The 72,089-nt window shown below is 39.1% G+C and overlaps 1 pseudogene; it reads left to right on the forward strand.

Moving 5' to 3' along the window:
* The first annotated feature begins 18,822 nt into the window (after nt 1-18,822).
* On the forward strand, nt 18,823-43,208 carry LOC146525992 (uncharacterized; annotated as a pseudogene).
* The last annotated feature ends 28,881 nt before the right edge of the window (nt 43,209-72,089 follow it).

A 72,089-nucleotide genomic window follows, 5' to 3' on the forward strand; every position in this document is an offset into this window, starting at 1 on the left:
ATGATTGGCAAAGAAGCAAGAAAATACACGAGGGCCATTACTGCGGAGAGGTTTCTATCAATAAGAGAGAGCTCCAGTGTCTAATAGAGACCAGACGGCAGCAATAGGCAGCATCTTTTTCATGTTCCTACACTCAAGAGGCCCTTTAGGTCTCACTGCAAAGGCTGAATCGCTTTGAATGTCTGTATATGATGAGGCATATTCTTCAACAATATGTGAATGTATGAAGAGAACCCAGAGTGAAGGGTAGACAGCGATGCCATTCTCTGCACAGAGCTCTGTTGAGATGAAAATGCACACACATACAGTAGCAGACGCCTGAGGTCAGTGGTCTGTCTTTCCTTTTGTCAAGGCTCGGTGTCACGTCAAGGTAACAGATGGACATTGACCCTCCCCTTATGGACTCCAGTGGACTTGTGAAATAAAGATGGATCTCAGCATCTTCACATTTGCACTCGGTGAAAATGCCCCGGGCATTAATCAAAATGACACACAAAGAAGTTGTGTATTTCCAGTGTTGTCGAGCCAAATGACTGCAGAGAGCTGACTTCGACTTCAGGCAGTTAAGAATTAGCCGTGCGTACTCGTGCCTTATTATGAGCAGGATTAGGTAACTCATTGATTTGTGTTTCAGTTGAGATAATGCACAAATAATGCACATTAGCAAAAGGAAAATAGTATTTCGATACTCTGACTGAAGACAGGTTCTCCTTCTTTTTACTCACCTTCAGGGTAAATCACTCGGCTTAATCAGATAAGGCCATTCATCACACCAGAGCTTTTGTTAAACCTGCTATGTTATGCTTCATCTTTTTATGATTAAGAGGTTTTTAACAGATTTTTTTCTCTCCTTGGAGCCCCAGGTGGTGAGAGAAGCTGCTACAACCTGCATGTACTGAAGCATGTGTGTGCGTGTGTTAGTGGCTAGCATTGTACAAAACATTGAGTGCATTACAGATGGGGCGAGCAAAAGAGAACAAAACCTGACTGGTTCCGAATGAGTCCTTTCATCAGGCGATCGGTGTCCAGTGGGAAACCTTGAGAGCCCAAACTGTGTTTTAAGTGAGACTGCAACTGCTGGGGCCATTATCCTTTCACTCTTAAACCTTTCTCTCTCTGTCTGTATATGTGTCTGTATATATGTGCGCATACATGTGTGCCCATGCCTATGTGTGTGTGTGTCCTTCTACTGCCTTGAAAGCCCTCGGAGCCTCAGGGAGCTGTGAAAAATCAATACTCTTCGGCAGCTCTGCCTCTTTATTCATTTAATAACTCACTACCATTGCATTACTGTTCCACTGATCTCCCATCACAGAGCCCAGATTGACACCTTTGTGCTCTTTTACCACACTGGAGTTTGATGTAATCAGTTAAACCTCCACCTCACGCCTGACACATGCATCAAATGGACCTTGAGTATGAACATGGGTGCATCAACAACACAGCAATATGAAAAAGAGGAGTCAAAGAGTATAGCCCAAGTGTGAGAGAGGAATCTGCGTGTCTGGGGTTCACTTGATTGGCGAGCTGTGCTGTAATCCTGGACGTGGGCGTCAAATGGGAGCAACGCTCAGCAGTAACAGGAGCCATGTGAGATGCGGATTTTGTCCTACCGAAAGACTCATAGATTTGCCTTGCATATATGGAAGTAAAGAAATCAGGGTTTCATCAGTATGCAAGGTGAAATATGCTGGCAGTTTTTGAAGGGTGGGAGGGGAGGTCACCTGCATGAGATGGCAAAACATTTGGGTGTGGGGCATAAGAAGAGTGTGTTTTTTGCATATGTCTGTGTCTTTGTGTGCGCACAAGTACAGTGATCGCGATAGTGGAGGTGGGGGTTGCCTCCCTGTGTGGGACTCGGAGCAGAGAGCAGGTGGGCTCGGGATGGAGCAGAGAATCTGTATTGATTGTTTTTGTGCCTCAGAGCTGTTTAGCCGTTGTCAAAGCTGCCTCTACCAGCTGAGAGGCAAATTGCAGCATTTACACCAGGAGGCGATTTCATTCTCTTTTTTTAATCTATTTATTTATTTATTGTTACAATGGGAGAGGTATTTGCAATCTCCCGTGTCAGAGCATCTTCTGTAGTCTGCCAAAATTAAAGATAGGTGGCTTGAAAAGGAGACTCACACCAGGATGAAAGTTGTGTTTTTGTTTTATAAAAGGATCACACAGCAAGCAGAGGATTCATAAAAGTTCCAGCTTCACAAAATTGAACTTCATTATTAAAACCACTTAACATATCTAAAAATGTATTTTATTATAGCTTACATCAGTACAGTACCACATATTAATATAAAATCTTGACACTCTATTGCTTTTCTGTATGTTTTCAGCTACATTCCATTTGTGTTAATGTCTAAAAAATAATTCCAGGAAGCAGAAGGTCTATTTCTGATAAATAAATGTTTCATTTGTGGAGACTGTGTGGGCTCAGCAGCTTATAGGGAAAATCCACCTGATGTAAGAAAACGTAAGAATCCAGTAAAGCATGACATTTACTTCATGTGTTATAACGAAAGGTTATTCACATCATGCAAAGTTTTGTCTCACTTCCGTCTACATGCTCAAGAGGGAAATGTAAGGTACTGAAACCTATGGATTATTTAGATTTATTTTTGGTTTATAGTCAGATTACTAATGCATTGTTACTGTACAATATGACAGTGAAAATTTATTAAATTAAAATGATAGAAAAAAACTTTGGATATATTGTGACTTCATTTTTTTTTTAATAATCTGTGATTTTTTATTATAAAATACAACAAAAACTGCTCAGTGCAGATTTTTTAAAATTGTTTTTCAAAGCACATAGCATGGATTCAGTTATTAGTTTCAGTCATAGCAAATAATTGAGTTTTTGAACACGAGATTTACTGATTTTAAAGATGAGTGATACAACAGCTCATGTAACCTATATTACATCTCTACCAAGTGTAAAAACCAAAACATGTTGGTTATCAAAGTTCCCATCTTTGTCATTTTATTTTTCATGGCAGGTTTTGCACAAGATTTTATGCAGTCAATCAAAAAATAAATAAATCAAAAAATAAGGAGAAGAAAAGGATTTATGCTTGTTTTTTTTTCTTTTACAATTACTCCATTGTGCACCACAGGACCCTGTTAGCAGACCAAAGGTAAAGATGCAGAAAAGACAGAAACGCAATACACCCGGCGTTTTACCACCATAAAACACTGATTTAGGACCACAGAACTTTATTGTGCCTTGTTATACCTGAATTGAGTCATCAGTGCAGAGGGCTAACTATATGATTTTATGATGGTTCTCAAGCAGAATATGCACACTATTGTATGTTTGCTGATCCAATAACCAGCAGAGAAAGGTAATGACATGAAAGGAGCTGCTGTTTGCTAAACTGTCTGAGACAGATGATTGAGTGATAATCTAGGGAGCCTCAACGCCAGGTCAGTATATAATATAATATCATATAACTGGAGTATATTAAAGTGATGCATGAATACACCCACTAAAATTCTCTAAAACTGTCACTTTTACCCCTAATTCTGGGTGAGAGAAGTTTGGAGTTCTACAGGGGTGTAAAAACCAGGGCTTACAACCTCAACTATGCAAAATGGCAAGAAAGTTATGTCAAAAATATCCTCCCCCTCTTACATTAAAGTATCCCCGGGATTTTGTAGAGCAAGTACTTAAAATGGAAACTGCTCGGATGGATGTGTTAATTGGCCAACATAAAAGCCCGGCAGCCTCCAACTTCCTACGTACTTGCTGTGATTTACAAGGCAGTAAAGCAGAATATAAAGAAAATATATAAAATGAATTAAACTTCTGACTTTGTTACCCGGTACTACTTGTGGCCAAGTCATATTGATTGTCATAAATAAATCTGCAATTTGGACTTTATTTAAATATATACACATCTCACATTTAATGATATTAAAAGACAGAAGAAGAGGCAGCGAGACAAAGACAAGAGATGCAGAGTTGGTGGGTGGGTTAATGGTTGGCTTGGCTCCATGCAGAGAAGCTGACATTAAATCATGCATTGTACTTGTTTGCGTGTGTGTATATGTATAGGTGTGTGTGTGTGTGTGTGCGCATGTGCGTATTGATTGGCTTACACAGCTTTATAGCACTCAGTTGTAAATGTCATGTTTTTACAGGCTACTGTTTGATATAAACCTGATTAAAGTATTTGCTTTCTAACACAGATTGCAAGCAGCAATCAGACAATTACAAGGCAATTATGAACCAGCTAAATGATTATATGACAGTCTGATCAAGCAAAGTAAATAAAATGTTTCTGCCTTCCCTCCCCATCACCCTCTATCTCAGTCTTTTTTTGTGTGTCTAAATAATTCTGTTCTTACAAAGGCTGCCAATTAAGCAAATACATTGGTCTTAAATGGGCACGTATTGTTTTTCCACAGCACAAATAGCAAAAGCCCCAATTCAGCTTTACCTTTTGCATGTTCTACATTTTTGGCGATGATATTCATTAAAAGCATGGTGGTATGAAACTCTGTCCCCTCGGAAATGTTTGTGCACTCCATCCTAGAAGGCACTTATCCCCGGAGACCCCCAGAGTAAATATGCAGATATCAAGCAAGTGTAGTACTAGGAATTTATTGTGGCAACAGCTTATGATTCTACTGAGTGATATTTCTGAACCACTGTGCAGGCTTTAAGGCCAATATGTCATTTGTCTTGCTCAGGCTTCACTTAACTGTGGACTTACAGCTACACTTAGTGGCTAAACACCATAACAGCAGGAATACAGGCAAGAGAGAGAAAAGGACTGGTCATAATCTTTGTGTGTTGTTGAAAAAGATTTTACTTCCCTTAAATCTTAAAAAAGCATCAGTGATAAAGTGAGAATAGGGTCAAGTAGTCTACAAACCTCATATACATTGGGATGGTTATTTAAATGTATAGTCAGTTAGTTTTTCAGTTTAAATAAAAAAAAGAGTATTGTACTTATACATATAATTAGTGTATAATGACAACAAATTGATGCATTCTCATTACCGAAGAATTAATCCATAAAAAAATAAATAGGAGGAGGCGCCAGTTTATGGTGTCAAACGCCATCTTGAATACAGTGGTCTAGATTCATCAGGTTTCATGGAGATTTCATGGAGGTAAATTTTCATTTGTGTTTGCACTTTCAGACTCAAAAAAAGAAGAATCGTATCTGTGTTTTCTCATTTGAGAAGACACAGATCTGTGTTAACTCAGATTCACATTTACTTCACAAAAGAAGTGAAAACGTGAAGGAAGGAGAAAACACAACTGGCATCTTCATTCCTCCTCAACTTAAGTCTCGTCTCCCGAACTGGAGTCAGGTCTCTGAACACATAACAACATGCATAAACTTGCTTATTTGTTCCAAATATTGTCCCACAATTACTTATTATCAGCAGATTAGTGACACCCACTCTCATCAGACAGCTGAAAATAAGCCAACTAAACCCTACCAACAGCTAAGTTAACATTATGCCAGCTAATGTTAGGTTCCAGTGTCCTAAAAATCACACTTTTGATAAACAGTTTGATTACATTCTAACATCATATGAGAGTTTAATTCCTAAATGTCTGAGTCCAATAATGTTAGATCCACTTTATTAACGCTATCTAAAAACACAAAAACAGCAGGGCTTACTGATAGAAAGGTTCAGGATTTCCTCACCAACTCACTTCCTCTGTCATCAGACAGAACTGAGCTTCAGTGACTCATCGACTCGTATCAGGTTCCTTTCAACAAAATTTACAACTTCCTCTAAAGTAAATAGGCTTGTACACATATCGACAGCTGAAGTATACAACAGACTAACATCCTACACTCACTGCAGCAGCCAGAGTTGTTTGTCCTACAGCAGCCACCATAACCTGGATTATACACTTGAATTGGGAGGGGTAAGAAAAAAGTAATGAGTTTAGTGCAAAACAGAACAAATCTACTGACACCTAGTGGGGAGATTATAAAAACTGTAAGCTTTCATGTATTGTTGCTGCCAGACGAAAGACATTAAAATAAATGAAAATATGCTGGTAAAGTGACCTGACCACATTAACTGTGACTTCAGGTTTTGCTTATGGAGGACATGTAGAAGACAAATATGTCTCCAAATCTCTCCATGAGAAGAAGTATAAAAGATAAAAGACATTTTAGTGCTTCAGTGTTGGCTTTAGCACACAGAAGGTGGTTCTAAATAATGTAGAGTTCTAAAAAATGTAATATATCACAATTTTATATATTTATATATTTCTTTAAAAGCATGGATAAATATTCAAACCCTTGCTTTGACTTTTAGTTTCTTTCAACCAAATCCTCTCTTTCAGAAAACTAAATGCGTCATAAATTGAATTAGTTTATCTTGTGGCTAAATTTGGTTTTGCTCCACATAACATTGCTATGGTTGCTATGGCTGTCTCTGTGAGTTTTGGAAAATGAAAGAGACAGCTATAAAAACACAAATATACTAGAGGAAATTCTATGGAAGAAATTCATGTCTATTAATTTCCAGCACTGCCTCCCACTATAGTGGGTATTAAGAGACTTTTCATAAGGAAATCTTAATGACATTTAGTTACGGTTATGTAAAACATTTTATTTTTGCCTCAGAGGCAGTCACATAAAGTGTGAGTACTCAACTCTGTTTGTGTGTCTGTGTGTGTGTGTTTGTGTGTGCGCTCCAGGTTATGGGGACAGACACATATTATAGGATGCTTCCTTTTTAAGGGACAAAAAGCGAGTCTATTAAATTTAGAGTGAGGATAAGAGCAGCTTTTAGGTAGGTATATTTATGCATATATGTTTTGGAGGGTTGTTACAGAAAATAAATGTAAGTCAAGTTAAAGTCATCACAAGTCACTGACATAATTGTTTGCATAATTGCGTGTAATTGTTGTCCATGTGTGTGCCTGAGACAGCCATTTCTTTGAGTGCACATTTTTCTCTGTATATTAAAGACTCCAAGGCAATGGATTCCTGATGTGTCTGTGAATATGCATGGCTGTCTGTATGCATAATTAATTTGTTGAGCAAATGTCATTGCATATGGGACTAGAATGTAAATCCAAGTTGTTTTTTTTCCTGCAGAGCATATAGCTAGGGTTTAGCTTTTTACTTTGTTCTGCACTTGTGTGGGATGGATTTTTCTACATCTATGCAGCTTGTCAAACAAAGATTAAAAAACAAAGTACTAAAAATAAATTTTATAAACTGTGGTCCCCCTTTCTGGACTTCTTTGAAAGGCCCACAACTACTGTTACTGAGTAGTCCAAGGAACCGCCCACCCGTCTTGGTTTTTTTTTCTTTTATGAGTCTGTTTGTTGTTTTTTGATTTTGTTTGTTTTTTTCTGTTTGTTTTTTGGTTTGTTTTTTGGTTTAGTTGGGCAGCAGGCTGCCAATTATTTGTTGTTTTAAGGGTTAGGGTGGGAACAAGATTGAAATTTTGGAATATTCTGAAGCATTTTGTGTTATTGTATACATTGTATTGGAACCTTTGTCTAATAAAAAGACCTTTGAAAGAAAGAAAGAAAAAACAAAGTAAAAAACAATGTAATGAGTCAGATATTTCTAGATTTTCTTCAAATGACTGTTTAGCACCAAAACTGAAAACAAACAAACTGCTTCAAGTGTGGTCAAGCCAAGTAGCGTGGAACTTCACAACTGGTGAGTGTGAGTCTGAATGCTCAGCAATTCATCCAAAAGCTGTTAAAGGATAAAGAAATCAGAAACAGTGTATTAGTGCCACCTAAGGTGGGCACAGTAAAACACAGACACTAAAACTGAGGCTGAAACTGCATTTGATGTGGAAGTATCGGCTTGTTGTGTTTCAGGTGGATTTAGCGTAAAAAAAATGCTGTTATGATCAGATATTATTATTATTATTGTTGTTGTTATGTTGGATTTGGTCATATCCTCAAGGATTTCCCTTTTTTGTTTTGTCATTTTTCACTTCCTGCCAAGAAGATTGAAGGGCACAGTATGCTCTCTTTCCCTCGCTGGTCTGTATGGTACTAACAAGAAACATAAAAGGGATATATTGTTTTAATATAGCCCATGTTTTACTTTTATGTTGCGATGTTGAGATGTGGTGGTCTTGTTTCAGTAACATTTAATTGCTTGAGGACTACAGAGAAATGCTACATGGGAACAGGGCAGAACTTATTATCCTATAAATCACTTTGTTCAGTGCACTTAATCTGCAGAATAAAATGAAATTCTAATAAGAGAGATATAATATAGGAGTGTTTGTCTTTTACAACATACAGTGCAAGTATTCCACGAGTGCTCACATTCTTTCCTTTTTTAACAGTTTGACATTAAATCTTCAATTTCTCCTGTAAACAATTAAAAGAAAGTATGAGCATTCCCCTAATAGCATGGCACATAGAAAAGATGCATGCTTTATCACAGAAAATATTACCTGCTTAGTACCATAAACAGTGGAATATCTTTTTAAAAATGTGCAGCAAAAAGATTGCAATCAAGCACTGAAAGCTGGGCGGGGGAAAAATTACAAACAAAATAAGAAGGACGAGGAAAATAATTCACACAAATGAGAAGAAGCTGCAATAAACCACATTTTTCAGTGATGGCGCAATTGTGCTGTGAAAGTAATTGTCCCACACTTGTAGACTGAACATTAGCGCCATAAAGCATTTCTTAACATCAGTAGTTCTTTTCTTTTGACTTTGCTTGTTGTGGCATAATACTTTTATCATAATTCAAATGAATATGATGTAATCAATCAGCAAAAATAGAAGAAAAAAAAGGAAAAGAAACAGTATTTTATACTGAAATCTTTTAAAATATCAGAATCAGCATAATCTTTATTTGGCCAAGTTTGTCCACACAAACGATACAATTTGACTGATGTTCACTTTGCACTCTACTTAGAATAAACATTTTAAATGTAATTGTTAAATATAAATAGGCATAGGCATTTGGGCGGACTTTCCAATCAGTCTGCACACCTGTCTGCAATCAAGCTACCAGCATTTAAGACCAGCACTCACAACAGACACCTGCCAGCTAATATCTACAGCTAACCTGCGTTGGTGCTAGGTCACCAAGCTCTTTCTAGACTTAGGGTGTTTTTTGTATTTTTGCTCAGTGTTTTCTCCTCACTCTAGTTACCCACCTGGGGATCACGTTACATTTGCGTACAATACTTACCTTCATGTGGACGCTGGTCTTCTGCAAAAGTGGTGACACTCCCTTCATCAGGGCATACCACCAGCCTGCCTCCCTGCCACCGGTACTGGACTCATTCTACTGTGTGTGTGTCCACACAGCTATAACTGGGCGTTAATGATATGCTGAACATAGTACAACCTAGATGAACCTTAGGTATTCATTATAATAGTGCAAATTGTGCAGTGAAATGTGCATAGATTGTGAGTAAAATAACAGTGGGCTATTTCACAGTGTTCAGAATACACTCCTGCAAATCATAATCTTAATCATAATCATAAGAATCGTTATCAGAGACTACATAGCTGAAACACAATAAGCTTCAATAATACAATCAACTTCCAGTTCAGGCAAAAATGCAGGAGGCATCAAAACAGAAGAACAACAAAGCTTCTAAACAAAAAAAAAAACCCACACCAGCACTTACCAACCACTTTAGCTTTAATACACTAACACTAACTCATTAAGGATTCACAAACAATAAATACATGTTAGACTATATAACATTCATGAACTAAAAAATACATAAGGTAACCAAAGCCCTGGGCTCCATTATAAACAACTACAGAATTTTCTTAGTTTCAATATCAGCTTGACCAGCAGTAGCTTCAAGGTTAAGCATAAAGTAAACCAGAATAAGTGATTTAATGCAACAATACCAACAGCAAGTTAACACTAGCCACTATGCAGCTCCCTGTTACAATAGGGCAGTGGTTCCCAAACTTTTTTCGCTGGGCCCCCCTTTGTTTTACAGAAAAATGTTCGCGCCCGCCCCCCCTCGCGTGTGCGCACACACACGCACGCACTAGCACATCCTCCAACCACACACACCTATATTTTGCTCAATTGACTATGTGCACGTTAGCATATACTACTTCCGGTGCGGAAACTCCTGTGGGGAGCTTTGTTTCCGGTGTCCTATTCACGCCTGGTTTACGGTCCAAAACAAGTTAAGCAAGTGAATGAATCAAGCGGCAATTTACATTTCTATAGATGTCTTGGGCATTTACCCAATATATCTGTAAATGATGTTCATCGACTTGTTGATATTTTTCCCCCACGCCTCAGGGCAAAAGAGAAAATGGATTCAAATGTTATATTTCTCAGCTGTCCCTCGTTTATGGTGGGTGTTATGTTCTAAAAATAACCAGCGATAGGTGAAATCAAGTAGCCAATTTTATTTTTTGACTGTGCAAAACGTGTCGTGGACATCGTGGACATACAGTACTGCACTTCAGTCACACTGCTAGCAATCGATGCAGAGATTCTGTATTGTACAGGGGAGAGGTCACGGAGGAGATCGTCTGCAGCGATCAGGACGCAGGACAATGTGATGTAAAAAAAATAAGCATGCAAACTTGCACGAAAAAATCTGCGAAACAGCGAGGTGAAAGGTGAACCGCGTTATTAGCAAGGGACCACTGTAATTTTTAAGGTAAGTCACAACATACCCTTCGTAAATACTAATATATAGAAACCGTTACCAGCAATCATTCATTTTTTGTGTGGCTTTTTTCACGGTTTGTAAACATGCTGTGTAGGTGTGTACTTGACTAGCTGATATCGACATAACGGGAAACATCTGGTTTGACTATTCTTCACCTGTAGTTTGAATGCTGAACATTTGCCTGTTTAAATCATAAGACCAGTCACTATACAGAGATGTGCTTCTGAATGTGGACGATGTGTCTTCTGCATGCAGTAATGCAGTTCTGCTTGTGTTGAGTGATGTAAACAACTGATCATCTAAACTCTTTAAACGTCAAAACTGATCATTAGATTTTTTATGACACAGCAGTGGTGAGCGTTCCCACCTTCTCCTCTTAACGCGATCTTTCCGTTTTCGAGTTTTGGACATGATTTTGGAGTATATCTTTGCAGTAGCGATTGACCGCAAAGTAAAGCTACCGGAAATGTACAACCCCACATCCAGTCTCAAACCAGGAAGTTAGCATTTTCTCGTGCACAGGATCAATCGTGGTTTATTTCACACCTCAAACATTTAGTAAACAATTAAGCAAATACAAGTAATCTGCAGGTAGTAAGAAAATAAACTACTAACTCTTTTACGCTACGTCCGCACCTACAGGGGTATTTTTGAAAACGCAGCTGTTTCGTCCACAGGTAAACGGCGTTTGGAATCACCGAAAACTGAGATTTTTAAAACTCATTTTTTGCGTTTACCTGTGGACAAGGAATACAGAGTTCATCACGCAACGTCAAAGGTATGTGCCTTTTTTCACGTCATGCTGTGCGCACGTTATTGTTTACATGAGAGGAATTGCAGAATGGCAGATAGCGACAAAATACTTTTAATCTGACTATCTTCAGGTTTTACATGCTTACATATAAACATGCCTATTTAGAAAGGCAGAGGCGTCAAGGTGTAATTATTTTACATGTAGTTGTTTTTTTGCTGTGTAATAATATTCATCATTGCTATCAATACATTAAAAAAAAAAGCCTCTCTGTGCAAAATGGGTTTAAAAACATGAACAGCTGTCGGATACTGTTTGTCCGTGATTTGAACCGGGGGAGCAAATTGTGGCAGGATCAGCCTGAAGTTATTTGTATCCCACTGTAACTTTACTGTATAAAGGACAAACATCTCCAAAATGTCAGGAGTAGTTAGTCATTACAACAAGTGTTTGTGAACTAAAAATCAAGAATGAGATACTGTTTGTCCATGATGTGGAGAGCCCAGCGCTGCTCCCGACGAAGGGAAAACCAATTTTGCAGGGGAGACCTACCTTGGCACTTGTGCAGGTGAAGCCAAAGGGAAGATATGCTTCACCATATTTTCCAGCCTTTGGCTTAGAATAAAGTTGGTTTGGAAACATATTCAGCAATGCTTCATCTCCTGCTTTGCGTTTGTGTAGGCGCCCCATGCTAGCAGTGTCCAAACATTGTTGTTGTTTTTTTTTCTCCCTTTTCATGCTGCGCCTCCCATGCAATGGCTCTGCGCCCCCCCTAGGGGGCGGGCCCCACACTTTGGGAAGGTCTGCAATAGGGTACCATTTAAGATGTCCATCTAGACCTCATGATGCCTAAAAATCCTGCACAAACACTTCCATTAGCCTGTACTAAATATGAGTGCTAGATGCCACTTGATTGCTAGTAGTCAGGTGGTGGCCACACAATGATCTTTCACGGAATTAGCTCTGTTCTTGTGCCTGCAACACTGAACTTGAATAACTTTCTAGTTTAACCAGTAGAGGGCATTGAAGGCTTAGCTACCTGTGCCTAGCTCATGCATACCCTTTGCAAATGATTTTATTCTCATGGTCAAGAACAAAATCATTATAACACAAAATAATTGCTTAGTTGTGTGAGTGTCAAGCCTGTCATTTAAACTGGATTACTATCTATTTAGTAAGATCCACTAGATTTTCGGCCGTTAGAGGCCACAGTCGAATGACTGTTGTTAGCAGTTAGTTTGTGATTAGCATAAAGCTAATGGTTAGAGATTATGGCCATTTACTCCATGGGAATTTTAATTATAACCAAATAAACTTCCAATTGTTGGATTAAAAAATCTGATTTAGTCTGGACTACAGAGTGTGTCATCCTCAGTCTGCAACACTAGCTCTTGCAAATGTCAAGCCTGTGGGAGCTTTGCAGTTGAAGGAGTATCATGAAATGTCATTTTCTGAGGCCATGACAACAGTCCCAAATATCCTTTATGCTGAATGTGACCAGAATCCACAAGTAATCACTTTTAGAGTCCTAAACTAAAAGACCTTCATTTATGTCCACCAGAGGGAACCATCGTCCTGTCTCCTACTTCCTGCACACCGTTGCTCAGGGCGTTTCTCACTTATCATACAGGCCGGTTGCCGGGTGCATGTTACAGCTCAAGGTAATGCCTTTGCAAACATTACTTTCTTCTTGCTGGTGTCTTTCTGCGGGGGGGTGTTGGTGATCAATATGTGCAACATGTGTTTTTGTTGTGATGCTGGGATGATTGGACATGGCTGTCATTATGCAATGTGATTTTAAAATCCTGACCGCATCCTACAAAAAATTTTGCATTATGAAAGCCAGTAGGTGATTTTAATCAATAACTTTAGGAAGAAAAAACTGTTCTTGTCCATGTAAACAAAATATAAACTGAAGCGTTCATAAAATATTTATTTATTTTAAATTTATCCACCCATCCATTTTCTGATTTTTCATCTTAGGGTCATGGCATGGCTGGAGGCTATCCCAGCTGTCAAAACGCAAGGTGCACGCTGGACAGGCTAGCAATCTAACACAGGGCTAAGACACAGAGAAACCGACCGCCACACAATCTTACATAAACACACAATCCAATTTAGAATCACCAGTTAACTTAACAAGGAAGAAACCCACACAGGTCCAGGGAGAAGATGTAAACTCAACACACTAAGGTCACCAGCAACTGTTGCTGTGAGGCAACAGTAATAACCACTGGACTACTGTGCCACCCAATCTCATCATCATGGGAGACTTCACCTAAACCCCAGAGACAGAAAGCCACACACAAATAGCCTTTTTTTTCTTCTTTTTTACCTCTTATGCCCAAACCAGTACACCGTCTCTACAATCTGCAATCTACAATCTTTCCTATGTGACTGCAAGCTTTGACTGCAATCAGAGTATTTCAGAATTGTCATTCCATCGTTTTAATGGGAACTTGTTTCTTATGCTGTACAAGTTTATAATGTGCTCAGAGCTATAAATAATTTTAGTATTCTCCACACTGCAGAGTACATGTCAAGCTAAGACAGAAAGGATGGTATAGGATAAAACAGCTGGGTACTTTCTGCATCAGTTGTCTGGATCCCCACTAGTGGCCAGTGGCTCTGCCTATTTGTAATACTTGTCCTCATTCTCAGGCGTTTTATGCTCTTCTCTTGGGACATCTCAACAAATAAATCTCGTAGAGCACCTGCTGCCCATTCATTCTTTCTTTGCTGGATTTTTCTAATTTTTTCTCCTTAGGATCATGTTTATACATAAATGTTATTTTTACATAGGTTTAAAAAGACTAATCTTCATTATCTACATAAATATGTACAGACATACAGTCCAGGCTTAGTGACAGCATGTAATGTTTGGTATTTTTCCTGCTAAACAAATGATCACATTCATTATTTTACAGAACCCCCCCCATTGCCTTACCCCTCACATGCCGTAAAAAGATACAAGAACATGTAAACCCACAGAGAATTATCCCCCAACTCTCATGCAGAGTCAGCAGAGTTGGGTGAGAATTCTCTGTGGGTTTACATGTCTTGAGCACAGTAATACACAGCCCAGCAATTCAAAGATTGATCAGAAACAACTGAGAACTGTTCTGTTTTAGCCAGCTGGTTTTAAAACATTGCATTTTAGAAGATGAAGATTATGTTGTTTTCACCTATTCCCAGTTGGATTCTTGCATATTTGCTGAAGTATAATACAGCCAATTGTCATGTCTGAGAGCAGAGCATGAGCTTCATGGTCCTTACCAACTTATCACTAATAAGAATTGGTGCAAACGCCCTATTTTACTGACGCATAATCCCACTCCACACCTCGAGCTGTTTACACACAGTGAAAAGATGTCAATGAAATCAGGATATAGGCTGTATAGACAGCTGGGAATGGCAGGGTGGTTAGTGAAATCGAGCTAGATCTGTTAGTGTGAATTGATCCTTTCATATTAGGCATTTAGGCTCAGTTCACTTTCTTACAGATTGTTCCATTAACTTACCATTGTTCTTTTTGTTCTGCTAGGAAGGAAGATTGTATGGTAACTGACTCCGTTTTAAGTCAAATCTTAAAAGTTACAGTGCGGTTAACTTATGCTTAGCTTGCTTGCAAGCTAACTAGATAGGTGCAATAGGTAACTGTGTTCTGGAGGAAGGCAGAGTAAAGGAAGGAAATAGAGGGACAGAATTCTTCGGAGGGAAACACCGACCAAAAGGCCTTAGTGAGAGAGGAGGAGATTGCTAGTAATGTTGTAGAGTTAAGCAGTCAAGTAATTCTGGTCTTTATTCATCTCTGAGGAAATTCTTAAAAGTCCCAGGACTCAAGAGGACATAGACGAAGAAAAAGGTATGGCAGATAAAGAATGGAGACAGAAATGGTTAGGATTCTGTTGTGTTAGTCACTAACTGAACCCTTCCTACTAAATCCCAAATTCACTGTCAAGCAGTTACTGCCAAACGTTACTTTCCAAACATAGTGGTACAACAGACTTCATTGGCTCCATTACAGGTCTGATGTGGAAGGCTATTGTGTTTTTACAGCTGAAAAGCTTTCAAACGCATGACCTTTGGCAACCAATGCTACACCATCATGTATTTCTCCTGTTTTTAAAATCATAGAAAAGCCCTTGAGCAACTCATATCACAAGAGAGGTCATATAGTAACAGGACAGCTATAACAACACATCTGTAGGATGACAGATCAGTTCAGTATCAGCTCTTTAGTGTCAGCGTTAGACAGCAAGAGGGAGCAAGGACATCTTGGTTAAAATAATTTGTACTGTGCAGACATTGGCAAGCCAGGGCTCAGATTTAAGGGGACATCACTCAGAAGGGAATCTTCATCAGTTACTGAAATAGAAATCAGAGGAATACCGTTATCTTCCAGTATTTCACTGGAAGAAAGGATTTTCACACTAAAGCACTGACGACAGGCGGGACATATATCACGATAATGTGTCAGGTAAAACGCAAGAGATATTATGAGATACATCGACAATGGTTTCATTTTGCTCCTAATGAGTTAAGGAGTTAATAAATTAAGCCATTGTAATGCATTATCACCACTCTAGCTTGAGTGGTATTGCATTACAGTGGCTCAGTTTGCCCATCAGTGGGTTATGAGGATGGGCCTTTGATGGTGTGGCAAACAGGCATACCGGAAATGGTGAAAACAACCTCTTCCAGTTTCTGCTGTAGTGCTCAGTGTGTGAACATCATTAAACAGCAAGCTTATACTGTCGGAACATTTATAAACAAGTGTCTTGAGTAGAACAATGAGTTGGGCATTTTCTTTGGACAGTCAGGGAAACTAAACAGGAAGGCCTTTGCTAAAACAAAAATCAACCAGTTGCACTTATGTTGTGCTGAACTTGTCAAATTTGAATTTGTCAAAAAAAAAAAAAAAAAAAAGAAATCTATAAAGTTTGCAAGCTGTGAAAAGTTCTCTTTACTACATAATTGAATTTTACATGGTTGTGATGTTGTGGATATGCAGTTTAGACAATATGCGCAGGAGGGAATACAAATGATGAGACATCTGGAACACATCCTCTTAATTGGCAGTGTTGGGGAGGTGACTTTTAAAATGTATTCCATTACAGAATACAGAATACATGCCCCAAAATGTATTCTGTAACGTATTCCGTTACGTTACTCAATGAGAGTAAAGTATTCTGAATACTTTGGATTACTTAATATATTATCATGCTTTTTACAACTACATGAATGTACTATTGCTGTGATTTATTACTGTTACTGAAGGTCCGCGGCTCTGAACCGTAGTAAAGGGACCTCTGGCTAATACGGTGGGTTCTGTGTCGGGCTCGTAGCCGAAAAATAGCTTTACTTTGTTGTCTGGGTCAACTTTGCTTGCGAGAGACAGAGAGAGGCGTTGAAAGACTACTTATTGTTTCGGAGGAAAACACGAACACAGCGTGCAGTCGAGTCTTAATAGCTTACTTACTGGGCTCGTCAGGCACTCTTCTTGGCTGCAGTGGTTATTATTATATTTACATGCTTCCAGCTCCCGTTTTTGCTCGATGACAACTCGTACTTTTCCTTTTTCTCCCTCCCTCGCTCACAGAAAGATAACTGTTATGGCAGTCCATTCTCCCTGCAGCACGGACTACACTGCCTATGATGCTACATTCTTTAGAGCTATGCCTGTAGCATTCTGACTACTAGCTTAGCACAACAACAACAAAAAGGCGCTCTCTCACCCAGGAAACACGCAGAGAGAGAGTGTAACCCTGTAACCTTGGCAACTGTAACGCTGCCGCTTGGAACAACAGAACATAGCTGTCAAACAAAACCCAAACAGTCCTGACCCGCCACAATATGAAACAGTAACTTTTGTAAACGGTAACTGTAACGGAATACAGTTACTCATATTTTGTATTTTAAATACGTAACGGCGGTACATGTATTCCGTTACTCCCCAACACTGTTAATTGGATATATGTACATAATGCTGTGCTGAGATCTATAATCAGACTAACTGGAGATACAACTAGCAATGCTGAGGATGAAATACAGTTTATAGTCTACACTGAAGTTGCTGGTATTCATAGGGGAGTAAGCCCAGAGGTCTGTAGCCTCTTGGATCAAGTAGAAATGAATACCAGATTGCTTGTTGTCATTCCTGTGTCATCAACTGGAACTGAAAATGGATTTAGCAGTCTCTGGAGGCTCAAAACTTGGCTCTGTAGTGCTGTGTAACGGACACTCCTAAATAGTGTAAAAGTCTGTCAGAGAAGAAAAAAGACTAAAGTTGGCACTAGTATGTTGATTGCACCCACACCAGACTGGATTTGTGCATTTTTCTTATTAATGGCTTAAGTTTGCCTCATGTGGTTAACATCCAAGAGCTAGGTTCAGGCTCTGAAGGAGAGAAGTATTCGAGTACATCAGGGCTGAAGTGTTGGAAATAGTCAGTGTCGATAAAGACTTCAATCGGCCAGTGTATGCGTGACTCACTCACTACTGCCCTGCTAAAAAGCAATATTTTCTATAGTGTATCAGATGCAGCGTTCTTTTTCATGTACAATACAGATCAACAAAAAAACATATATGTTGTTATAATAAGTGCCACTCAGTGTAGATTACACACTATAAAAGTCAGCAGCAGGAACAAGTTTATATCAGTATGGACTGAATGTGAGAGTGACGCTCCTCACGCAACCTGCTGACATCCCTGAGCTTTAATGCCAGTATTTGTCAGAGCTGATGAGCTTCAGAGACTCTTATGCTTAAACTGACCCCAAGGTGGTTTCCTTTCAGTATCAAGAGCTGCAGGGCAAGCAACTGTTCAAAGATAATCATATGCATTTTTAAAAAAGAGAACATTATTATTCTTGTTTTATTTATAGACCAGAAAACCAGATACTTAAGTTTAAATGATGTATGGGCTAGTTCAACAACAGTTTCATTACTAGAACTGGGAATAAATGTGTTTAGCATTTATAGACTTGTTCTCCTTTTCTTGAAATAGTTTATATTTCTTCTTTAACAAAATATGGAATTTTTTTTAAAATATGGAATTGACTTAACTAAGGGTCACTAGATCAAATTAAATCAAAGTTGTGTTTTACTGTGTGTGTGTGTGTGTGTGGGGGGGGGGGGGGGGGGGCGGGGGGTAACTGAAAGGCTCAGTTACCTTTCAATATGGTAACTGAGCCTCTGGGCCCCTCTCAAATGTCTGAACTCCTCACCTATCACCTATATCTCTAAAGTAGAGGCTAGACACATTTTGGAGAAAACTCATTTTTGCCCCTTGTAACCATGATCTTGTTCTTTTGGTCACTACCCAAAGCTTGCGACCATAGGTGAGGGTAGGGATGTAGATCATCCAGTAAATTGACAGCTTCACTTTTACGCTCAGCTCTTTATCAAGATGGAGTGGAAATTATGTCCATAAAGATTATGAACAGAATCAGTGACAAAGGGGGGCCCCCGGCGAAGTCCAAGATCCACCAGGAATGAGTTCAACCTATTGATGGTAGTAAGTTCCTGCAATACTTGTACAGGGACCAAATGGCTCATACTATAGCAACAGACAACACACTTCCATATTCCTGAAGCAATGCTTAGATTCATTCACTGAATTTGTTGAAAAGACTTCTTTTCTATAGTTGTAAACATCTGTTTTCATCTTGTTCAATTCAGTTGTGTAAATCTCCAAAGAGCAGTAAACCTTAGAGCAGCAACACGGGTTAGCTGATCACAGCTTGCACACAAATAAAAGCTACTGGAACTCTCAATAGCAATTATCGTTAGTTGTGATTGTTTTCCTCATGCTGAGCCACTACAACTGATCCTAAGATTCCTCGCTTGCTGAATTCCACTTTAACCACCGAGTGTACTAATTCTTTCTGTTTAGGTGTGGAAGCACAGTAAAGAAAAGATTGTATTTATATGTCCTAATATTATATAGCATGAGGTTAAGTTAGTTTTGCACAAAAATAGCTGGAGCCTGTACTTTTTCACTTTTACTGGAACAAAGAAGTTAAAGCAATACTTTTCCAGTACTGTATATGTTGTTCTACTTAAGTAAAGAATGCCTGTACTTTTGCTACGTCTGCTTCAGACAATGATCACACCATAGAACATAGCAGGTGTACACATAAAGTCTTTATTCTTTCCTTTTTCTACTATAAATACCGTCAGAGCCACATCTTCATTTTTTTCCGCAATGATATGACTTCCCAAGACAGATCATTAAAGGTCATGGAGATAACCAAGATTTCATTTAATCTTATGTGATCTAATCCAACATAATGTAATATAACATAATATAATCACACACATAGGGCAGAGCGGTAGCATAGACCTGGCATTCTAATTTGTCTGCAAATGCAATAAAAATTGCATTTAGATAGGACATTAGTGGATTTCAGTACAGATGTGTAAACACAGAATAATGCGAGGAAACATTTCCCGTATGAAAAAGTCATACTCTACCCTTTTTTAGACACACACATATTCTAATATATATGTATTCCGGTATGACTACTCATATATGAAGTGAATAATTATCTTTTAATAACAGTGTATGTCAAGAACTGGGATAGTTAAAAACAGCTGTTTATCACTGAAAATGTCCATTTGAGAAATGTACCTTTATGAAGTTACATTTGTCTTACTATACAAATAATGGATTGCTATATAAAATGCAATCCATTATTTGTCTCCATGAGATTCATGTTTTTGATCCGTTGTTACTGGTTTTACTGGCCAACTACTTGGTGTTTAATATTATAATGTTTGTTGTGTCCCACAACTCATCTTTTCTCTCTCTACTCTCTTCTTACCCCTGCTGGTTAAGACAGATGTCAGTCATCTCTGTTAATAGAGACCACCACAACTAAGAAAATGTTTTTGTTTCTCTAACATTGTAAGGTCTTGCTTTGTATTACTTAGGTTTTTGGCTGGTGCTGTGATACAATACTACAGTATAATGTCATGAATATAATATTATAGACCAATAATGAAATACCTCAGGATTCTGATGTACAGTGCACTCATATGTAAAAAATAATTAATCTCTAGAGTACCTAGGTAATAGTCAAAGATATTTCCTGCCTTGGACGAGCTCTCCATCCTTCGCTTGCATGCACATTTTGTTCTAAGGATTAATTTCCTTAAAACAGCATAGTTTAACAAAACTCTATTGCCTGTAAATCAGCTTCCCAACTTGCAATTTCCTTTTGAAGTTTTGTTTTATGGCACTGCCTCAATTTGTGGAAGTTGTTGAAAACGAATGATGCAAAAGCCATGATTGTTAGGAGCATCCTGAGCCTCATTAATGTGAACACAAAGACTGAAAACATCCTCTGAACCTATCTGATAGCAGTCCATGTGGACAAGAAGGACACACTTCATTGATGAGCGGCTGATGAAATGGTTGCGGTTTGTAGTGTATTGCTCTGCTGAGGGTCACCTTGACAGTTCCTACTGATGAAATTATGAGGCTTCCATAATAACCCTCAGATTTTATTATATAATAGTAGGCTTTTTCCTGGCTCAAAATGGGCCTTTGGGGGGTGATGACGCGCAACAGTATGCACGATTGGCTCGTTTATAGCAAGAGAAAGTCTATAGTTCCTTATTTGACAATAATCTTTGCATTTTTCTGTTATTTGTGACCAGGGTGAGCTGTTCATTATTGACGAAAATGATGGAAGATAAACAATATAGGACGCTTTTCACCCAATAAAATAAATAAAGATAAATAAATAAATACAACAGACAGTAGAGCACTTACAATCCATCAATATCACAAATTAACAGCTGCATAATTTTATTTTTGTTTAAAAATTATATGAGCTCCTACCTCACGAATATGAAATGAAAATAGATTACATGGATATGGATAATAAATAGTTTTTCACAACATTGTGAGCATCAGTTGAAGATCTTGACTGGCCTACACAGACAAAAGTTCCTATGTTTCTATAACCTAGTTAACCTAGTTTTCCACAACACAAAACCTGGATAAAAGGTCAATTTTCAGTACAAAATACCACATATAGTAGATGATGACCTCAATAATTCAGAAACACAGCGCACAGACTGTATATAAATGATGGATCCAGTTATTTTCCAGTTACTCACTGGATCTGGAAGTAAGCATATTTGGATCAATGTTTTAATTGATGTGCTACCAAGACACTAGCTATCTTGGTTAGCATCAGTAAACTATATTGGTGTATCCCACAAACACATACTTAAATATAAGTGCCAATATAAATAAAAACAATGCTGGAATTTGACACACTGAAATAAAAACCTACCATAAACTTTTTGGATTGAATGTTAAAGTGCAGGTAACAGAAAAAAAAAAACCCACCATGTGATCTGAAAGGCACCAGCATAAACACGATGGCCATTGCTTTCCATTGCTACTGTCATTAACTAACAGTAGTAGTAGTGGAAAGCCTTAAAAAGCCACCTGAAAAATGTACAATGAGTTTTATTTTGGTATTATATATTTCAATACATTTACTGTATATAGCTTTAAAACCCGAAGGTTGTTCTTTGGCTGTGTACAACTGTTTGCCACTCGGTGAAAGTTTAAATTCTTCTTTTGGATTCACCCTTGAGGCAATGCTTTTTCTGAAGGCTGAAATCTCTGCCCTTGACTTTAGAAGCACCTGCTACACACTGCCTTTGTTCATTTTGTAATCATCAGTCAGTGCGTTTCTTTTCCCCTTTGTCATTAAGATACATCAAGGTCTTTTCGTTGAAAAAGGCAAAAACATGGATGTTCTGAGAGATCTTGTAACTCTTCTTAGGCCTCAGAATTTGACTGTCTGACTTGCTTAAGGACTTTTCTGTTTCCGCATGTTAGTGTTTACATTTTTTAGAGGAAGAGAAATAACAAATGTGATACTGGAAGAGGAAGAAGATTAGATAAAGCAAGAAGCAGGTAGTATTACCTGGTACTGTATGTGGTACACCAAACTGATGCTGAATTGTGATGGAAGGTGACACCTTTCTGAAGCAGTAAAAGTCCCCATGAATCACACAGCTTTCTCTCTCCCTGTATATCTTACTTTCTTTTTTAATCTTCCTCTTTTTCTGCACTGTCACATGTACTATACCTGGCTCAAAGCACTATCCCTAGCACATGTGATGTGTTAGGGAAAAATTAAGTGTATTTGTCCCCATTTTCACATCTATACACTCTTCCTGACACATGCTGTTTTTGTCTCACTGCATCTGTACACTTGTCTCAGTTTCTCACTCTTATCCTGCAGTATATATATATATATATATATACATGTGTGTGTGTGTGTGTGTGTGTGTGTGTGTATGTAGACCCTTCACGACTTCAACAACAATAATGAACTTCTTTGAGTCGTTTAGTGTTAAAAGTAATATGATTTGTATAATTGTCCAATGAACTGGAATCATCCATTTAGGCAAAAAGGTTATGTTTTGCGTCACATCTGTGAGAAATAGTGAGTCTTTAAGGTGAATTCACAATACAAATAGCAGAGCACACCCCGTAGACATTTTCAGGCCTCATGTGGGGAACAGCAATGCATTTCAAATGGCATCACATCTTTTATGATCAGATTTCAGCGGAAAATATTGAAAAGACAAGTGTAAGCAAGGCCTGCATTTTTTTGCCCGCTTGCAAAGAGGAAAAACAGATTTAAAATAGAAGCTCCTGCAGCAAGCAATGCACAGTACTGATAATCAGAGCTGACATGCTACTTCGTGTGTGCAGGGGCAATGGGAAAGCCACACTTTAGGGTTCTATTTTGTGAGCTTGTGTACATTTGTATATTTGTTTGTGTGGAGTTGTTTTGTATGACTTCTTGAGGGCAAAGGGAAGCCTATTCCAATAGGGGGAAAGAGGGAGAAAAAAGGCGAGAGGATGAGAGCCAAAGAGGGGAAGAGGGGCGCTGATTGATGCAAGAAGATGTGCCCAGTGAGCAAAAATCGGTTCTGACAATTCCCAATTCAACCCTTCTCTTAGTGTATCTGCAGCAGTAACCATGTGCATCAGTACTCTGGTTGTTGCTAAGGGCCTGTAATACATGTGAAATTTGGGCTGGAGTCACATAATGTAATTGATTACACATGATTTTTAAACAAATTGCATTTGCCTGCTTCAAAGAAGATTGGATTGCCACATCTGTGCTACATTTTCTAAACTAACAACTATGTATGAGGCTACAGTATACAGTGCTGGGGAAGTAACTAGTTACACACAATGAAATCATTTCATCAAATATAAAAGGAAGAGTAATTGTAATCAGTTACTGAAGCAAATAATGTAACTGATTTGATCAAAAATGTGTGATTTGCTAGTTCCAGTGTTGTTCTTGCGGCAACATTGATTATGACGTTATCAAAACAGCACCAGCAAGACAGTTTCAGATTGCTGTGTAACCTATTGCCTTTTAACATCACTACCCATATGGCATACCATTGTTGTGTCAGTTTTCAAGAAGGGTCATAAATAAAAATTTCTGATGGATTTTTAAGCGTTATATCCAACACTGCTAAAGAAGAGAGTTTGTCCTACTTTCTAATAGCAGTTTCATCTACCTTGTTAAGCATAATTTGAGTGGAAGCACTCATAAATTGTTTTAGCAATACTTGCATGGGTTGTTTCGTATGGTAGAAACAAACAACCTCTGTCGTTGTTTAGTTGGAGGTCTGGTTGGAAATGAAATACTACGTTTTATTTTTGGGAACTACCGACTTGAAATTCTAAGTAATTGGAAGCACCCACTGCTTTGTCATTTTTCCAAGAGAGGCCGCAAAACTAGTTTCAGCCAATGACTCTGGAAGCAAAGTATCCAACCATTTGACATCAACCAGCTTTATGGATTTTCAGGCACTGGTCCATGCAGTCTAAGGGCTTTTAAGAGTGGGACAAAGAGGTGGTGGTACAAATGCGTATATAAATATTGTGTGTGAGTGTGATTATACAGCCTCTCCCTTTATTCCTTTGAAGATTGTAGAACCCTGTGTGTATTCTGATTTGATTTAATTACAATGCTTTTAGAGCATGTCTTCAAGCTAATTATGGGTGCTCCTTTGGGGTTTTTGATATGTCAGCACTTCAGATGACTTCTTCATTGTCTCCTCTCCCAACTTTTTTTTGCATCATAACCAGTTTTGAATTCTCCAGAGCATGGCCAAGCAGACTTCATGGCTTATAGTAATGGCTTGATGACTCATTGTGCTATACATAATGGTCAGTCAAATGTGGCATTGAAACAGTGCAATATTAAATGTATCTTAAAAATGTTTTAAATTTGCAGTTTCCCAGCTGTACTGAAATTGAAAACAGAACAGTTGGCATTTCACACAAAGCTTGTCATCCTCCTTAGAAAATTGAAGAACCGGCTGCAGCTTCCTCTGCCTATCCCTTTGCAAAACAGTGGTTGCTTCTGTGTGTGACACACTCTGCCAGCCTGCATATAATCAAGTATTATCAGTACTTGATGCGGAAGGCTTGATGCAACACTGCAAAACCCATATCCAAGATAACACAAACCCAAAGGTTCATTACAATTTTGAAAAGGCCATCCATAATCCAAGTGTTCTCCCTATGTTTTTTAAGGTAACTTATCTGCCTATAGCGGTTTTATTAAAAACATCAAGGACATAAGTGTTTGTTGCTGAAATTTACCAGCATTTGACAGATGGTTGATTTTGTTTTTGACACTCTTCCCACTGAAAGTATCATTGAATCGTTAGCCAAATGTTTTAGTGGATGGAGGTTAGAGTATCTGGTCCAGAAGGAGTCATCACAGGGGTCACAGATTACAGCTCTCTTGAGTTAATGCTTGCTGTCATTTGCTTTGGGTTAAGTTGCTCATCTAGTGATTGATAGGGAGCATGATGATTGATTACCTAAAAGTGTATTGATCAGTCTCTCTTCCCACTGTCACCCACTTTGTCTTTTTCACTCTCTCTTCTCAAGTTATGTGAAATGTGCTTTGCCCATGTGTTAGCAGCCTTTTCTTTCTGCGTGAGTACAGCTGCTTCTCTCTCCCCTGTTAATATTTTGTCATACTTTGAAAGCAATAATATGGTCCTCTGATTGCTAAGGTTCATGACACACAATTATGAGAGCATACAAGGCTCTTAAAAAGCTTTTAAAATATGTTTTGCTTTCCATTAGCTGTTACCTTTGGAACCATTGATCTTAAACTGTACATGTAAATAGTTACCCAGATGCTGTGGTTTCTACATGAACGTTAGCATTACATTAAGATGTCAATAATAGAATTTTTACAGACACGCAAACTGTTATTCTTATTAAAGAATAAAAATGGATAACGCAAGATTGAGTCTAAAATTAAAAAGTCGCATTAAACAGCAAGGATGCACTGGCCCAATGGCTTATTACTAGAGTCAATGGAATTTAGGGAATATTTAGTTTATATTTAATAAGTGATATTTTAAATAAACCTCCAGATAACACCAGATAGCAATGAGCATTGGACACATGACCTATTTTCTAAATAAATATATTTATAAAGGTGCTATTGACATGGAATTCTCACCAGATATTGGTAACAACCCATCACATCCACAATTCCACAAAACACATGTAGACTGGTTGGGCAAACTCCCATGCACCCTCAAGTATTCTTGAGAGGATAACGAGCTCGTCCAGTATTCTAAGACCAGGACGAAAACCGCATTGTTCCTCCTGTATCCGAGGTTCTACTAACGAACAGACCCTCCTTTCCAGCACCCTGACATAGACTTTCACAAAGAAGCTGAGGAGTGTGATCCCCCTATAGTTGGAACACACCCTCTGGTCCCCCTTCTTATAATTCTGCCAGTCCAGAGGTACCGCACCTGATCTCCATGCAACATTGTAAAGGCGTGTCAACCAAGGCAGCCCTACAACATCCAGAGAACTTCAGGAATTCAGGGCGGACCTCATCCAAGGAGATGTTTAATTGCCTTAGTGACCTCACCCCCGGAGATAGGCGAGTGGTCCCCCTTGTCCCCAAAATTCCTTCACAGAAGATGTGCCAGTGGGATTAAGGAGCTCCTTGAAGTATTCCTCCCACCACTTGACAATTTTCCACCCGCACTATACACAGTGCAGGTAGAGCACTGCTTTCCCCTTCTGAGTTGCCTTTTTTTTTTTTTACTTTACCAAATGGACCATCCCAGCCTTGCTGTATTGGTCCATTTGATTGACCTTTGTTTTTATTGTTTATTTTATTTTATTTTCACTTCCCTTCTGTGTTGCCTGACGGTTTGCCAGAATCTCTTCCCACTGGCTAACCAAGTCCAATAGGACTCCTTCTTCAGCACTGGTGGCTTCCTTCACCTCTGGTGTCCACTATTTGGTTTGGAGGTTAACACCATGTCAGGCACCAATCACCTTGCGGTCACAGCTCAGTGCAGCCGTTTCGGGAATGGAGGTGCTGAACATGGTCCATTCAGACTCAATGTCCCCAGTCTCCCTTGGAATGTTGTTGAAGCTCTGCCGGAGGTGTACATTGAAGATCTCGCCAGGTGTTCCTAGCCCACCCTCACTGTATGTTTAGGCGCATCAGGTCTGTCCAGCATCCTCCCCTGCCACCTGATCCAACTCACCACCAGATGGTGATCAGTTGACAGCTCAGCCCCTCTCTTTACCTGAGTGTCCAGAACATATGGCTGCAGGTCTGGTGATACAATTACCAAATCAATCATCGACCTGCAACCTAGAGCGTCCTGTGCCATGTGCACTTATGGACTCTTATGTTCGAACATGGTGTTTGTTATGGACAAACTGTGGTTTGCACAGAAGTCCAACAACAAAATACCGCTTGGGTTTAGATCCGGGAAGCCGTTTCTCCCAATCACACCCATCCAAGTCTCACTGTCGTTGTCCACATGAGCGTCGAAGTCTCCCAGGGTGGGGTGCTTGAGGGTGCTTCGCCTGGGGACTTTGTTGTCCTACTGGGAGACTTCAACAGTCTGAGCCAGAAAAACAAAAAACAAAACAAACACATTATTTTCTGTTAGAAATGAAGTAAGCCAACTAATACTAGGAAAGTTAGCCAGTTTCCATGCAGTCTTCACTACGAATTGAATTTCTACCTGTTCTTTTTTTTTTTTTTAAACCAAAATTTCACTTTTAATGGAGTCATCCTACCATCTTACCATAGTAGCACTCAGCATCAGTTTTGAGCACTTACTCATGGACCAAACCATATCCTGAAATAAGGAGGGGGAGATGCGTCAGAAGCTTACTGGATTTATTCTTTGGTGCCATAAACAAAACTAAAAGAATGCTAGGAAACAAACATGTTAATAAGTACCTTGTGAAGCAAACATTATTTTATGCTGTTACGTTAAAAGTTTTATGTGTTTGATACTTATTTTACCCGCTGTACTGACTGTACTGACAGTCAGTCAGCAGTTAGGGATCTGTTGTACATCACTGTCACTTTAGTTAAAAAGTTACACTTTAGTTACAGCTAGTGTAGTTGAAAAATTCCTGCATGGAAATTCATTTTTGTTTTTTAGAAAATGCATTCAAAATTCAGTGCTGCTTTATGGTTTGCTGGAAGACATGAGTCAGCGAGTCAGATGGTGTAATCAATGAACAGAGAAGTCCATACAATTTTAAAAGTTGTAATAATTCAGAAAAACTCCCATAATAAAGAACACTTTACACATTTATTTAATTGTGCTAGTTTCAGAACACTGTAGAAAACTACAATCAAAGTATTGTCACAGGTTGGGCATTGACTTGCGTTTATTTATGTTTCTTGATATTTTCTAATTTTCTCACCATTTAATTTAGGCGTTGATCCATTTCTGTCAGCTCCTGTTCCCTCTAAATATTTATATGAATGTCTCCAATATTAGCACCTGTGTTGAGTAGGGATGGGTATCGTTTAGGTTTTATCCGATACCAGTACCAAACCGGTACTTTTGAAACGGTGCCGGTGCTTAAATGGTGCCCGAACCGGTGTTTAAAGAATGGAGAACACACCATTTGTCCAAAAACCTCTTATGTTTAGCTGATTTTTTGTAAAATGATAACAATGTTAGCCTTTTCTGCAGCTATAGGGGATATATGGTATCACTCTTGGCTGGAAGCAGTGCTTAAACAATGGAAAAAACACAAACTTTGTCCAAAATCCTCTCATGTTTAGCTGTTTTCCACTTTTTCTTTGGTCATTCTAGCCTTTTTGGCCAGGGTGAAGGGAGTATCTGCCATCAAACAAGAAGACTGCCGCATGTAACTACGACGGTGTTTGCTAGTTCACCTTACATGCATTAATGTAATAACGTGGTTAGCCTACTCAACGTAAATTACACACAAACAACATTAAGCTACTCACGCAGAGAAGAACGGCTGCTGCTGCCATCATCATCATCCGTCGTCATTTCTGCTACACTGGCAGGGCTAGGGACCAGGACTCTAATCTTTGGGTTATTGGGGGATGTTGCTAACTCCGGGTCCGATAACAGGCACCACACCCACAGTAGATGTGCACGGTGTGAGGTCTCGCAGCAAGCTATCAAATACGGTGCATTTCTCGGCTTTTAACAAAATGCTATACGTCGCCAGGTGTTTCATCAGATTTGAGGTGTTACCTTATTTGCACAGTATCACCTTAAAGCACTTGTTGCAGGCTGCTGAGTTTGCATCTTTTGCTGTGAAGTACAGCCAGACTTTTGACCACTTCGCCTTGGGCATTTTTAATCTGTAACTTTGCTCTAAAAGAACGTACATACCTGGGCCCGCCTACTACGCTTGCAAAGGTAAAATGATTGGCTAGAATCCAAAGTGTATGACATCTCAGGAAAAAAGAAGCACCGAAATAAAGCACCGAAATGTGCGCTGCTTTTCGGTCTGGTTACTACCGTTATACCGGTAACCATCCCTAGTGTTGAGTATTCATGAGCAGGAGGAAAACTAATGAAAAACACAGAACCTGTATCTGTTATTTGCATGTGGGCCTCAGAGTGTTTTAAAAGAACAAAAATTAAAATTTAATTAGAAATAGAAATGCTCTCTGCCTATACTACATGATTCAACTTTGATTGTTAGGGAGGGATTTGGTGCCCTTCTGTGTGAGATGAAAATGTTATTTGTATGTGTGAGAGGCAGTAAAAGTTGGAAAAATACACAGTTGAGCATCATTGGCTGTAGAGGATATACAGTTAGGACCTGGGTGATAAATACCTCCTCCATTTTATTACATTGGAGCTGAGCCCTGGAACAAGCATGCGTACAGTGGTGCCTCAGATTGATTCTTCTTTGACGCTCTGCAACTTGGCAAACTTCCTCTGAGTGATGAGAATATTAATTATGTCCTTCCTTTGATTTTGAATGTGAAACTCCTCCAGCCGAAGATCACTTTTAAGGGATATGTGTTGGTGATAGTTGTTTTCATCTGTAGTGTAGTTGTTCCTATACTGTATTAATTGACTTTTACTTTTAGACATCATCTTTAAATCAGAATTCTCATTGTTTCTGTAGTGGTTTACTAATAACCTCTGTTCTAATATGAATATTTAAGCTCACTCTGCGAGTAAGGGTATTAATGAAAATGAGGGGGCGGTGCAGTAACATCTACTTTTAAGCTGTCAGTTTTGCTATTAAAAAGCATAGATCCTAGTGTTTTGTGTGTGTGTGTGTGTGTGTGTGTGTGTGTTTTTAACCTAAGCCTTTGTAGGGGTTTTCCATTCAAAATGCAAACTTTATGGAGCATTTAAATGAATCATGTTAATATGATTTCCCAAGGTTTATGATACACAGTTTACTGTAAATTGTGCTTAATTTAATACTGAAAAAGGCAAAGTGTTGCAATCTGTTAAGTGGGCATTCTGTTTCAGGATCTATGTTCACTCAAAAAGGGTCATTTTAGCAGTCATATGACTTTTTGTCCACACAAAGTGGTCCACAAGACATAATGAGATAATAATGACGTGATGATATTTGATGATGATATTAATAACATATTTTATGCTCTCTAAAGAACATAAAATACAGTAAAATGCAACCCTGTTGCAAGTAAGATGAGATGAATGCTGCAGAAAATCAGTAATTTGGGATTTAGCACACAGAACAGCAAAATAAACATTTTAATTGAAGTGAATTTGTTTATTGTGAGTGCGCTCTTGGTACTGTTCTTTATTAACCTGTTGAACCCCAGTACTCCAGGTATTGGGGGCAGAGGGGCAACATCTGCCAGGTTGTGCTGCCAGGTCTGGTATTTAAATATAGACATGTATAGTATCCACAGAAATGTCAGAATCTCAGCTAAAGGCTCAAAAACCATTTCTGTGATCACCAAACACAGCTAAAACAACAAACAGAAAGCAGGTAAACTGATTTGGTGAAAAGATGTAAATACAAAGATTCCCACGTTCACCTGATGGCATGCCCACGGATAAACAATGTCTCTGCTGAAAGCACAGATCTCACAGATTCTAAAACTGCAAGTTTCAAGATGCTCCAAACAAACTTCACTGAACAAGCAGCAAAAGAAGACCAAAATTAGGCTTCATGTTTGAAAAGTATTATCATGAATTCTGTCTTACCTTTGCTGTCTTGCTTTCAAAAAATCCACCATGATCGAAACACATTTCCTGCACATCTCCGTCTTCCAGTGTGCCTCAAGAGCACATCATAAATTGCTATAAATTGCTGTTTTCTGCCTTATTCCCTATAAACACAGACACATTACTCACTGTCTATTGTTATGTACAGCCTGGCTAAAGAAAGCCAAATTTTTGCCATTTCATATCTAAGATATTTCAACTTTCACAGATTGTACTAAACTGCAAAACATTTAGCTATGTCTCTAATAAAACTTAAACAACTTTGCTCTGTTTCACTGCAACAGCATCGATCTTTAACAGGTAATGCCCATAGGTTGATTAATGATTTTCTTCAGGTTTTGGTCTACTGCAGCATACTTTCAAAGAGGTTATATGCTATAAAAGACCAAAAAACAATTTTGGCCAGGAAAACATCCGTCATATTTTTCTGTTTTCCATCCTCAGTCACTTTGACACAGTGGGATCTGCTGTGATGCTTATAACTACAGTCAAGTTTCACAAGTATTAGTTTTATTTTGATATCAAGATGGTTTACACAGAGTTTTGAATCGTAGAGAAATAATCAATTCATTTGTCGATTGTCTTTTTTAAGCAGGAAGGTTTAAGGTGATGGCTGCACATTTGAGCTCTGAAACTTTAAACTAAAACATTTTAGATTAGAAACAATTATAACATGTATGGATTTGCTGCAACAACAAACTAATACATGTGCATTCCTGTGACAGTGAAAACAGTTTGTGCTTCATTCAGTGGTTTTAGTAAGGTACAGCTTACAAACTTAGGCTTAAGAGTAGTAACTATTGCACCTTAAACATGCTGTAAATAGGAGAATAATTTTAAATCTGGCACTTTCAGACAATTTTAAAACCAAAATCGAAACATGTTCAGCTTAAGTTATCACAGTGGTTTGGACAGGTGAAAAGAGAGCCACTTTCATGACACAGAAAACTCTGACTATAAGCTTAACATCACTCACTAACCTACTAACCTGTCTTGCTTTGTAGTACACCCATCAAGAGTAACACACTGAGAGAGTAAACAGACACTGTACCAAGGACAAAGGGAAACTGTGGCTATTTATACACAGATGCACTGAGGGCTAATTAAAGTATCAGGCACAGCTGGGAGGAAAAGTGACACGGGTCAGATAAAGGGAGGAATAACTGGAATATTAGGAATAATGGAGAACGAAAAAACTTCCAAGATATACTAAAACCAAAAGTATCACAAAAACCCCACAACACATGATGCAAAGTCTTATTTTGTGCCTTATATGCCTGTGATAGTTGCTGCTAGAAGCATTAAATTATTTGGAATGATAGATTTTTATCAGAAAAATGCGTAATTGTTGCAAAAGGATTGCTCAAAGCTGTGTGTGGAGTGGCCAAGCTTTGGCTCTGTTCTGTAGGTCGTCGAGTCCTCATGCTGAAACACCAGTGACACTGGTGTTTTGATGAAACTGAACACAATGTGCTGTAACTGATCTGAACATAACCTTTACCACTGGAGTAAGTAGAAGAGTCCCAATACAAGATGTGGCATGGACCCCGTGTTGGGTATTTTAGGCAGTAAAGATGCTTTTTACAGTGAGTAGAGTAGTTTGCATTTTTTGGCGAATTTAATTACATTGACGTGTCAGATGGTCTGCATGTATTTTATCAGCTGTGCACACATACAGAGCTCTGTAACATCACTAATCCACTTTCATTGCAGTTTGCTTTTTTTTTTTGGTTTCCTTTTTCTACAATGAAATATTTTTCAAAATATAGCAAATAATGCCAGGTTTATGTCCAAATCTTATATCTGCAGTGTTACTTTGTAGAAAGAAATACACGGTGTGTGCATTTATGCATCGAAAATGGTACAGCACCAGTAAATTAATTAAGCGTATGTGCCAGGATCTGATGGTATATAATGCTTAATGTGTTTTTTTTATGGACATCATATGTGATGTAATAGTTTTAATTTATGCAGCCATCCTTTGGATACATTTTTCCAGAAACAGCTGCCACAATCAAGCTGTCTAAGTGAAGAGTTCAGCTCTATCAACGACATATTGAACCTTCACCTGCCAACTGTTGCCATGCTTTTTCTGAGAAGAACGTGTGTACCTTCCCCTTTTACTCATTTGTGATTTGCTGATTTGAGGTTACATTGCAAACTGAATTGACTATACCTATATCTAAAGCTGTGGTAAAAACTTGCCAAATTCAATATGTGGCGCTACCTCCTGTGGTGATGCCTAGTGAATAAGGGAATAGCTGAAATAAACTATTGTTAGTAGATCTGTCCAAAACAGTTTAGTAAATCTGGCCTCTAAGTGCTGCATCTTGGCTAGTGTTGGCCACTGGTCAGTTTCAGTACAGCTGTTCAGCCATCATAACAGACCAAACTTTCCTAACACTGACAAATATAGTGTCAAGAAAAGACAACCACCTTTCTAATTGTGATAAATTACAAGCGAACACAGAAATATCAATTACCAATGAAGAACATCATCGCCTGAGCACACACATAAAAGTATATACTTCATGATTGATTGTTTTAAATTGTTTGTCTTGTTTATTGTGCTTGTGTTTTTTGTCTGCTGATGTGATTAATTAATAATGACAACAAAAATAATAGCAAGTTACAATCCCTATATACCTACCCTATGTTCTCTTTTTTTAGTTGGTTATAGATTTGAAACCATTTCTATTTAACATTCCTTCACTGACTATATCCATGTGATATATGTGTCTTTGATAGTATAAGGCCTGTGTTTTTTATTCTGTGTGAGAGTAAAGTTAAACCAATATTCTAAAAGAAAAGCTAGGAGCAAGACTAAGTACAAAGATCTTGTGACTATAGTGTGTGTGTGTGTGTGTGTGTGTGTGTGTGTGTGTGTGTCAGGCTGTTGAAAAGGCCTCTCAGAGGTGTCCCACAGAGGCCTGACGCTCTGAGGCATGACCAGGTGTCACTGCACCGGGAGTCTGTCTGCACACTGTGCAGAATATTAACAAGCCTGACCACACAAACAGTCAGAGACACATTTCTATGCATAGACATTAAAGACAATGAAACACAAAATGTGCAAACACACATTTATATTTTAGTTATGCATAGGTAACTGACATAGCGTTACATCATGACTTCATCTATGTCCTTAGTACACTAATCATGACACGGATTAGTACACTGAAAGAAACACACAGAAAAGCTCAGGATTAAGGCAGAAATCATCTCACTTACCTGACTATACTCCCACCTCGATCATAATGTGTAAATGTGGTGAGAGAAAAAGATTCTTCTATGCTCTTTTTGTCTGCTTGTGGTGAAAGGCTTAACATTTACTCACACAAGAACAGGTTGCTAGGGCAAATAGGTACTCAGACTTAATTATACAGGAATGTAAAGACATGTGGATGTGACAAGACAAGGCATGTAGAGGATGTGAATATACATCCACATGAAACAAAAGAGACCAGGAAAGGGCTTTGATAAATGAGGCTGTACATGCTGTTTGTGTTAGAGGTACGTTTGTGATGTCTTACTGTGTTGTCATCATGGCAACTTGCCATGACTTCACAAGTGCTAGAGGCAGCTAGCCACAGATTACAGTAAGCCCCTTGTGTGTATATAAGGCTTTAAGCATTCACATGTGCACGTGTACTCTGTGTTTTTTTACATGTGCTTCTAGATTTGAGTGTAAATCCTCAGTTTGTAGGTTGGAATTAGTCAGCATCTCTTATTGATAGTGGGATGGTGAGATTAAAGTCCAAGGATTATTTTCCCTCAAGATCCTTGTGTGACTGTTTGGTATGTGGACAGTGGTGGCATCACATCTTGCATACTATAAGATTTGTGAGAGATAATTGCATTAACAGTCACACTTTGCAATATCTCAACTTTACAGTTAACACTTATTGTATTTGGTCTTTAGCTGGGAAAGTACATCTCTAATGGATGTTTAGTTACTCCTCAGACTTCTTCAGTAGTAATAATGTTACTTGTAATAAATGTAGCCTGTTTACAGCTCTGGAGGCCAGAATCACTGAATTGGAGACTTGGCTCCACACCCTTGAAAAACACATAGCTAGCCACTGTTAGCTCTCTCCTGGCTGACTAGGACAGGATGGGACAGGAAAACAGGATGGCTGGATGATGGTGAGGAGGACGCATAGTTGTCTCTAATCGTTTTTCCCCACTCTGTGACATACCCACTGAGGAACAAATTCTTGTTACTGGTGATTCTATTTTTTGAGACATGGGAAGCTAGAGACACTAGGAGCCATAGTAAATTGTCTTCCAGGACCCAGAGCAGGTGACACTAAGGAAAACCTGAAACTGCTGGCTAAGAATAAACGTAAATTCTGTAAAATTACAATTCACATCGACAGTAATGACACCCAGTTATGTAATTTGGAGGTCACTTTAATTAATATTAAATCGGTGTGTAATTTTGCCAAACCAAAGCTGGACAATGTAGTTTTCTCTGGTCCCCTCCCCAGTCACACCAGGAGTGACATGTTGAACCATCTGTTCTCCTTTGGGAAAACTAGAAAGGAGAGACAGCACTTTGAATGGAACAGTTCTCATTTCTGGAATTCTAGCCAAATTTATTAAATCCCCAAAACATGACCAGGAAGCAGCGTTGCAGTCTTACGTGCCTCTATGCAGCTTCTCTCCTCTTGTTATTCCTCAAAACACTCATCCCCTTAGAGACTTGATCCCCAACCATGAAGAACACCACCGCCCAAAAAAAAAAAGCAAAAAAGCAATTTAAACATAAGAAAACATTAAAAACAACAACAACAAAACAATATAGTAATTGCACCAAAGAGAGATAATTTGTTGGCAATGCCATCTAGCCTGCTGGCCATGGTCGATGGGATTTCAAACACCTTTAATGGCCACATCACGTGCTGAAATAGTTTGAACTGGTAGCACCACAGCTCAGTTTCACTGGGAGACAGGCTGTGTGCCAGTTGCTTCTCCACCAACCTCACCACCTGTTTGTCAGAGAGGTCAGCGGTGCAGTCTCTTCCGAGGGTTCTGATAGGTTGCTCCAATAGGAGTGGGATCATAAACACTATCCTATCTCTCCTCACACCTTTCCTGATTGAAAGACTCCAGGACTTTGCAGGCTTGATCTTCATCCTTACCCACTTGATAAGCTCATCTAGGTGCTTGAGGAGTCTTGCTGTACATAAAGCTGCAGGATGCTTGTCAGATCATCCATCTAAGTTCTAGAGCAGGAAATCAATCCCCAGATTGTAACCACTTGCCTCGTTCCACTGAGGATGATCTCAAATGCAGCCATGAAGAGTATTAGGAAAATCAAACAACCTATTCCATTGGAGACCTCCAGTTCTTGCAGCCCTGTCACGAAGTACATGTGGAAGTTGTTGAGGTGCTTGGCTATGGATGGTAATGACAGATCTTGGGGTGTAGAAGAATTCCAGTGCAAAGTCAATTAGACTGTGTGGGAGTGAGCCATACGCATTAGCCAATTTCAGCCACACCACATGGAGATCGCTCTTCTCCCTTTTGGGTTGTTAGATCCACAGCCAGATCATGGCTCAGTGTTTGATATCCTGGAAGCCTGGCCTTGCAGGGCAAATTGTGTTGCGTTAGCTGTTGTCCTTCAAGAAGTAGGTCAATCTTTTTGTAATGGGTGAGAGGGAAATTTTCCAAACCATGTTCGATAAGGCAATGCTTCTGAACTGGTTCATGGAGGTAGAGTTATACTCTTTAGGAATAAATACACCCACTGCCTGCTGGCATTTGACTGCGATGGACTCCTTCTTCCTGGCTACCTGTATACTACGATCAGCTGTGGCCATCTTTCTTATGTACTTATGGATCTTACTCCTCAGCGCTTGCTATTTGGTGGTTGCAGCTCTCCTAGCAGGCTCTTGTGGTTCCCATTTGCCTTTGGAATTCCAAGGTACTCATAGCAATCCTCACTGTCTGCAAAATTGCCTTCTGGTAGTACAATCCACTCAGTTCTGAGTACCTGTCTTTGTTACCATCTGACTACACTTCTTCAGTCTGGAAGACATTCCAGTGTCATTGTTTTAGATTCTAGTGGTGTGGATCGGTGAATCAATGTCATATTCAGTTCACTTCTGGTACAGTTTAAACAATTATATATTTTTTATAATTCAAAATGGTTTTTTTGCTGGTATTTCCTTTATTTTTAGGGTGTTTGGGAACACACGTAGTCCCTATGGAACTGGGGTGTTGAGAGTTATTATGGTCATTCTGTTGGAATAGATAATTAAGTCTCTATTAAAATGGGGTCTGTGCTATTTTAAGTAGTAATTAAGTTGCAGAAACAAGTCAGAGAATGTCTCAGACCCAGAGGACATCTTACACCGGTCATCAGAGGGAATGGAGCTTGTCCGATGATTGTGGAGGCAGTGTGGTACATGTGACCAGCCAGAAAAAAGGTGTAGCATGTGTGTGATGTAAACAATAAGATATATTGTTTGTTATTGTTATTGTTTATTAGGGTGTAGACCATCCCTCTGGTAAAGCTCTGAATGCTCCCAAAACTACTTAAAGTTTTCTATAAAAGTTACCTCACAGTCACTATAGACTTATGACAGCCAGGTGTGCAAGCTCAGCAGGTGACTAAAATGACCTACCCAGTAGCCAAGAATAGGAATTGGAAGGGAGATGAAAGTGTGGCAGCTCAGACACGCCAGGCACCTCAACAGATGGAGAAAGTCTTGTTTAAGCATTTCAGACTGATATTTTTCGAGAAGGGTTTGCAGTTATGACTTCTCCGTCTCACCTCCATTCTGATAGTCTTGATAATCTCTCTCCAGGAATTTACTGGAAGGTCCTTGTAAGTGCTTATTTGAGATTATTATTATTATTATTCCTTGTATTTTTAATTAATAGCAGGGCCAAATGTCAAAGACTTGTTGGTGACGTATTGTTTTCATCTGTCCATTTCTGATGACAAATTAATACCAGTGATTCCTCCGATTAGTTGACTAGAGCAAATAAACATTTATACCCTCATTTCTTTGTACCAGAAACATTAGTTGCTTAAAATAATTACTTATATTTAATTGATGTACCATTCCTGTTAAATGTAAGCTGTTAAGCAGCGAGCTGCCACAACAGCAACTTCCTTCTGTTCCTGTATGCTGTAAAACTACAGTGGAAAGTGTGCAAAGTGAAACATGGCATCTTTTGAAAGTAACCCTTTGGCCAATATTTTTCAATAAAATACATATCAACATATCATTATATGTTCAGTTGATTATTATAAACTTCTCATCAGTCTGTTGCTTATTTATACCTCTAGCAGTAATGTAGCAGTAACTTTTCAATTTCAGCTGTGGTTTAGTTACTTACAAACTTCGGTCACGTCTTCAGTCACCGATGTATAAAATGTAACACACAAATCTATCATAAGCTTGAGCGGAAGACTGAGTTACTCACTAAACAAAACTTTTCAAAACCATTGCTACTTTAATTAAAAATAGGCAAAAAGTCCACTGGAGATTTAGCTTCAGATTGCAGAAATTGTTTATTGAAGTACAATTTCAATAAACTTTAAAACGTCGATAAAATAGATAAAAGCACCCCCACGTGGGTAAGCTGTAACACATAGACTAAACACAATTGGAGACGGACCAGCAGCAGTCGCATTAGGGCTCCCAGGGCTTCTCAATTTATTGAGAAGGGTCTACCAAGGTTGCCGAATTGGTGAGTTCCTTACCCTGGCAGATATTCAGAAAATCCAGTACTTTCCAGCTGTCTCCCTACTTCCCATCCTTTTGAGGTTCCGAGTCTGATAAGTCTTCTACGAGTCCTTGCAGCCAGATTTATTCCGAGCCAATTAGCCCATTCGTCTGCTTTGAGTAAGGCCTTGACGGTGAAGGTACCTTAGTCTCCCACTATGCTCAAAGCTGTAAGCGGGGAACTCTTGGTACACACACATACTCACTATATTCGTCATGTTTAAAATCACTCACGCTCAAAAGACTGTATTATGAGAAAAATGCAACATTCCTAAAATATATGAAACATCTATGTGGTGGATGAAGGGACGGATGGGCGGATGGATGGATGGATGGCCTTTTTACATACTTAATAATTTCTGAATATAATAACATTTAACATGAAAGCACCAGAGAACTAAAATTTTCAAAATACTGGCTTTAAGTTCCTTTTCCTGTTGTTCTTCATCTTACTGATAACTTTCTCACAGTAAGAGGACAATTTGCTGTAACAACATGTCACATTGCCATTCAGAGCTCACTGATTTCATGATTCAAAGATTTAAGTAGATTTGACAAGAGGGATAGTGCAGTGGGCAAATAAACTGTCTCCTCTCGTTTCTGGTAACATTAAGTCAGTAGAGGACATGCATACTATAATTTCTCTCTAAACAATTTCCATCCAGATTGCCCCCTCACCCACTGAGCTCATCACTTTCGTGGTTCCAAAAAGCTCTAGATTTTAAAAAAGAAATTTACTTTTAAAAGAAACTCTCTATCCATCTATCCATTCGCTTCCGCTTATCCTTTTCAGGGTCGCTGGAGCCTATCCCAGCTGTCTTAGGGTGAGAGGCAGAGTACGCCATGGACAGGTCGCCAGACTGTCGCAGGGCTAACACATAGACATAGACAACCATTCGCGCTCACAGTCTCTCCTGCATTCACACCTATGCTGCCTTATTTTAATTTATAGCTGTAAATCTCTCATGGAGCAGACATCTTCAGAATCTTGTGGTGATTCAGGGCTTGATTATACACACATGTCATTACCACATCACTCCAATTTTGTAAGTCAGATGCTATGTAAATATGTTGCCACAAGTGTTTCTGTTTCTCCAAGCTCTGCAACCTGCAGTATTTACACTACTCTTATGTATTTCTTTCCTGTACTTTCCTGTTTGTGAAGATCAAACATAATGAGAATTCAGACTGAGATTTGAGGCAGTTCGCTGTGCTGTCCTTAGTAACTGGTCCTTTGAGTGCTCACATACAGTTAGATGTAAATACCTCACACTGCCAACATCAGTGAATTACTGCCATGTTTATTGTTTGTGTTGACATTTTGTGGCGTAACAATGACAGATGGAAAATGTCGTTGCCCAGAAAATTTCTTACATATCCCACTTATACCTCTAACAGACTGTCACAAATTCCACTCTGCAGTTCACTGGAATTTAACATCAGAAAAATCTGTTGTGACACATATGCAGCATTAGAGCATTACAGCACTGCTGTAGGCATCCTGGTAGTGAAAATAACAAATTTAGTTCCTCACCGAAACCCTGGAGTCAGAAGTGGAGATATTTGTGATATGTGTAATTTTTAACATTCCTATAGAAGATGAGCAAGTATGTTGGACAGTCTTAATGTTAAATGAAGCTTTATGTCTGAGTGTAAAAATACATTGCCGTGGGATAATGGTAACAATTCATGCGATGGAATTAACAGAATTCCCCCCAAAAGTGGTACTGAAAGTCAGATAATGGATTAACGGTTTAACATAGATTTCCAGGTGGACAAAAAATGTCACTATTATTTGGGGTTTCCAATTAAAATCCCTAAAGAAAAGAAAAATTAAATCTTAACCAAACAGTCAAAGTTCATTTTGAAGACAAATAAAAGAGACAAGGAGAAGAGCATGTGACTTTTTCCCTCTCGCACCATTTGCATGATGTTGCTCATAGCCAGGAGGCTGACCTAGCGGCCACCAGTTGGCCGATTCCGCTCCCTTCCTAGTCAATTAGTACTTCTCTAGAAAATCTTAGTATCTTTAACTGTACCACCTACAGTTTGGCTACCATCTTGCAAACCTTCCTTTTCATTCTTGCTGCCTTTTTTTCTGTCACAAGCCACCCCTAATACTCATCTCTACCCACTCCAGCCTGCATTCTCTTTTTCCACCTCTCATGTGCACTGTTGCTTTGGACTTTTGCATATCTAACTTCACTATCTTTGCTCCTGTTAGAATCACTGTTGTCTGCTTCTTGTTCACACACACGCATTTTGTGATTCTACTGACTTTCATTCTCTTCTCTCCAGAGCATACCTCCACCCATTCCTTCGTCTCGCTACAGATCACAATATTGTCTGCAAAAATAAAGGTCAACAGAAACTCCTGCATGACCTCATCTTTCAACCTTTCTTTTACCACTGCAAACAACATGGGGCTCAGAGCTGATCCCTGATGTAATCTCGCTCCCACATTGAACCCACCTTGAACCTAGACATCTGCATATCTCCACAGGATGTCATCTGGACCAGCTGCCTTTTGATTTTTCATCCTCTTGATAGCTGCTCTCACTTCCTCCTTACTAATCCTCTGCAGTTCCTGATTCACTATCTGTACTCTCTCATTCTTTCTTCATGCTCCCTTTCTTATTTCTTTGTTTATTAGGGGTTAAACATAAAATCTTATGATAAAATAAATGCACAAGCATTTTGAATTTTACAATATAACACGGCATTTCTGATGACTGTGCAATCATAAATTCAATCTTTTAATATTGGCTAAGGCCTTGAGTGATTAAACTGAGCCAGCATCAAGTAAAGGCACTTTAGGCAATGTGCTTTCAAATATGTTCTGTAAAACAATATTAAAAAGCCTGCAACTGTAAGTTTGTTTGACTAAATAAAACATTTGGTAAATTAATAATGTATTTGGAAATATTCGGTATAAATGACACAGTGAGTTAAGGATTGGATATATTTCGTTGATGATTCTTTTTTGTATATACCAAGGAAACAGTATTTCAACACTTGTTATGTACAGTGTAAATGTGTTTTGGGTTTGGTGATGTATATCTGTGCATATTGGCGCTTACTAATTATGCATATTCATATTTGTTCACATGCTGGCTGTCCCTACATTGTAACACTGATTTCCAGACATGCATGTGTGTGTAAGTGTGATTGCAGTGGTGCTCGTGTCTCTGGCCTACACCCTTGGTGATTCTGTCGAGAATGGGATGTCACAAGACATTAGATCAATTCTGATCTCCCTAAATCTTTCTCCATCCAGCTGAGGAAGTGTAGGCGGCAATAATGAAGAAAGCAAATGCAACCTCTAACCAGGAACATGCCTGAGGCACAGTGATATGTCTCACGATGGAGAGTTGACCCCGAAAGAGAAGGCTTCTCACCTCCTACACACTTACAGTTACAGAGTTATTTAGTTTTTAGTGGTGACTTTGGTCAACTTCAGAACTTTCACAGCCAGTAAATGCAATTTTTATAAATGCAGTGTAAATGCATTACCAAACTGGAGGTTGTTGATATCTGTTATCAAACCGACAACATAACAGGCACTGCTCTTTGTTGGTTTAGTGGCAGCAGTGTTCTCTGGTGCATTGTAGCCCGTGGTCTGCTTGCTGCTAGCACTGTTTATAGCCAACACTGATACCAGAAGAAGCCAAACATGTTTTCCCTCATCTAAATCTCCTCCTCTGAGTTAATCTGTTTATCTTCTATAAACAGTATAATGAGCAGATCTAGGATTAGCAGAGCACCTTTCAGTGTGTGGTTTGTTTTTTTTCTTTCTTTTTTTACATTTAAATGACACAAAGACCAAAAAGGGCAGGCCAGCAGTGGGATAGAGAATGGTAATTTTGTGCTACACTGACATTTTAGGTGAGTTTAACAAAGTAGATAAAACTCATTATTGGCAAGCTCTGAATAAAATGTGTTAATAACACCCCAGTCAGGAACTTTGATTTATTTGATGGTATCTGAATGTGTCAGGTTTTCCTAATTAGCACCGTGCTGACTTGCATAAAAGTCACCAAGGCAATCTTGAGAGGTAGGGCACACAAAATTACAACTGCAAATCTATCCTAGTGATTTGTTCAGCTCTTACAGGAAAAACATAATCATAAACATAAGCATCTCACCAACTCTGTAGTTTTCAGTTACATTAAGAGGCTTATCTCTTTTACATTTTGCAAGTAAGGCAGAAATTATGTGAGCACTGTTACCAATCTGGATATATCAGAATGAAGCTGTGAGAGCCAGAAGAAGTCAATATTGCACGTTTCAAATTTAAATAAGTCTTTAGGTACTGTTTTGACAAATATTTGACTGGCAGATTTTTGGACAAAGCCAATAAGAATAAGTAAAAGACCCCATCAGCTGGGGTCCACACATAAAGCAAGATAACTATTAATTCAGATCATTTTTATTTTTGTAGTTTCCAGTCATAACAGTTGCTTCCAGGTGCTTTACGTTGTAAGGTAAAGACCCTACAATAATAGAAACCCCCCCCCCCCCCCCCCCAACAATCAGATGACAAACTGTGAACAAGTGCTTTGACAAAGGTGGGAAGTAAAAACTCCTTTTGAACAGGAAGAAACCTCTGGCAGAACCAGGGAGGGCTGGCATCTGCCGCAACCGGTTGGGTTTAAGGGGAGGATGATAGGACAAAGACATGCTGTGAAAGAAAACAATTTCAGTTGTTTCACTCCTTCCTTTTGGGCTGGTCACTGCAGCTAACAACTTTTCTGTGTTAAACTCTGCCTTTTAAACTTTGTTGTTATAATGAAAGTAAAACTCAAAATTTTAAAAGAAAATTTCAGTTAAAAAATAACCTTTGTTTTTCCTGTGATGCACATACAATCTGATTTAGCATAATAAAAACACCAACAGTTCGTATTTATTACTTGGAGAGTGGGAAGTATCTCAATCTATACACCTGTGACTCTACAAGAGGTTTGCCGATAACGTGCAACATCATTACCTCGTAATGACATTTCACAGTTGATGAGTTGATTTCATTTATATTATGGTATTCCCATACTATATCAGCTAATTTTTACTCATGCTAATTTTACTCATGTCTCTAATTGCTAGTTAGAATATAGAGTATGTGTGGATGCAGTGTTTACTGTCATTCATTATAAAATGCAACAGAAACCAAAATGTGCTTCTGAGCTGAATCAATTAACAAATGAGTGAGGGAGTAAGTTAAGACAGTTAATATTTTTTGTCTCGGTAAGTAAACAATGTCACTCATGAGAGTTTTTACTCACATGAATAAATATGACATGGCAATCAATATTTGTTTTCATTTAGTCGTGTAACATTTACAACACAGTGTGGAAAATCCTCGGGACTATCCATCATCCTGCTTTCACACACCTTTAGACCAGTAATACATCATTCATTGTTTTGTCAGGGTAATAAGTTTTGACACAGTTCCCCAGGTATGTAAATGCCTTTAATGCCTCTTACAATTACTGGGATTTTAAATTATTGTTTTTCCCCATTTAGTTCTAGGGATAATGCACCAAACATATATTGCACCGGATAGAGCTAAAAGGTCATTTTCATCTATAATCCATGACTGGAGGCCCACATCAGAGAAGCTAGTAATCACTTAAAAAAACCCAACCTACATTTAAAACATAATAATAATAGCAATAACAAGAGCACATGGTCACTAGACTTAAAAGCAAAAAAACATTTGTTCAGCTAAAGAAATGTAACCACATTAACCAAAGTGAAGTGAAGAAAGGATGCGCCGGGCTAGTCCGATTTTTAATTGCAGTAACTTAAAATAGTGCTCAGTAATTTGCATGGTACATGTTTGTATCCATGCCTGACAATGTTGGCTTGATGGCCCTGTACAGCTCTCCCAGGGTAACTTCCTGTCTTCTGGAATCTTCTCTATGCTCTTGAGACTGTGCTGGACCCACAGCAAACCTCCTGGTAATGGCATGTGTTGATGTGGCATCCTAGATGAGCTAGACTAACCTCTGTAGGGTCCAGGTGTTGCCTAATGTTACCAATAGTGACACCACCCTACCCAGTTGCAAAAGTAGTGAAAAATTAGTCAGAAAACACGAGGAGGGGAAAATGTCAGTACCCTCCATCAAATAAAACCACCTGTTTTGGGGGTTGTGTCATTGTTGTCCTTCAAGTGCACGTTTTGTGGGGAGCCGGGCTTTCAGCTGCTCTGCTCCACGACTCTGGAATTCCCTACCTCCTGATTTAAGAAACATCTCTTCCTTCTCTCTCTTTAAGTCCAAACTCAAAACCCACTTGTTCAAAATAGCTTATCCCACATAACCTTTCCACTCTCCTATTTTATTTGTTAATGTCTTACGCTTTTATGATTCTGTAAACTTCTTGCTTTTATGTTGCTTTTAAGTGTACAGCGAGCTTGAGTGTTTTGAAAGGCGCTTTTAAATAAAATGTATTATTATTATTATTATTTTGTTAATTTCATTGACACCAAAGCAGCTAAAACTGCTATTTAACTCTTCAATATACCTGATTTAAAAAAAAACCCCAACAACCTCTGATTAAAAAAAAAACAGTGTATGATTTGCTACCAATGCTTTCAGTAGAACTACATTATTAACTTTTGTGTGCAGTAAAAGTTCTCACTTTTAAGTCCCTTAAGTCACATTTTATGCCAAGGTTATAGTATTGTTGTTGTGGGCCACTGTGCTGGACCGTATTCAATGCATCATTACTTTTCTATATTGTCAGTTATTTTTTTCTTTTCTTTTTTGGTGTTGTTTTATTTTTTGTGTTGCTCCTTGGGTTCTCCTTATGCCTCAATTTGACGTTATCTGTTAGACTGTAATTCCAGTCTGGTTTTCTTCTTATAAGTAAAGCTCATGTTTTGCGCCTCCTCCCAGTTTTCCTCTTGGCGCTTCTTTGTATCATGAGTAAATCAGAACAAGGCAGTTGTTTTTTGGCAATGAAATAAAATCCAACTTTGAAAGTCATGTTTTGTTTCAAAGCCCTCAGCTTAATAGCCTCATTTGAATGAATTGAAAATTTGGAAGCTACTGTGTGTCTAGTGGTACAATAAATTATTGATTATGCTTGTGCAGTGCTAAATACAGTTAATATCCATGTATTTATTTTTTAGAAGAGTTAATGTGAATAATAATGAGAATGCTGGAGTAATAAATTTGAGGAACATTAGGATAATTTGAATGGAAATCAAAGGTATTTTATTGAGGAAAAATAATAATTTGAAGTGTGATAATAATTTTCTGTTAACAAATATTTTAAATTGGAGCTAATGAATTGCAGACGTGGCTTGCATGGTGACTTTGTGACGATGATGATAATGGTGTTGGCAGCCATGATGATGACTTGCCTTAAACTATTACGATCCCACTTTTGAGTTGATCCACATTGATTGGATATCTAGCCTGACCTAATCTAACCCCTCAACAGGAAATGGATTTTCCATAATGAAATTACTCTGAGCTAAACCCAGGCAATGACAGTCATTGACAGGCGTGTCTGAGCACACTCTATTTCATGCTTTGCCTCTCTAAAATGTGAAAAAGACACGCATGAAAAGTTGTAGTAAGCTGCAATAACAGTAGATGGAGATTTTTTTATTTCAAGCCAACATGAAAATAATCACGAGAAAGTGTTTAAACAGACATTACTAACACATTTACGTTTATATACATATTACCCGCCTTGCTTCGTTTCTAACGATTAAGGGCATGAAAATGTACGTCATAAGTTTTTTGTTCACTAATCACTTCTTGCCTTATAGTTTATCTCTCCCTGCTGTTAATGCAACTTGTGCATGCAGTAATGGAACTTGTGCATGCATGTCTATTTCACACTTTGGAGAGGCAAAGTCTGAAATAGACACATGGTGGACCGGCATGTCTATTACATGTTTTGGCGTGATATTGGGTTGCATGGGGAGTCCTCCTTCAGCACTCACAGTTTGATTCATCCAGTCAAGCTTTCGATGCCATTCCTATGGAGATGCTTCAAATGCCTTATTGTTTCCTTGGAAACAGGATTGCCTGCCTGCACTTTCAGGACCTGCCATTCCTGTTCAAGGACCGTTTCCAGCCTTAATCAAATGAATAAAAGGAGACAAGTAGAAGCTGAAGGTGTTTTAATTCACTATATCACTGTCACCAGGTGAAAATACATGGTTATTAAACAGTACTAAAGATTACAGACATCATGCACCAGCAGTAACAACTTCATTTATCCGTCTTCCCAATTCAGCGTCATAGGACAACGTTACCATTCTTTATATTTTTGTAGTTAAATGGTAAATGGCCTGTATTTGTATAGCGCTTTACTTAGTCCCTAAGGACCCCAAAGCGCTTTACACTACATTCAGTCATCCACCCATTCACACACACATTCACACACTGGTGATGGCAAGCTATATTGTAGCCACAGCTGCCCTGGGGCGCACTGACAGAGGCGAGGCTGCCGAGCACTGGCGCCACCGGGCCCTCTGACCACCAATTAAAGTATAAACTAGATGTATTTTTATAGCTAATGCAGTGCTGAATCACAGTGCTTTGTTTACATGGAACCTAAAAATGTAATTCTGAAAAGTTGCATTTTTCTGGTTTACAAGATTTTCAGAAACTTTTAAAAAGAAAAAAATGTAACATGTAAACAATTTAGCTGTTTCCTTAACTTGCTCTCTACTATGCAGTTTTCCTCTGCATGTCCTCTGTGTTGGCGAAAATGTGTGCCAGTGAAATCTTTTCCATATCGAAAAACTGAAGATATCCAAGGAGAATTGGTCCCCAGTAGCGAATTTGTTTTTAACCCTGGAGAACCCATGGGGTCAAATTTGACCCCATGGTTTCCCTAGAAAACCAATGGGGTCGGCTCTGACCCCATGGGTTCTCCAGGGTTAATACAAAGCCTGAAGGAATTGAGAGCAACATGATAACAGCAACTCTTTGGCCAAGCTGATAATACATATGTAGCTTTTAGAAGCTAGATAATGAATCTTGAGAAAGACAAATCCATAAAGTAACATGACATTTGCACATTTAAACTGTTCCATCTATATCCTATTCTGCATGAAAATACGAGACCCTGTGATCCTATGAAAATCTCATCTCATTTAGATTTGGCCTGTAAACTTAAATTGTAATGATTTCAATCAGAATGCAAAATGTGTGCCTTTAACTTCAGCTATTGAAATTTGGTCTCACCATAAAAAAGACACAGCGTCTGTTAATACACATAAAAATCACACTTTTTCTCACATTCACTGTTAAGAAATAGAGGAGGGCACAGTAGGAGATAAAGGCAGTTATATTCAAAAGAGCAAGAGATGTTACAATATTTCTTGGTATGATCAGCAGGATCTCCTCTCCTCTTCTTTGATCTGAAGTTGCTCTTCCATATTCTACTTTCTGGAGTGGCTCATTTCCAAGCACTGATCATAATGTGATGGATTTTTCTGATAGATGTATCATGGTTTCCTTAGAGAGAGGAGAACATATTTTTGTGGAAAAACGCGTAATTGTCTATTGCTGCACAGGGTATGAATCCGTGCTTGTTTCACATCCATTGATCAAACAGCGGCCCAACAGCTGCAGAAGTGGTAATATGTGATTATCACAGCATCATGTCTGTCATTCAGAGGCTGTTAGAGAGCTGGAGACCCAGGGCTTATCTAACCTCAGAAAGACATGACAGGCTCGAGCCTGGGCCAAGTTGACTGTCAAGCCAGTAAAAGGTTCTGGACAAAATTAATTTCCACCATCCTACCTCACAGCTGCCGCTCAACTCCTTTTTCTATTTCATTGCTGCAGATCTATCAGTTTAAATGTGATTGAAATCCTGAATATTGTGGAAAGTTGTGGACTTTGTTCCCACTGATAATCTTAATGCCCTTCTGTCTTTCCCATGTGTTTTGTAATGAAACCAGGGATTCAAATGAAGGGTTAACATATATCTTTGCACTCATGGTGTAATGCTTTGTTTAAACTTTAAACTAAACACTGATGCTAAAACGTTACATTTGGGGTTTCATCAATAAGCCTACAAGGACTTCTTAATTAGGCTTGTATTACATTTAGCCAGTAAAAGCTACTGCACTACTTTTACTCCTGCTGCTGTAACCATCATTTTTAATAGTTTTATTTATGTTTACCCTTTCCTTAAAATTGCAGTACCCCTCAGCTCTAAAAAGAACATGTTAATGCAGCTTTTATTTTGTAGACAGCAGTTCTACATGGTGTAGTTTAAGGACTGAAATGATTTGAACAACAAAAAAAAATTTTTTTTCACTCGTTCAAGCAATCTTAATCTTGTGCACTCATCATTCTACTGAACCTACTGTTGAATACTAACAGGTCTTTTTTCCCCTGGTTCAATCAACCACTGCACTTTCGGCCTTGTCACGCGCTCTGATGTCCCCAGCTTCATCCTTCATCCTTCATCCTTTGAAGCTGATAATAGATTATTATATGATATTATATGACAGATTATATGATTAGCATCATTATTTTTGGAGAATGCTTTTTGGAATTTGGTTATTCACTGTTTGTTATGAAGTCTAATTTCTTAGAGGTAAGAGCCAAACAGCAAACTCAAAAAATAGTCTATTTTGTTCATGGTTTTTATTTATCATGTATTTTTTTTGAGAGGCCTTTTTAGACAGCACTTTTAAAGTATATTATGGTTTAAAATTGTGCATAATAACAGTTTTACAGTGGCTGACATAACCATGGCTATCACCATTTTTATTAACAGTCTTTGTGTGTAACAAACACTGCAACCTCTAAGGAGTCTTACAGAGGTTTTCGGACAGTTATTTTTCTCTTCAGTGTAAAATGCATCCCAACCTGACACCATATCCATGCCTTCCTCCTATTTTGAGTACTCTTGGTATAAGGATTAAAGAAAAAAAGAGTGCAACAGGAAAGCAGTGCAGTGATCTTCAGAACATTAATTTATCCTTTCCAATTGCAGTGTCCTCATTGAGACAAAAGCAACATGCTTAATCAAGAGGGATTTAGGAGAAGCTTTTAGGACAGTGATGAAGTCAGAGGTGTGGGGAAAGAAGAGGGGAGAGAATAGCTCATTTTCAAGGTGACTGGGGAAGGGACTGAGGTTCAGAGGAGTGTGCTCAAAGAAACCTTATTACCATCATCTTTTTGTCTTCTCTAAACAGTGTTTCTCTGCACTTACTCTCTTTTAAATCTAGAAAGGAGCCCTTTTTTGCATTTTATGAGCTGCATTGTAAAGTCATGCTGTTTTATCTCAATTTGAGTCACGCTGCTTTCAAAACAACTTTGCAAAACTGCTATTTCTTGTTGTTTGTAAAACTTTCTGTGCTGTGTTTTATTCTCTTTGCATTGAGATTTGTTTTGTTCACTCTATGTTTCCGCTGAACGTGTGTCTTTGCCATGCAGATACATGTGGGCGAGTGTCAGTCCAGATTACGCCCAAATGGTCTCATCAGTCTGGCACCCACACACCAGAAAATTCAGATCTAATCTAAATAGTCATAAGGCCTTAGGATGAATGCTGTAGTTATCCCCATCATTTTCATAATTTTTATGTTAATCTTCGCACTTCAATGCTGTGGGCACATTAAGTCCACTGCAGGAATCTAATATCATGTTTATGTGATATTTACATGTGTTCTGTCCTTGAGAGCATCCTGTGTACAATGCAAGCTAAACTGCAAAGTACCCCAACTGCCACTTTCAATGTATTCCTTATTTTAGGGCTGAAATGAAGATGTCAAGAGAAGTACAATAACTGGAAATCAAAACAAGTCTTTGATTCATTAAGCAATGTTAAAGGTTCAATTCTATCCTGTTTTTAGTTGTGAATTACCTTTGCACTGTAATGGAAGTTAAATTGATGATGCAATGGTGCACAACCTTTCTCTTCCACTTCTTTCTCAAATAGAAGTAAGGAAAAGGTTTAATAATGCTCAAAATTATTAAACCATGTCAAAGCCATTGTCTCTTCTTGTGTCTTACCTGAAATAGTAAATTGTGTCAGGATTGAGCCATAGCTTGTTTCAGAATGTCAGAACACAGCAGGATAAATTATGACATGAAAACCTTTTTCATGTAGCCTTCAGAGTGAACCTTTTGCTCTCTGTTCATCACAATAAAGTGTCTGAATCAACAGAGGGATTTGGAATCAGCATGTCCTGGTTAGAACAAATTTGTTTTCAAGGCCATGAGAGATTCAAGAGGATTACATGCTCTCGTGGTCACTGACTATGGAGAATATACCCATATTGATTGAAAAGCATAATCACCATCTATGTAACTGGAGGAATGGCTGTTGGAAGGCTGTAGAAAGGACGTTTTCACACACCAGCAGAAATTTCTGTTCGAGTGTTATGAGGAATCTACCACAGTGATTTGCATTAAAAATAAGGATGGATGGCACAATAACTCTAACCTACAGAGTGCTTTGTATTATACACATTAAGCTATTTTTCTGTCACATTCAGATAATCATATATCTTACCCAGAGACACTTTAACATGACTGGCAGACGGGAAATCGACCCACCACTCGGCTGATTAGTAAACAACCTGCTTTATCTCCTTGTACTGCCCCTCATTATGTCATTATAGGCTCCAAATACAAAACATACAGTATGTAATCATTTACCAAATGGGTTAGAACCTCTCTGTAAGTAATCAGTCAGGGTAAGCTAAACTATAATGACAATATGTTCCTATTAGCATAGTAGGCTGTCCCACAAGAATGGTGTAGTCCTGATTAGGCAATGCAATTTAATACGGTTTGCACTGAATAAACATGCTCTTCAGCAGGGCTGGCTTTATGGATATATTGCAATACTCTAACTACTAACATCACAATAAATCATTACTAATTTAATTTTGCAAAAACTTGAGCTCAGGTGCCTTGGAAAGGCCATATCAGGGCTACCTTGGATTTTTCGTTTGGAGTTTAGTACTATCGGTTAACATACACTATATACAGAGTAAATATTTGTGTGTCTGCATTTATCTATGTTTTCCATAAGTGAAGGTTGAATACATAGTACTAAAATAATGGATTTGTTAACAGAATTAGAAATAGTATTTGGCTTTCATTGCTATGGAGAGCTTAAGCAAACTGCTTGTTCTTCTAAGAAGTCAGAGCCACTTAAACTACTGTCGTCTTTGTTTAATTCCATTTTGGAGCTTGCAGCAGTATATGCTCTTTACTGTGACCTCTAATAAGTGATGTCATCAGCCATCACAGCTACTGGTGGGAAGGCACTCCTCTGGGACAGCCCTTTTTCGTCATTTGCAGTTAGAAAGGAATGTTCTCTCTCCAGGCCTTGATTACGCAGCATCCTTTTTATTTAGAGAGCCGACCAAGCCCATGAGCAATACAGCTTCCCCCTGTAAATGTGTGTCATCTTAACAAATATAATTATGTAAATTTGCTAAATGAATATCTCTGTCATCTTGGCATGTTAACATGTACTGACCTGTATAGCCATTCATGCACTTGTATATTTCTGCCAATATATGCCTAACCGCCTGCCCCTCTACAAGTCCACACATACACATGCATATACAAACGTCAACTCAGATCAGAACCAAGCTGGCAAATTGTGTGCTTTAGCGGGCATCTTTTATGCTTGGAAACAAAAAGAATCCCCTGCTGTTACCCTCACAAACTGAGAGCAGTTATGATGTGCTCAGAGTTCAAATGCAAAAAAGGGGCAGTGAAAGGAAAAATCATTTTTTCTTTAGCAAAGTAAAAATCTACTGTTAGACAGGATGCATAATGTAAATATTTTAAATGAAGAAATCACACATTACTGTTGTGTTACAGCAGTTGATCTCTGGTTGACAGGTTGCAAAATATCTGAATGTGATTCATCATGCAATCCATCACTTGTCTAGATGGCATGTGACTACAGTCACAGCCAGAGGGGACAAATATAATAGACAGATTATACACAATTGTATTTTGCATTGTGCATTTGCCAAGGCATCAACAAGTCTGGGGTTGAATTTGTTGTTTTGCTGTGAGCAGCCAAGCATAGCATAACTTCAGCACAGACAAGAATAGGTTTTGCCTGTGGAGTTGTTGTGACAAAGAAAATAACTGTGTCATGAGTAGTATTATATGCAGTTCACAAGGTTCAGTGGTCAGCACTGTTTTTAAAGATGAGATGCTCACTGTTGAACGAGTAACTACAACTGTGACTTTCAGTTTGCAAAGCAAAGCCAGCAAATAGGAGTGTTTAATCTCTTGGTGCAACAGAGGTTCTTTGAGTTAACTTGGAAATTGGAAATTCTTGGATTGTCTGGTCAAAGTCCAAAAATAGATGACCAGTGACTATGCCATGACCATAGTCACTGCAGTTCTCAACAAGTCAAAATGACCCTCTGTCAAAATAAAATATATATTTCTGATATACGAATCAAGAAGATCCTTATGTGCCACTATGCTTTGGACAAACTATGGGTCTGACTTTGTATATCAACAGGTCTTAATGGTGTTGAAGGCACTGAGAAAAAAGGTTTTTGGTGGTTTAAACTGGAATGTGAAGAATGCCATAACCAAAAGCCAACATAAATGCTAAAGAGCATGTAAATGCATTGTCCCCTTATATCTGGAAAGTTTGCGGTATAAGTGCAGTCTTAACTGAACTGTGCAAGCAAACCATACAAGTTGTATCACAAGTTGTTATTGCTTCTAATGAGCCAAAAAACATGTTTTCAGTAACTAAATGTGTTCTATGTGATGAAATTGGTTGATCTGCAAATCCTGGTGTCATTGGGTGTTTTTCTTTACCATAAGATTAAAACAAATGATTTTGTTTAAATTATGTTCACTTTATTAGTGATAGTTCAAAATAATCTTTTTTCTTCTTCAGTGCTGATATATAGGGGGGCTTGCATTAATTAATGACCAAAGTTCAAGTTAACAGCATCGAAACAGAGGAGCAAAATACTGTCCTTAGCAGTGAAAATTATTTTAAAGGGAAGTGTGGTTTTTGAATGTAACGGACTTGCATAAGTCCCCTCATGTCAGGCCAATTAAAATGAAAAGATGAAAAGAGACCTTCAACTAAAACACCCTGCAGAGAAAATCAATCAAAATATAAAACATAGACAGTTTGGGTCAGATGATCTATTTATAGTGCCTGTTAATTGCAGCTCTGTAAGCATTCTTCCTTCTGGAATTCAAGACAGCTGTGCTGCTAATACGATATCTAGAGCTGATAAGGGACAAAAGTATGAACCTAAAGTACATAAAACAAATACAAATTCAAAATTAAGAAACTTATGTTTATTGTATGAGGTTAGACTAGACGGTAAAAGGAGTAAAGGATCACTTTTGTTGAATCAAAGGCTTTGTTGATAAGGGGCGACACCTAGGAAGATTTGCCATCAATCCAGTGATTTAATAACCTATTTAGTTATATCATTAAGTGTAGGCGGTGAACAGAATGTATTTGGGTTTATTAGTTAACCCCCATAGCTAGTAGCAGATGCAATGGGCTCTTTTTTTTTTAAGGAAAGTCAAGATTTAACTTAACCTCCTAAGATCCGAACTCTTCCATGGCATGCGTTTTAAATTTCTCTTTGATATTTGGGCTGATTGGCACCTGATGAATGTAAAAACAAAAGATTACCAGATTTTCTTTTTACCTGATTTTTGTTTCTGAGAAAAATGAGATTCACATTTGAGGACATTCGCTTTAAATTTCGATAGAACAGTGGCAGTATAATGTCCTCATAAGTGGATATCAGGCCCCTGTAGAGCAAGATGTAGTACTTTGGTCTAGACAACCCAAAATGTGATGTTCACATATGTGGATGCCAGGTTTAACCTAGGAGGTTAAATCAATAGAGGCCTTTGAGTCAATTAAGTAAGTTGAGTGCTTTGTCTAAATTGTTACCATAATATGAGCAGTGTTGCAAAATCAGCTGATCTTGTCTTTATTCGTGGCATTTGTGAACTGCAAAGAAAAGATTATAAATTATAAATAACTGTAAATGTAATCTTTTACTATCCAAATCTAGCAATAAAATGTACATATCAGTTTTTGAGTTTCAAAGTTATTTGGTGGATAAAATGTACATATCAGTTTTTGAGTTTCAAAGTTATTTGGTGGATAAATTACAGGGGAGATCTGTTTCTGTTTCAGATAATGATTATAAATTTCCTTGGGTAAAAACAAGTTTGGTTGTGGCCTAATGCATCAGTGGTTTTAATTAAAATGCAAAGAAGTTCCCAAATGATTAATCATAATTTAGAGTTTCCCGTTTAGGCTTTGGAGTAACAGTTTTAGCACACAGTTGTATTATGATTGTAATTGTCCGACTTCTGCAGCACACGTGGTTCTTTTTTGTTCTATTTCTGCCCCAATGCACAAGAGCTTTAAGACAAAGCTCGCAATGTGTATATGTTAACAAGGAGGTTAGGCATTCAATGACCAAGTTAATTGCTTTTAACTCTTATGAGGAATTTTTTTTTTTGCAGGAAATGAAAAAGCTGCTCAAAGACAATGATAACAGACTTGCTGAAGCTAGTCATCTTTAGTTAAGTGGAAAGATAAAGATAATTGGCTAGATGGTTTAGCTTTAGAGTATATCCAGAACTGGTAGGTATTTACAGTTCCTTGCAAACAACCAGGAAGCTCATACTCCTACAGTGTTTTTTGTTCTAGAATACTGGCCATGAATATGTATTTGTATGTGTGTGTTTATTAAGCTGATGGAGGAAGTCCACAGACAGGCCATCTGTTGCGATCTCACCTCACCTCTCTCACTAGCCAAACCCCTGTTGTTTACCCGCCCACAGCCTTCTCTACCTCTTAGTAAACAGACTTGCATGTCAGATAATGTCAGAAATCTCACCTTTCCCTATCTTTCTGAGGTCAAAAAAAACGAATATTTGGTCTGAACCATATTTTTTTACGTTCCAAAGCTTATGCTCCAACATTCACAGCCTCTTTACACTGTTTTCTCAACTGTGGAAAGATAAGAGAGAAACTAAGTTTCACATTTTCATTTGCAGCTAGATCAAAAAATATTCGGAGAATGACCCATTTCCCCCTCTGTATATGACCACAGTAGCTTTTAGATCAAATAATGAAAATGTTATTCAAGTATATTATTTCAGTTTAAGTTAAGATGTTTCAATAAACCATCATATTAATATTTAGGCATTATAACCATTTTTATACACAGTCCTCCATTTTCAGAGGCTCAAAGGTAATTGGACAACTAATTGACAAGCAGTTTCATGACAAGGCTAGGCTTGCTCACTTCTTCCTTCTATGACAAAGCAAAGCAAAGACTTGTGGTTAATTCCAAGTGATGGACTAACATTTTGTAGTTGTAAAGTGCAGGAGGTCACTACTTGTCTTTCAGGGAGACAGTTAAAACTTCATTAGAGAGCATATAGACAGTCTGATACACTGTTAAAAGGAAGAAATACTCTTGCTAGCTCAGGAACACCAAAAAGTCAGCTCTCAACTCCACAGAGCATCCTTTTCAAATACTGAATGCAAAACTGAAAGCAAGAAGAAAAGAAGAAGACGAAAACTGAAGGTGACTGCAGTAAAGACATAGCAGAACAGCTTGATGACTACAAAGGATTTTCTGCCAGCATTAAAAACAGTCCTCAAATTATGTTAGTTTGTGCAGTGAATTTTTAGTCTCTGAAAATGAGGGAATATTAATAAGGCAATACTCGTGAAAGCCCATGCACTAAAGCTGAAAACCTTCAATTCCATCTTATTTTATGATTTAAAATCCATTGTGTGCAAAATTACAAAAATTATGTCATTGTTCAAATATTTATGGACCAAACTGCATTGCTCAATTCATGGCCCAATCTTTATGACACTCGTCTTAAAGACACTTTTCCTTTTATGACAATGTATGACATTATGTATTTCTAAAATACTATAACCTTGCTCCTTCTCACACCTCTGATACATTAAAACAAACCAAAACCAAAAACACTAGGAATCTGAGCATAGATTGAAAAAAAGTACTGCTCTCACATAATATTTGCATCTCTCAGCTCTCGTATTTTATAGTGTTTACACCATCACCACCGATTCATCTTTTATGTTTTACTAGTACGTTAAGGTATGGTAAATATGCAAATATACATACAATGCGTTGATTGACGGTGACAGATAGGAACTCAATGGGTTTTTCATGTCATTGAGCTGAATCATCTCCCACTTTTTACCCCACCTCCTGCTATAATAAGCTAACTCACATTTTGAGTTGCTCAAATTCTACACGTCAGCTCATTTGTGCCTGTAATTATGGGTTGCAGTAAAATGCACCGGCCATGAATTGTTCTGTAAGAAAACAGAAAGTGCCATATTGTCACTGTAAAGTCCGCACGGAGATTAATAACACAAGTACAAACTGTGAAACTCTGTGATAATTGCTCTCAGGGGAAATTCAACTTCATATTCGTGTGCATGTTTGTGTGTAAAAGATGGGAAAGGCTATGAATACAGCGAGGGCAGCTGCAAGTAAATCAAAGCAGAGCCACATTTATCACTGAGGCTGAAACGTAATTAGCCTGCTGTAGCGAGGGCAGGCATATTCTCCAGTGACAGACATATTGTATGCACAGACATTTACAGCTTCATTCTAGTCATGAACCATCCAGGAGGTGTTACAATAAAACAACGTAGACTTCAACTACAGTACACTAGGTGCACTTCCACAGCTTTGGTGTATGAGATATATGTATCAGTGCCTTTTGCCAGCCACGGAGCTTTGTACTGAATGAAATTATATCCTTTCTTCAAAGCTTATTTTGGGTGTATTAAGTGTGGAGCACAGGTGTTTAAGCTTGGACTTGGGTGGCAGTGCAGGGGATCTGATAATGACTGAAGCAGCAGCTTTTAATATGTTATCATCACATGTTTTGCCTATGTCATTTCATATGGAGAATATTGTCTTAAAACTAGCTTTGATGTTTTTATCTTTAAGTCTTTAATCTATGTGTGTGTAAATACATTCTAAATAGATGCAACAAAAGGACTAACTCTGAAGATGTGACAAAAGTCCTAATTATAAATAAGCCAGGCCCATGGATGCATTTATGCAACAATAGAGAGTCTTCGCATTGTGGATATCGCATGTTAGACTAGCCTCTCTGCTGCTGCTCTATTTATTGAAATTTGCCTTTGAACTCCTATAGAGGAACTGACAGTAAACTAATTTTTGAAGTACTGATGTAAACCTTTAAAAGAGAATAACAATGATAACAATACGATTTGCTAATAGCATAGCTTTAATAATAACAATAATTAAAACACTCTTTGTATAACGCATTTCACATGTGCATTGCAACTCAGAGTTAAGATAAGTGATAAGATAAGATAAAACTCGGGTGGGCTCCTCTGGGAAATTCCTCTGGGAAATTCGGTTTCCAATAGCACAGCACCGACAGAAGTTACAGAACGTGAGCAGAATATTATATATATATACACATATATAAATACAGAGACATATATAAATAAAATATACAAAAGGGATAAATAGAATAAATAGGAATAAGAATACAAAGGAATTGCACATTTCAAGTATTGAAGTCTATTGCACCGTTGACTATTAACAAAACGTATTGCACAAAAAGTATTGCACAGTGATGTGAAGAGGCACTGCAGCTTAGTTGTTCCCCCCTCCTTTGTCCTCCTGTTGCCCCTCCCTCTCCCCTCCAGAGAGGAGTTAAACAGTTTGATGGCGTGTGGGACAAAGGAGTTTTTAAGCCTGTTGGTTCATGTCTTTGGGAGAAGCAACCTGTCACTGAACAGACTCCTCTGGTTGTTTATGGCTGTGTGCAGAGGATGCCCAGCATTGTCCATAATGTCCAGCAGTTTTTTTAGTGTCCTTTTCTCTGCCACTGCCACCAGAGTGTCCAGCTTCATGCCGACCACAGAGCCAGCCTTCCTGATCAGTTTTTCCAACCTGGATGAGTTCTTCTTTGCTGTGCTGCTGCCCCAGCACACCACAGCATAGAAAAGTACTCCAGCAACCACTGACTGGTAAAACATCCTCAGGAGCTTCCTGCAGATGTTAAAAGACCTCAGCCTCCTGAGGAAGTACAGTCGGCTTTGGGCTTTTTTATACAGGTGCTCTGTGTTGCATGACCAGTCCAGTTTGTTGTCCATCCACAGCCCGAGGTACTTGTACTTGATGACCACCTCCACCTCCTTCCCCTCTATCTGAACCAGCAGTGAACCTGCTCTGGACCTCCCGAAGTCCACAACCAGTTCCTTGGTCTTTGAGGTGTTGAGTTGCAGGTGGTTTGTGTGACTCCATGTGACGAAGTTCCTCACCAGACTTTTGTACTCCTCTTCCTGATTATCCCAGATACACCCCATGATGGCTGTGTCGTCTGCAAACTTCTGAATATGGCATAATTCAGAGTTGTAGCAGAAGTCAGAGGTGTACAGGGTGAAGAAAAGAGGGGACAGCACAGTTCCCTGTGGCGCTCCTGTGCTGCTGACCGCAGTGTCAGACATGATGTCCTTCAGCCTGATGTACTGTGGTCTGTCAGTGAGGTAGTCGGAGATCCAAGCGACCAGGCAGGGGTCCACCTGCATCCTGTTCAGTTTTTCCTGGAGCATACAGGGCCGGATGGTATTAAAGGCACTGGAAAAGTCAAGAAACAGGATCCTGACCGTGCCTTTTCCCTTGTCCAGGTGTGAGTGGGCTCTATGTAGGAGGTACAGGATGGCATCCTCCACTCCGACATCCGCCTTGTATGCGAACTATAGTGGGTCCTGGGCATGTTGCACCTGTGGTCGGAGGAGGTTGAGGAAGAGCCGCTCTAGAGTCTTCATAAGATGTGACGTCAGTGCCACCGGTCGGAAGTCATTCAGCTCATTGGGCCGGTTCCTTTTGGGGACCGGGACGATGCAGGATGTCTTCCATAGGGCGGGCACTCTCCCCAGTCGCAGACTGAGATTGAAGACTCGTTGTAGCGGCTCCCCAAGTTCAGCAGCACACGCCTTTAGCATCCTAGGACACACCTTGTTTGGGCCTGCTGCCTTCCTGGGACGAAGCTTCCTCAGTTGCCTCCTGACCTGATCCACTGTGACACTGGGAGTTGTTTGCATAATAGCATATGCATTACAAATAGAACACATTTGAAATAAATGAAGCAATGTTTAACACATAATTACAATGCAGCAAATGACTTACATAAGGCAATTATGAGTTAGATGAAAGGAACGAAAATAAATTGTAGGAATGAATAAAGAGGGTGATATGACTGCATTAGCACTGCACAGTCTAAATCCACCCTCATGATGCTTGAAGAACATGGCTGTTCTTCTATCACGAGCGTCTTGGTCTTGCTAATTTATGCACCGACATTTCCAAAGTGGATATAAGAAGTCTAACAGTGTTTTTATAGTTTGTTTGTAATAGATATTCAATAAATCAATTGTGGTGAGTCTTACCTCAAAAGGTAGAGATGTTTGTTGGAATTGTGAAGGAATGGTAACCCCCCCCCCCCCCCCCCCCCCCCAAGTATAGGACAGTAATGTGCAAAAATAAAACAGAAAACAGGGATTTTTAACATTTATGTAACATGAGTTAGTTTCAGTTTTTCCTGTAGAAGATGGAAGTCAAGGTAAAAAGCTTAAACAAACAAGCAAAGAAAATGTTGGCTTACAATGTTGGCAATCCAAAGTGGCATCTGGTGCTTTTCTAATGTCAAGGAAACTTAATACTCAAGGACTGAGAGTAGGTGTAGAAGTTCCTCTTTTAGCAGTGCAAAGCCTGGCGATTAAGCAGAAGAGTCAGTTAGGGTACAAAGTGTCAAATTAGCCAGAAAACACTATCCAAAACAACATGTTTGCCATTGCAAGTTTTCTGCAGAAAACGCTTGTGTACTTCCTGCACCTTCAAAACATATTACCCCTTTAGGAGGGATTTTATCTCACCACTACTTAGCTTGGGCAGTGTTTCTCTAATGAAAACAATTCCTTACAGTGTTCTCGTTCTCACTGTAAACCTGGAAAGGCACTTATAGATTTAAAGCAGTCAGTGAATTCAAAAAATTTAAATTATGAAAGTAAAGTTGTGAAGAACATATTTAATCTCAATTTGTCAGCAAGCAATTTAATCCTAAACACGTTTCACTTAGTATCCAGTGTGCAGGAGTCAAGAGACAAAGCAATACATAAATGTCTTATTGTCCTAATATGTCTTGGCAGCGATGTTTTAACTTACCCACAATCATAACTCTTTCATTTTTGTCAGCTCATACACATATCAAGTACATTTTGATGGCACTTATAACCCTGTAACTGCAAATATAAATATGTGTCTGTTAAGGCTAGAACACTTTGACTGATTTTAAGCGGCAGTTTAAGCATTTGATTATGGGATGTAATGTACCATGGTTTGCTCTTTTTTGAGTTTGCCTCTCTACCCTTGGACCTTCTGTTAATCTTCACAGCGTTTGGTTTTAGGCAAGATTTCCTTTCTGCCAGCAGGTCTGCCTACACTACCAAGCCAAATGTCATTAAAGTTGGCAGAGAAGTGGGAAACAGTCAAAGGAAGACGCCATGAACATTTGCTGTGGAATGTGATCGGGGACTGGCTTTGCCAGATGATGCAATGTCCATGTGCCATTCTAATCATGGGATTTTACTAACCATAGAGATATCAGGCAGATTATAAATTTGATAATTATTTCCTAAATGGTTTGTGAATGATAGAATCCAAAACTATAGTTTTAGTGTTTTGCAATTTTTAACATATCACAAATCTAGGTCTATATGTCACATTTTCTGTTATTGCCTCTTTTTCTCATACACTGACCTGTTTGAGGGTGTACCATTCTCTGCAGTAATACTAAGTGATGCCACATCAGGGAACGACAGTCACTACAGGGGGCCCAGCACATTTTGTGGCGCTTTTATCTCCAAGCATGCTTTGTGCTGTTATCTGGCGTCTGCAGCCTGCTGTGGGACTAAATGGTAAACAGGAAGTGCTGTGCTGACACAGCCGTGCCGCTAACACTATACTGTAGAGAGTCTTTGTAGTGCTCAGAGCTAATTTTAATGATAATCAGCTATGCACTCTCTCGGTGCTGAAGCATCATGCATCCACACCTGAGCGACACTGTGTGTGCGTATGTGTATGAGTGTGTGTGCGTGAGAGAGAGAGAGAGAGAGAGAAAAGCAAGGAAAAGAAAAGAAGAGAGTGTTATTGCTGTTGTATATATAAGGTTTGATTAAAAAGTCCTAGGAACGAGCCTATGAATATTAAAAGCCATGCCTGATTTAAACTCAGTTGATCTCACATTCAAGAACACCTTGTTGAATATGTCCAGACAGCTTCAGTCATGCCGTTGCTCCCTGGAAGTCCTGTTCTTACCAGGTGCGTTGTGAAATTTCACCATGGACTTCCAACCTACATTTCCAAGACAAATTTCATGAGGAGGATCATTGCTGGTTATGTCAGCTGGGTCTCTGGCTATGACTGAATGCTTTTCAGCAGTTTTCAGTTGAAAAGTCCACAGTTGAGGAGAGATAATGCTTGGAATTTTTCCTCTTCCTTCATCGGGTTGTGCAACATGAATTGCCCTACACAGTGACACTGTCAATGCATTCAGTGAGTTCTGTTGTAACATCCTGAGAGGAAACAATTGGAACAATCTGTGCATGCCAGAGTGCAATCTCATGCCAGCTCAGAGCACATTGAAAACATAGGAGTTTTTTGGCTACACAAGCACAATCGTCGCTCACCACCTGGCCCATTCACCAAATTTGGCTCCCTACAACTTTGTCCACTCCACGAAAATTAAAGTGAAGTTGAAGGATCACACATCATTTTGACACACTGGAGTAGTTCCAGGATCTGTCGCTGAGCAAAAGTGCAAAGGGACCTAATGGGACTTATCCATCCAAAAGTATCAGCTTTGCTGAAATGGTCCGGAGGAGCAAAAGTTTGAATCACGTAAGCTTTTTGGTCACATCTTTCACTTTCTATTACCAGTGTTTTATGAAGTGAAATTCAGTCATTGTGAATTAAAATGGATTGATGTTGTTTCTTAACCTTGGGTTATAAGACCACATCTGTTGAGTTTTATTTATGTGATAATTCACTTTTAATGCTTTACCTAAAGGACTTAAATTGTTCTGATTACCGTAGTTTTCGTGTCATAAGCCGCTACTTTTTTCCCACAATGTGAACACTATGGCTTATACTGACGTGCGGCTAATGCATTTTTTTTTTTTTTCATGCGGCCAAAAACATTTCGCCTGGTAACAGTAGACCAATAAAATTGATAAGTAGTATATATACGGTATATATTTTTACCGGTTGTTAAGAGACGTTGTAATGTTGTTTGTGCACTGTTCCGTAAAAAAACCATAAGCAATGTAATTTGTGTGTTACCGATATGTACGTATACTTAACCCTCTCAAGGCAGGCGTTGCAGATTTGCAACAGTTAAACGCTAACAACCTGATTACCCCACATACACTGACTTTTTTTACTCAGAAGTACCATTGCAGGTATTCTTTTGTGCATTAGCAACAAAAACTTAATTTGAGCCTGAGAGGGTTAAAGGTAGCCGTGTTACAGGCGCTGTTCGAGGAAAAAAAGCATTTGCAGTATGTATTTTTGTATGTTACCATAACGTTTATGTTACCATGTTTATGTTACCTTACGGATTAAATTAAATGTTAAAAAACCTCACGTGTAATATTTCTGTGTAAATATCTCATATTACAAGTGAAACGCATACGGCTTAAAATCCGGTGCGACCTGTACAAGTACAACATTGATTCTCTTTCTAAAATTAGAGTATGCGGCTTTTAATCAGGTGCGCTCTGTAGCCTGGGAATTACGGTAAATTATCCAATCTTTAACATTATTCTTGTTCAAAATGTGACGATATTGCAGTGTTCCTCAAATAATAAGATTCTGTTTGTACACTCACACTTTCTTATATCAAGTATTAAAAAAATGCTATGTATAAGGCATCTCTCTGCAAATATTCCAATTGCCAAGCACTTCCTGACAAATAAATTACTGAACAGTATCATTAGCTGCCTCTCCAGTGAGTTTCACATCCCTCGGGTGGTCTCCAACTTCACCTTATTATATTTCATATCATTATTTTGCTCTGCACTGGGTAGTGGCACACAACCCTGCTTTCCACCTGCTGCAGGGTCTAGTTAGAGTGACCCACAAGCTCCAAAGCAGACGGGTGGCTCTTCTGGTATCAGTCATTCTGACATCTGTCAGTATACTTATGTGCACAACAAGAGACTCAGTGGGAAAGCAGCAAAACTATAATGAGGGTTGGCAAAATGCTGACCTAATCCCCTCTCAGGTAAGGAAACACATTGCAAGAGGGTCAAGGCTTACCTGGTTCACAGTAACTGAACTTCCAAAATAATAAACCTGAGGATTGTTTAGTAATCTATTGATTGTATTCATAGTTGGATAAAAAAATAAAATGAATGCTAAACTCAGTTACCAAATAGTGAAGTAAAATATGGGAAACTCTCTATTGTGCGTTTATCTTTAGTGACTCAGCTGCAAGTAAGAAGAGTTTCAGACTAATAGAAATCAACAGGCTGTCACTTCAGGGCTACTTCTATATTTGTGTGTGTGTGTGTGTGTGTGTGTGTGTTGGTGGGGAAGGGAGAGAGAGGGAAAGAGAGATGCAACTCTTATTTCTGACTGGGGCTGAATCATTGAGTAACACTGTGGCAGGGGTGTGGTCTGGCCTGCTGCAGTGGAGGAGTGATGCAGTGAGCTCTCGAGGCAGTGTCGGGGCAGCAGGGGGGACAGGTGTGTGTGCTGTGACTAATGACTCTCTCCATAGTGACAGCGGAGACTGACGAGAGGAGTGTGTGCAGTGGAGGAGTTGCGGAAGGAGCTGACTCCTGACTCAATAGTGCCTTAAACCAAAAGCGAATTGCTAACCCCCTTCCGCTGACTGTGCTCCGGATGGGGAACAGTGACGACCCACAGGTTTTCATAGAGACTTTCCATGCCACGGCGCTGACTCAATAGTGCCTTAAACCAAAAGCGAATTGCTAACCCCCTTCCGCTGACTGTGCTCCGGATGGGGAACAGTGACGACCCACAGGTTTTCATAGAGACTTTCCATGCCACGGCGCTGGCGTGTCAGTTGCCGGAGGCGGAGTGGGTGCCGTGGCTGCTGCCGACCCTGTCAGTGAAGGCCCAGACAGCATCCCTGAGTCTGCCTCCGGCATCTCGGGGGAACTTTCACACCGTCTGCCACACGGTGCCACCTTTGATGTTTTCGGGCCAGCCAGCGGACCGGAAGGGAGCGGCCGTTCGCCTGGGCACAGAGGCTGCAGGATGCAGCCACGAGATGGCTACAGCTTGGACCCTTGGAGGGGGAGACTTGCATGTTGTCACTCATCGTGTTGGAGCAGTTTGTGAAGGGGCTGCCTGGGGACACTGGGCGTGGGTCCGGTGCCACCGGCCGACAAGCCTGGAGGCAGTGGTTACCTTGGCCGAGGATCACCTGGCTGCTGGGGCAGAGGAAGCGGAGTGGGGCAGACAGGCTACTTGCCACTGGCCGCGGTTCCCGGTGCCTCAGAAGAAGCTCCCTGTCCCAGCCGCGACCGAACAAACTTTAGCATGAAGCCCCACCAACCCATTTGTGGCTCTGTGTCCCTCCCAGATCCCGGAAGCCCCAAGTGCTGCCTCCAAGCCACTGAGAACAGCACAGACGCTGGGGCAGGAGTGTTGGAAGTGCGGATGGCAGGGGCACCTGAGATGGGATTGTCCAGTGATGGAGGTGTAGGCCAGGTGTTTGGGGTCGCTGGGGCTCCAGCACCTTCTCCCAGCCCAGGAGGGACGTACTGCATTCGGATAAGATGTCAAGGGGCTATTTGCCAAGCTTTGGTGGACACGGGCTGCACGCAGAACCTGGTCCACCAAAACTTGGTTCGCCCCGGAGCATTATTGGAGGCAGAGTGGGTGAAGGTAAAATGTGTGCATGGGGACATTCACAAGTATCCCATAGTGCAGTTGCTTTTAAAGTTAAAGGCCAAAACATATAAAATAAAAGCTGCAGTTAGCTCGAACATGTCACATCCCCTGATTTTGGGAACAAATTGGCCCGGGTTTCACAACCTGTTGGGGCAGTATGTGGGGATGCGATCACGACAATTAGACGTGAGTAGTGTTCAGCGGTGTTCAGCGGGACTCGAGGTTTTCTGACACTGATTCTGGGGGGCAGTAGATGGCAGGGCCTTCTACGGAGGCCCTCCTGCTCCGATGATTCGCCCCACAAAAGATTTTCCACTGGAGCAGTCTCGTGATGACACCCTAAGCTCAGACTAGATAGATATTGATGGTTACTTGGTGTGCCCTGAAACTTTGCAGACCTACCCACTCTTCGTATTATGGATTGATAGGCTGTATCGAGTGACTCGTGACACTCGAGCAGAGGAAGAACATACCCAATTGTTTGTCCTGCAAAGCTGCCGGGAAATTATTTTCTAGGCGGCTCATTATAACCCTGTGGCATATAACCTGATGGCATTATAACCCCATGACAGGGCGTATGGGGTTAGGAGCTTGAGGAGCTTAAGCTCCTTACAGTCTGGAGAGGATAATGGCCCAATTTTATTGGCCGGGCATCCGAGCAGATGTGCGCCCACGGTACGCATCCCACCTGAGTGTCAGCTGGTTAACCAGCCAGCCATCCCGAAAGGGCCTTTGCGCCCTTTACCATTAATGGAGGTCCTGTTTGAGCGCATTAGTATGGACCTCATCAGGCCATTTCACCGAGGTGCACATGGTTATGACTTTGTATTAGTTCTGGTGGATTACGCAATGCAATACCAGGAAGCAGTGCCGCTGCGCACCATTTCTGTGAAGAATGCGGCGCAGGCGCTGTTTCAGTTCGTCTCCCAAGTTGGTATTCCGAAAGAAATATTTAATGACCAGGGCACGTCTTTCATGTCTTGCACACTTGTCTTGCACACTTATTGGCCATTAAATCTATTCAGACCAGCGTCTACCACCCTCAGAGTGACAGGCTTGTGGAGTGGCTGAATGAGACTTTAAAGTCCATGATTCGTAGGTTCATTCATGAGGATGAACGCAATTGGGATCGTTGGTTAGACCTTCCGTTGTTTGCAGTGCGAGAGGTGCCGGATTTGGCCTCGGTCTCAGTCCGGCGGTGGGGGTGTGTGGCAGGGGTGTGGTCTCTGGCCTGCTGCAGTGGAGGGGTGGTGGAGTGAGCTCTCGAGGAAGGTGTGTGTGCTGTGACTAATGACTCTCTCCATATATATAGTGACGGCGGAGACTGGCAAGAGGAGTGTGTGCAGTGGAGGAGCTGCAGAAGGAGCTGACTCCTGGCTCAAGAGTGCCTTAAGCCAAAAGTGAACTGCTAAACCAAGCAAAATAAAAGAAAACAAAACACGTCAAACACTGTATGTGTCAGGTCCTTGTTGCAAACACCAGTACCCAGAGGTGAGTCATGGTCTTGCTGGCCACAAGTTCTGAAATTATAAGTTCTTGTCCTGAGCCAAAGGGCCAGTTCACAGGTTGTTATTTATTAGGGCACATCAAGCCAAATCAAGTCACACATCGAGCCGTGCCACCAAATTCAGTTTAAAGGCTGAGTAAGCTATTCTAATCCAATACACTCTTTCTCAGATTCAGCAAATATCTGCTCACACTTGCTTGCTGTCTGCTCTGTATTTGCTCTGAACAAAGACTTAGGTATACAGCTCAGGCTCTGTAAATAGGAGAAAAACGAAAGTTTCCTGTACTAATTACCACAAAAGTGTGTCAGCCACAGAAGCTATTTGCACTTATGTGGGGCAGAAGAGCAGTAAGCACAAAAGGGACAATAAATCTGGGAGATAATGTCTTCACAACACTGTCACATTGTCAAAACAGAGAGAATATAAGGAAAAGGCAGAAGATTTGAGGGTCAGAAGAATACAAAGTTTTTGTTAAAGTAAAATGAGTTGACTAAGAATACATCTGTCCATTTAGTAGTAAGCTCAAGTCAACACTTTAATATTATCCTACTGCTGATTCTGTTTATGTAGTTCGAGACATTCTGTTCGGACTCCCTTTGGCCCAGAAAATATCCTTCTAACCATTATCTAGTGTGATGTGTAAGCATGCAGCAAAAAAGACCCTTAGTGCTCTACGTCAATTCTCAATATTTCAGTCCAGTTATACCGCTGAACAACGTTTTACACCCTCAAAACACGGAGCGCCAACTCGTTTATGAGCACATCGTGCGTTATGTATAAAAATAATAAAAACAGCTTTATTTAGTCATTTTAAACCCTAACACTGGTCAACTTAATCTTGGGACAAATCTGAAAACTGGGCAATGCCTTCTGAGAGTCTACTAATGCATATTTTTTGTCTTTAACAGAAAGAAAGGATCTTAAAAGATATGTTACACAACACATTTAATAACACAGTCAATGAGGTCTGTATGAACTTGTTTGGTTAATATAACAATTGAGAGAATAACTTTGGGTGACATGGAGTAACAACCACTCATTTGATTTTTTTTTGTAGAGTTTAACAAATGTCCTCTAATTCCACACTGAAAGCTATCAACAGTTAGTTGGAGTTAAAAGCCCCTTTTCAATTAGTACCCATGCGGCAAGACTTACCATTATTTTTAGGGTTTTCCATTAGGTGATAGCACCTGATACCAGGTACTTTTTCAGGAACTTAGTCTGCCAGGGGTCCAAGTGGTCCGAGGATCCGAAAATGTGACGTCAACAGACTGTATGCCACTGATTGGCCAGTCAATGGCACCATGCGATGAGTCATGAGAGCGACTCCTACACAAAAATCAAAACCAACATATTTGAAATGCAGCAATGAGGGAAATGGCTACAAAAAAGGAATGCAGTAGGCCCCAATGATGATGAAAATCCACAGTGGCAGTAGTAATTTTCCCATGAAGATGAGGTTTGAGTAGCAAAAGCAATTATTGCAATTTTGGTAGTGAAATTTCCCAATGTGCCAAGTTCCCATGTTCCCAAGTAGGACATTTATTATCTAGATTTCAACACCTGTTTTTTAAAAGCTCATTCTCTGTAAATATTCTGGTTTACCATAAAAATTAATTAACTGATGAACTGAAAAAAATCAGTTTAACGGCTTAAATTTCATTGAAATTTATGGTATTATAATATTAGGTCTTCTGTTAGCATAATCTAGAGTGTAAGTGCACCAAGCTCTCATTTGGACCAGCTTAAGCTTCCTCAAACATTTAGTTTTCATAAATTTAAGAATGACCAACTCTTCAAGGTAATCGTATTTTTTATAGAGAAAGTATTATGTGAACTTCAACTTTACATTTTTGAATACACTATAAATTTATCTGATCTTGAAAAGCAGTTAAGCAGTGTTATTATATCATCATATCGCTAAATGGTGGATATTAAACCATAATAACATAATAATATAGAAAACCCGACATATTAGTCAGAGGTCCCTTTACTACTGTTCGGAGCCGCGGACCTGTTTTATATATAGTTTTATATATAGGAATAGTTTTCTATACGAGATCGCTGCAAAAAGTGCAGTCCACCCTACTGTTACTTATTTTATATTAAGATTTAAAAATCAAGTTGGTATTGGTATAGCGAGTATCTTTCAGTAATATTAATAAATCACACAGCAATAGTACATTCATGTAGTTTTAAAAAGCTTGATAATATATTAAGTAATCCAAAGTATTCAGAATACGTTACTCTCATTGAGTAATGTAACAGAGTACGTTACAAAATACATTTTGGGGCATGTATTCTGTAATCTGTAGTGGAATACATTTTAAAAGTAACCTTCCCAACACTGTGTATACTTAAGGGCTTTTAGGAGGTTAGCTGGTCCTGGTTGTGTGTAAAAGCTGTCTGGCAGAAGGTGGATTTGTATCTGCAATGCAGCATTTGGTTGAATTGAATACAGGATTTCCAGGGTGTCAAACACCCACTGATCTATGTGATATCTCTCAACATTGTATGACTCTTAAAACCATTCTGTATTTGTGTTGTATTTTTTAAATAAAAAACATAACAGTAGGGTGGCTGTAGCTCAGGAGGTAGAGCAGGTCACCTACTGATCGGAAGGTCGGTGGTTCGATCCCTGGCTCCTCCAGTCTGCATGTCAAGTATCCTTGGGCAAGATACTAACCCCAACTTGCTCTCCGATGCATCCATCGGAGTATGAATGTGTATGAATGTCGTTAGAAAGCACTAAGTGTAGATAAAGTGCTTGTGAGAATGGGTATGATTGGGTGAGTGAGGCATGTTTATAGAGCGCTTTGAGTACTCCGTGAGAGTAGAAAAGCGCTATACAAGAATCAGTCCATTTACCATTTAGACTGCAAGAAATAAATTTTTGTTTTATAAACTAAACCAAAATACCCTTTTTGCATCCTGCCATGAACATATTTCTATAACTTGTCTCACAATGTCAATACAAAAAGGTCTGGTTGGGAAACTCTACAAATATCAAATATTAATTTAAAAAAATAATAAAAATGTATATGTAAAAAAGCCTCAAATCAAAATGTCAGTTTGCCAGTACTACTTCATCACATCAACATCAAGTGTAGTGTCAGTGATTTAGTGTTAATGTTATACTATGCTAATCTAAGACGATAAACCAAGCTAACCAAGCTCCTGCAGCAACCACTAGGCCAAGGCTCAACCAACAAGTTAATCAACAGTGACTTCAACGGGCCATCACAAGGAAATACAAATCTCATCATTTTCAAAATGCTGCCTAAAAAAGCAAACCCAGGAGTTGAAGAAGAGTTGGAGGAGATTAGGAAATCGCTTAATTTCATGTCTGATGAACTGAGCAAAGTGGCTAAACAACAAGGTATGCTACATGACCTAATGGATGAAATAAAACAACTAAAAAACCTCATAAAGGACAAGGACAAGAAAATAGACGACTTGGAACGGCGAATCGAGGACCTTGAACAATACACAAGAATGGATGATTTAGTCATAAGTGGACTGGAGACGCAACACCGAACCTACGCCGGAGTAACAGCTGGGGGAGGTAAAGATGGTGAAGATGCCCCGGTAGAGGAGCTGCAAACGCTTGAACAGCAAGTGATAAAATTCCTTCAAACGAAGAATGTAAGTATTCAGAGCCATCATATTGCAGCATGCCACACGCTCCCCAGGAAAGACAGTAAAACAAAGTCATCAATTATTCTTCGGTTTGTGAGTCGCAAAACAAAGATTGAGTTACTGAAACAGGGTAAGAAGCTTAAAGGGACTGGTGTGTATTTAAATGAACATTTAACGAAAAAGACTGCTGAAATTGCAAGACAGGCACGCAGCCTGAGAAAACAAAATAAGATACAAGCGACATGGACGAGGAACTGCAAAGTAATGATAAGACTAAATGGCAGTCCCGAAGAAGCGAAAGTTGTGATGATAAGAGAACTCAAAGACTTAGAGCAATATAAATAATCAGGAATCTGCTCTGGAATCTATTGGAAAAGTGACGATTGGATAATGAACAATGGGTATGGAAAGTGTTTCTGGCCTTACGGCTCAAAAAACAACAACAACAACAAAAACACATAAATGACAAGTTTGGACACAGATTATAGGTTTCCATTCAGAGATATTGAAGAGGAAGAATTTGATTATGAAAAGGACTGTCAAGGTGGTTATTTTGCCACACACGCTGAGAAAACGAACTTCAAAACGTTTAACTATGCAGAGCACAACATGCATGACCCTGAAAGTAACATTGACCCAGATACCCACTTCTACAATAACACCAGTAATACTTGTGAGTACTATACAGATGACCAATTCAATATGAATATTAAAATGGCAAATGCATTGTCGGTCATACATTTCAATAGTAGAAGCCTGTATAAAATTTTTTCTAAAATTACAGAATGTTTAAGTAAGTTAAAAAAGTTTAATATAATTGCAATATCAGAAACATGGCTCGATAATGAGAAAATTAGTGAAATGGGACTGGAAGGATACGAATTATTTACAATGAACAGGGTGAATAAAAAAGGAGGCGGTGTTGCCTTATATGTAGATAAAGTTTTGAAATGTAGTCTGATTGAATGTATGTCAAGCACCATAGATAACGTATTGGAATGTGTCACTATTGAAATCCATGTTGAAAAAGCTAACAATATAATTATAAGTTGCATCTATAGGACACCAGGTTCATGCCTTGAGACATTCAATGAAAAACTTGCTGCTATGTTTAGCAACCTAAATGATAAAAAAGTGCAAATAATTTGTGGTGATTTTAATATAGATTTGCTAAACCCAAATGGACATCAGAAAACAACAGATTTCATAAATACAATGTATAGTAACTCCCTTTTCCCTGTAATTATAAA

The sequence above is a fragment of the Neolamprologus multifasciatus genome, chromosome 1 (assembly GCF_963576455.1).
Source record: "Neolamprologus multifasciatus chromosome 1, fNeoMul1.2, whole genome shotgun sequence".
NCBI classification, from domain to species: domain Eukaryota; kingdom Metazoa; phylum Chordata; class Actinopteri; order Cichliformes; family Cichlidae; genus Neolamprologus; species Neolamprologus multifasciatus.